Below are 70,684 nucleotides of genomic sequence, written 5' to 3'. Positions count from 1 at the left end.
ACAAACTGAAATTATAGATATAATTTCCTCTGTTTTCATCCCTGTCAATATAAGACTCTTGGTATGATCAATTTATTCTGCTCTGGCCGTTTCTCTCCAACTGGCAGCTACGGCACCTGAACGCCTCACGGTCCGTGACGTCAAAACTAAAACTAAAACTAATAAAAACTAAACTAAAACTAAGCATTTTTGAAAATATAAAAACTAAAAAAAACTAGCAAACCCACACTAAAAATGAATTAAAACTAACTGAATTGAAGGAGAAAAAGTCAAAACAAAATAAAACTACCGTATTTTCTGGACTATAAACCGCTACTTTTTTCATAGGTTTTCAACCGTGCAGTTTATACAAAGGTGCGGCTATTCTGTGGATTTTTCTTCCACCGCTCGGGGCGCTCTAACCGGAATAAGAATAAAAACTAAGACAAAATAAATGCAAAGAAGAATACGCTACTTCTTCTTTAGCAGATAGAGATAGGTAGAAGCAGATTTCAAACAGCTAAATAGATAAATAGCGGTTATTTTCTCTTGGTTCTGTCCTGTTTTAATCAGCAAAGTTGCTGCCGTGTTAAAAGACACTGTTAGGAAAAGATCTATTTAGGTACAAACATGTACATCATTTACAGTTCAAAATCCTTCTGTACATGTAGTAAATATCTAATCTGACAACATAAATATCTGCGGCCAAATATCTTTTTTTTTAAAGAGAGCGGATGTGGCTTATATGCAGGTGCGGCTTATAGTCCAGAAAATACGGTAAACTAAAATCAAAAATTCAAAACTATTATAACCCTGCTTCTACACAAAGGTTGGGATTTAAAAAAAATAAACTAACGGAAAAATGTGTGTATCTTTACGCAAACTTTGATCTTAGCGCACAAACATTTTGAAGATCTGGGGAACTGGCGACGCAGGCGGTGAGATGGTGAAATGAAGCCAGATTCATGTCATACTGTTAATGTCATCACATATGCATTTACAGTCAGGTAAAACTTGCTCTCAAGACAGTCATGACAAGCCTGTTAACATGTTGTTGTTTCTCTGTTGTAAAACAAGTCCAACTGATAACACCTGTATGCAGGGGCGAAAATCCCGTTTCATAGTTGGGGGAGACAATAAACAGTAACATTTTAGAGAATAAATCCAGGGGGGGACAAGGAATAAAAGTTTTAGCCTTCCTTTAATACAGCATTTTGACATTTTCAACTCTATCTCGCAAACAGGCAGAAGACCTTTCTTAGAGCAATACAAAACAATGGTATTAGGTGGAAGGTGGCAATAATACAGCATATCTGACATACATAATACATAATAATAATAATACATAATACACTGCAAAAACCCAAAATCTTAACAAGAATATTTGTCTTATTTCTAGTTAAAATGTCTCATTTTTAGTTAAAAAAAATCTCATTACACTTAAAACAAGACTCATCACTGGAAAAAACAACAATTTTCACCTGTTTCAAGTAGATTTTCACTTAAAATAAGTAGAAAAATCTGCCAGTGGAACAAGATTTTTTTGCTTATTAGATAAATCTTGTCCCACTGGCAGATTTTTCTACTTATTTCAAGTGAAAATTTACTTGAAACAGGTGAAAATTGTCAAATAACAAGTTATTTTTCTGGTGATGAGTCTTGTTTTAAGTGTAATGAGATTTTACTGTTTATTATTATTTTCGGTTTGGGCCACAAATTTTCATTTTGGTGCATCACTACTAAATACTACTGCATTGTTCCAAAATTATTAATTCTGTCTCAAATTATTCTAGGGGGGGACAGCTTTACTAATGGGGGGGACTTGTCCCCCCTGTCCCCCCCGGGATTTTCGCCCTTGTCTGTATGGTACTTCCTGTTACTTCTTTTTACCTCTAGTGTACGTGTTAAAAAGATCTTTGTCACAACTTAAAGCTGGAAGGTTACGTGAACAAACGTCTGAAAGCTCAGCAGAATTCAACAGTGAATGCAGAATAGACTTTTGGCACGAATTAAACGTCAGACCTCATTATTCATTTACTTCTCCGCTGTAATCAAGTCAAACGTGGTAAAGTCCTCTCAACAAGTCTGTCTTGGTGGGAGTGTCTAGAGAAAACGAAAGTTCAGTCAGAAGCTTCACTTTAGTTAAGCTGTTTCTGGGAGTCCTCAACAAACTGGGCTGAAATGTTTCTGTTTTTTCTGCAATTGAGGTTGTAAATATTTCAAATCAGGGCTTGGAGCATCCAACTGCAGCAGGACTATGAGGAACATGAACAGGATCACTGCGATGGTTTATAGTTTGCTTTTGTGCGCGTCGGTTGTCTGCGGTGGTGAGTGCTGCTATATTAGTTTTTAAAACCAACACATAAACCCCCTTATGTCTAACTTTTAATAGTGTCACTTCACTGATACCATTAATATTCTTGTAGTTTGACCAAGTATCTACATTTAAAAAAACAACCAAACGTTGTATTGCGTTGTTATAATGATAATTTCGGTTTGATCCCGAGAACGCGCCTCCACGGGAGCGCGCACAGCTAAAACTAAAGCTTTCAAAGTCGTAAAACTGATTAAATAGTATTTGCACTTTGCAACATGGGCATCGGCATGTATGATCATGTCCGTTATCAGTTGGTAGGACAACCATAGATATATATAAAGGCTAGATGACTCACCCACGCTGCTGGCCAATGCAGAGCAACGTCGTCACACGGCGGCCATCTTGCCACAGGTAGCTCGCTCTCTCATAACATTCAGCCTCTGAGCCATGTCTTTATCTTCCCATTCTCTAACCTCATTATCTATGCAGGATTCTGAGTGGGCGGGGCTATGATAATGAGGCTCTGTGCTGATTGGCTGCCTGAATGACGCGATACATCGCTACGAAGAAATGGCGGAAGCTCCGGCCGGCGGAGTTACCGTGTCATAACTGCATGCACTGCGAGCGTCAGTAACAAAATCAATTCCATTGCTTTATTATCTATTGGACTGTCCTAACTGGACGCAGCGACGCAGCAACGCGCCGTTTTGAGCTGAACATTTGTCGGACGCCCTGCTTCTATTTTCTTCCTGCCTCTCGCGTTGAAAGCCGGTTGAAAGCGCTGTAGGAAACGGATGAGGTCATGGATGAGGAACGTCTGATCCAGTTATTTGAAATGAGAAGTTATCTCTATGATTCCTCCTCATTTCACTACAAAAACCTCAATAAAGTGGCAGCTTTAGGTATAGGTAGGTATACAATGTAAAATATTAGAGCACAAAATAAGTCTTTATGCGGATCACGTACTCCTCTTCCTCCAGAACTCACGATCTTCACTATCACAGACAATTGCACTTATAGAGGGATTTTCATCTCTGTCTGATTATTCTATTAATTGGTCTAAATCCACTGTTTTATGTGTTAACTGCAATTTTAGGAATATAACCAATACTCAATTACAATCAGGGAACATTAGATATTTAGGCATAAACATCTCCCCTAGGCTGTCAGAGTTAATAAAATTAAATCATGTTCAGCTTATAAAGAAAATAGAAGATGATCTTTCCAGATGGAGCTCTCTCCCCATTTCGCTCATGGGTAGAATAGCCACCATTAAAATGATGGTTTTACCAAAAGTAAATTATTTTTTCTCAATGATACCATGCAAACCCCCTCTTTCCTGGTTTAAATCGTTGGACTCATATGTATCAAAATTTTTGTGGAAAAATAAAACTCCACGTATTAGTTTAAAGACATTGCAAAAATCCAAAGAATATGGAGGTTTAGAATTACCTAATTTTCAGTATTACTTCATAGCCAGTAAGTTACAGTATATTGTAAAATGGTCAAAAGATCATCCTTTAGATAGTCAATGGCTGGACTCAGAGCAAGTGTTTTGTAATGAACTAGAAATCTCAGAGTTACCATTTATTAGTCAAAGTATCAAACGTCATCAATGTTTCAAAAGCATTAATATTAGCACAACTTTATCAGCTTGGTGGGAATTTCTTAAAATAGCTAAAATTTCACTTTTTCCATGTGACCGTACACCCATATGGAACAACCCAGACATCGTGAAAAATGATAAAAAGATGGTTAACTTCGTTCAATGGAGAGATCAAGGAATACGGTACTTACAGCACGTAATTGTAGGAGGACAGTTTGTACCTTTCAATACACTTATTGTTCAATACGGAGTTAGCAGGAATACATTTTTAGAATACCAACAACTTAAGGCAATAATAAATAAAACATACAAAATTAGCCAATTAGATTTACAACTTCCCGCTAAGATAATAGATTTATTGAATCTAAGCACTTTAAAGTTGTTATCAAAACTCTACAGGTTAGTGTCTAAACTGGACGAGTCAGTCTCTCTCCCGATCTCTAAGTGGGAGGCGGATCTCTCTCTTAATACCGACCAGTTTTCTTGGTCACAAATATGCTTAAATACGTTTACTATGACTAAAAACCCAAACCTACAACTTATACAGTACAAAGTTCTTCATAGAATACATTATACTGGACAAAGGATGTTCCAGATGGGCTTTGTCACCTCTAATATCTGTTCACAGTGCACAGAGAACACCCCAGATAATTATATGCATGCTTTATGGTTCTGTACACCGGTACAGAGGTTCTGGAAGGAGATTTGTGAGGATTTATCCACATGGATCAACCACAGAATCCCAGTGTGCCCCACGGTATGTATATTAGGTCACCTGGGAGACACTCAAATAGATCCTAATTGGACACACCGGGTTCTCACTGCCTTATGTATCGCAAAGAAAACCATTCTAGTAAATTGGAAACAAAAATCCAGTTTATGTATCAACCATTTTAGGAATCTTTTATCAGATCATATTAGTAGTGAGATAATTCTGCCTCCACTGAACAACATTCGGCTGAATTGCACTCTCTGTGGTCCCCGTTTATTGGCTTCGTTACCTAGTGGGGGCGGGGGGGTGGTGATCTCGTAGCCCTTGGGGTTGGGGGTCGGTTTGGGGGGTCTGGGGCGCGGGCCTCTGGTGGCCCCTGGGGGGCAGTGGGGGGGGCCGCGGGGCCCTGTCCCTGGCCGGTGGGGGCCTTGGGGGCCTGTGGGGGGGGTTGCCTCATGGCGGTGGGGGGGGGTGGCTGGGGAGGGCTCGGGCGGGGGGCTGTGGCTAGGGCGTCTCCGGACCTCCCGGGGGGGGCTGGGCCGTGGACGTGGGGGTCCCACCCGGAGGGCCCGGCCCTGCCTGGGTGGGGGGTGGCTGCGGATGTGGGGACTCCGTGACCCTTGGGGTGTCCACCGGGGTGGCCTCGGGGGGGGGTGGGGCCGGGTCCGGGGAGCGGGCCTCCCCTGACCGGGGGGTGCACGGGCGGGCGAGACGGCGGGGTGGCACCACTCCCAGGTATCTATGTCTTATGTTGTCAGTATGAATGGGAGGATGTTGGACCGTTTCCCCCTCCGTCTGGGGGCTCCGGCGGCGCCGGGGGCGCCCGTGGAGGTACGGTGGGGCCCTGGCCCGGCTCGGGGGGCCGGCCCCCGTCTACTGGACGGCCGGTGGGGGGATGCGGGTGTCTTATCAGGGCCGGCTTTGCTGGTCCTGCTTCCTGGCTTCGGCCTCCGCTCCCCCTCTTTCCCCCCCTACACGATTCATACGTACATAGGCGAAGGGCGGGGGGTCCGGGTCGTGGGGGGCACCGTCCCGCGTGGCCCGGCACTCCCCGCCTCACGGTTTTAACAGCAAAATAGACACTGCACATTCAACACTTAATACATTTGACAAGGACACGTAGTTCGGGAGGGGGGGGGGTCGGTGTCAATCGATACTTGGCCCTCCCCCCTCCCTGTTTTTATGGCATTAATCACATGCACTCAACACCAGGGGTGGGAGGGGGTCCCACATCACCCGCGTTCCCTCACTGGCCTGGGACAGGTGGCTCTGGTTACCCGGGCCTGGCGGGGCCCGCCGTGCAGCCTGGGGTGCCTTCTGGCGGTGCTGGACCCCCCCGGGGAGGGGGAAACGGTGGGTGATTGTATGTCTGTGTCGGTGAGAATGCGGTATGGAAGGGTCCTGCCATGGAGGATTTGAGCCTCCATTGGCAGGACATCAAAACTTAATAATTTATGAATATTATATTATACAAAGATGGTTATTATTATTATTAGTATTATTATTATTATTATTATTATTATTATTATTAGTAGTAGTATTATTATTATTATTATTATTATTATTATTATTATTATTATTATTATTATTATTATTATTATTATTATTATTATTATTATTATTATGTATAGTATATTATATTATTATTAGTATAGGTATCGGATAGGTGAATGGATGAATGAATGGGATGCCTGGGTCTGGGGGCCTCCGTTGTCGGGCCTGCACGGGTGTCGCCTTGTTGGGGAACAACAAAACAGCCTTTCAAACAGAAATGTGTCACTAATATCAGTTTTTTCCACTGCCAATCACGTGAATATAGTGTATATACAGTGTTGATTCATACTTCTACTGATAACTTCTGCAACCTACGTTTCCTGAAGGCAACATGAGTGAGGAACGTCCCCAACCTTCTCTGTTCTGCTGTCACTCATGATGCCACGCCCCTCTCAGTTGATGCCACGCCCCCCACGCCAGATCCGGGCCAAAAGTCTGAACCTGAAAAAAAAATTTGTAACTGAAAAAAAAGACGTGAAACTGAGAAAAAAAAGATTTGAAACTGAAAAAAAGATTTGATACTGAAATAAAAAGATTTGAAACTGAAAAAAAGAAAAAAAGAAAACTGAAACTGTAAAAAAAAAATTTCAGGTTCAAATTTTATTTTCAAATTAGCAAAACATTTGGCCCTGATTTGGCTCCATACAGCTGCTGGAGGGAGATGGACAGAGAGCTGATGTCACGCAGTGCTACGATAGTCGGACGCTCATGCAGTTACACGGTTTTATAGTTGTGGGCAGGGTTTGCATTTTGGTTATGTAACGAAAATGCGCAGAATCTTATTGGCTCGTAGATCCACATCACACTGGACGGCTCATCCGGGCGGCTGTACAGACACTGCAGAATCTGGTTGCTTTCCTCCTTCTCTGAGTTGGCAGGCTGAGGGGAGACCACTTTATATATGTTAAAGCAAGAAAAAACCTGGTTTTCATAATAGGTCCCCTTTAAACAACCTTAACCTTAACCAGATTTTCCAACAGGTTGGTTTGTTATGAACGCCAGAGATGTAGTTATGACACTGCATACTTGTGAATAATTATAAACATTGACAAACGTACTTTTATATGAAAATAACAAGAAAAAGATATTTATGACATGGTATTTATATTAAATCAATATTTCTATAGTATTCTTAGTAATATTTATATTTACATTATAACATATATACATATATATATTATTACATTAACATGTATTTATATTATGACATTATAACATGTTTATATATTATGACATTATGATGTATTTATATCATTACATTATAACATGTGTATAATCAGTGTTGTGTGCACTGTAAAGGTGACCTTGAAATGAGGTGTTGGGTATTTTAAACCTGTGTGCTCGGCACTTGGTTAGAAATAAAGACAAACAACTTTTCTCAGTTAAAGTTTTTCTTGTAGGAAATTCAAAGTAAACTTACACACGCACCTTTTCTTTTTTTTTTTTTTTTTTTTTTTTTTAAGATTTTTTTGGGCTCTAGTGGCCCTTTATTCAAGTTGCAGATATGAAAGGGGTAGAGAGAGAGATCGGGGATGACAGGCAGCAAAGGTGCGCAGGCCGGGATTCGAACCTGCGACCGCTGCAGGAGGACTTTGTAGCCTCAGTATACGAGCCGCTGCTTAACCCACTGCGCCACCGAGCGGCCCACACACGCACCTTTTCTGTTCGGCAGACAACCTGCCAGAAAAGACCAGATGAAGAATGTGCCTCATAGTTTTCTACTGACATGATTACAATATAATTGGCTAAACTGATGGCGAGGAACTGGTTTAGAACTGGAGTGTGAGCCAGGCCACGAGTCACAAATGATGTTTGGGCCTTTTTAATCTATCTCCCAGTTCTCTGAAACTCCTGCAAATTGTAAAATGCATTGTTCCTGATAGTTTTATAATGGATATACAACTGGATGATGTCATCCAATCATGTTTGTTTAATTTAACAAGAACATGCGGTGGCTTAGTGATTAGTACCGTTGTCTCAGAGCAGGAAGGTTCCTGCTTCTCTTCAGATAATTGATCCTCCTCCCACTGTCCAAAAACATGTCATTTGGGTTAATTAGTGACTCCAAATGGATCATAGGTTTGTATGTGTGTGTTTCTACAGATACCGAGGTCTCCTGTCAGTTCAAGAAGCTGTGTTTCCTGCCCTGCAGTTTCACAGCTCACAATGACGTTGTCGTCCACTGGATTCAAATAACGCAACCAGAGACCCGGGTTCACTCCTACTATCACAACAAGGACCAACCAGGAGAGCAGGACCAGAGGTTCAGAGGAAGAACATATCTGTTTGAAGACCTGATCTCAAGAGGACAGGCTTCCCTGGTGCTGAGAGGAGTGACGGTCCAGGACCAGGGCAGATATCTGTGTTTCACCAGCACCATCGCTGGAGACGAGGAGAGCTTCATCAACCTGAATGTGGACGGTACGTAGAGAGGGGGGGTTGCAATACAGAGAAAGAACAGATATTTACTGTCACTGTTGCAGGAGTTGTCTCAGACAGAAAATAGCTGAGACAAAGTTAGAATAGCTGCTAAAGTGGTTGTTGAAACAGTAATGCAGCCTTTCAACTTTCAGTTGTGCTTTCTTGACATGTCGACTCACATTCACTTTCTCTGTTTTTGAAACGAGGATCCTCTCAGTGAACTAGAAGCAGAATCAACTGTATTCGCCAGGTTTGTGCATTTAGTGTAGACTCTACACTAGAGGAGTAGACTAGTAGAGGGACAAGAGCAGTGGGGAGAGGACACTTCCCTGGGGGGTGTCAGTGCTGACGGTCCAGCTGCTGGATGTGACACTGCCCAACATCACCTGGGGCCTCATTTATAAAGCTTGCTTGCGCACAAATCGGGCTTGAAAGATGTGCAAGCCACCTTCTACGTAAAGGTTTGGATTTAAAAAAAAAAAAACTAACCTAAAAATGTCAGTATCTTTACGCCAACCCTGAGCCTCGCGCACGAACAGTCTGAAGATATGGGGAACTGCCTACGCAGGCGGTGAGGTGGTGAAATGAAGCCAGATTCATGTCATACTTTTAATGTCATCACATATCAGACTTAAATAGATGATTTAACAGCAGGAAGTCAGAATGTGCTTCCACATAGATCTATGTGTACGACGCTTTGGCGGAAGAAAAAAAAACGTCAAATCACGCTTCCACATAGATATTGGCAGGTAGGATGAGTTGAAAGATTAAAATACCCTGTCAGATCACGCTTCCACATACAGTAGATAAATGTTGATGTCTATGTGGAAGCGTGATCTGACGGGGTATTTTCATCTGTCAAATCATCCCACCGGCCCGGCGTGTCCACGGTGCAGGACACACCGTGCCGGTGTCGTGCCAAAAAGTGATTGCCTGCCAGAATCTGATTTCTCCCATGAAAATGGGTCTTTTTACCTGCCAAAAATTGATTGAAGGCCAAATACAGTTAATGAAAGGTTGTTTCTACCTAAATTAAATATGACTTGATCTCATTCTTGAGCTTCATAATCTGAAAATCTGACGTTTCAGCACTATCGCTCAACGGGCTGCTGTGTGCGCTCCCACGGCCAGAAATCACATTCTGGCAGGCAACTCACTTGCTTTATTTTTGTTAGTGATGCCACTACTGTGACCACCAAATAATGTGGTTTTCCTGCCTCCACCTCATCCACAACATCTCAGTCTCCGTGAAATTTATTGGCACGGTTGCTCGACACGTCTCATTCATCCTGACGTGCAGCAGAAACAGGCTGCAGGTGGCGCTGCGCATGCTCAGAAGGCTCATTTATATGCAAATACAGTCATCAGGTAGTTTGCATTGCCCATTTATGGTATAAAGTGGGTGTGTAGAGGGCGGGATATGAGGCGAATTCACCTGCGCAACCTTCCAGCTGGACTGTGATTTATAAAGCGTGCAAGTGTGCGTGCACACGGTTTTATGAATCCGGATTTTTTTTTGCAGAAACAGCAACATTTTTTTACAGTTCTTTTGTCTTCAGCGGCCCGTGGGCGTGGCCTACACAGCTCAAACCTGTTTACAGCGTCTGGGCTCCCAGTCGTATTTAATGAAAAATATCTCCTGGAAGTTTCCAGTTTTTGAATATATATCTGTGCAGCTGAAGACCTCTTCCAGAGTCCTGTTTCTGAATGTCTGAATGTCCCCTTCTTTGATACATCTTCCTGTTTAATACCAACAAATAATACATTTGACCTTTCTCACAACTTTTTACTTATTAGATACCATTAGATAAAATATTAAATACATTTCATACATAAACCAAAGTAGGTCATCATTTGGTTTATTCAGAACATTCTAGAAATCTCCAGAAATCTAAAATTACTTATTCAGGCCCAAACACGGTTTAAGACATTATTTTGTGTAAAAGTCCATAATTGTAACATCAATTCTGCCAAAAGTTGTGACTCTGACCGATTTTCCATCACAAACGTTAATCACGTTGAATAAGTTACCTCTTAAACTTAAATGATCTTTTACCAGCTGATGGCACAAAGAAGATGTATATTAGCCAACTTTTATGTTGACAGACAGCACAAACATGACATTAATAGAAATCAATAGGGATGTCCCGATCTGATCAGGTGATCGGAAATCGGACACGTTCGGACACTATTCCAACTACTGATTGTTCTGTTTTATTTCTTTGCTTTGGTTTGAATTTTAAATGTGGTGTTTTAATGTCTCTGTTTAATATCTCTGTAAATCACCTTTGAATTGTGCTATACAAATAGACTTGCTTGCCCTGCCCTTCATCATCTGCTGGCCCGGTTGCCCTGCAGGTGGGAGTCTGTGTTGTCCTTCAGGTGGCTCAACATCAGTTTCTCAAAGGACTTCATGATTACAGATGTCGGAGCAACGGTCCTGTAGTAATTCACTCCTGGGATGGAGGGCTTCTTGGGAACTGGTAGAGCGTTTGAAGCAGGAGGACTCCAGAAACTGGTTAAAGATCTGGGTGAAGACTCTCAGGCAGACAGAGGACAGAGTGACAGGTCCAGGAGTCTTTCTGATCTCCTGCTTTTGAAAAAGCCTACATTTAAGGTGGATTTCCATTCCACTTTTTTTTGCAAAACAAAAGCGAAATTCTAAATTTGCGACGAACGTACCGCTGCGGGGACCGGTGTTTCCATTGGAGGGTATTTTTCATTTTATGAGCCAATTCTCCTAGTTCTCTCTACGTATCTCTGTAACATCTCGTCCTGCTAGACTTCTCTTCAAAACAAAGATAAAGAACATCTCGACTTTGAAAAAGGTGGAAGAAAGTCATCAAAATCCAGTTTCCAGCTGTTTTTGGCCTCATCGATACGATCCATTTGTCCTATAACTATGCTTTATCATGAAACATTACTATAGGGACTCCAAACCACAAACAAAATCACTGAGAAGCTAAGTGAGAGAGCATGGTACTGCTGACTCGCTAGACAAACGACAAGCCATTTCCGTGTTATCCAACTGTGTATTTATTTATTTTCCTCCAACGCTGAACAAACAGTCAAAGGCAAGGCAAGATATTCACTCTCAGTTTGTAGATATTTCAAGCGGTCAACAAAAAATGACACTCTCCCTACTCACCCCCTCTCCATGCAGCCGCCGCGGTGAACGGGTGAATATATGCCCGTTCATTCAATTACTCAGATCAACACGCCTTAACCACACCCCCTGTGACATGCATGACAGGTGTCAAACTGACAGCTGATGCCAACATAAACATAAAGATTTAGTATATGGCACCTACAATTACATGAGAGATTTACCTCTGAATAATCATCTGAATGATCATCCGCTGCCTTCATCATCTGGCTGCTTTCTCGGTAGCAGCAATCGCAATAATTTGTCAAAGACATAAAGAGCATATTGCAGGTTAGAATTTTTTCAAAAATTATACCTGACCTTATGTGAAAATGACTATGTGAGAAGTTAATGTAGGATTTAATATGTTTTACAAGACATAAGGGCACTTATTCAGAGGAAAAAGTGGCTGATTTTAGCAAAGCTCCTACAAACGCTCTTTTTTTCGAACACCGCGTCATATGACGCAGCACCAGGGAGACGTCTCCACAGCTGCCCCATCTGACTGTGCAGACCCCGTACACACGTAGCCGGTATCTGCAAAACCCAAGATATTTTCCTACGTTTGGACCTGTCATCCACATGAAAACGCAAATAAACGAATAAACGCGAATAAACGCAAATAAACGAACAACCGGAGTTTTGCGTTTTCGAACGTCACATTATGCGCCAAAACAACAACAAATCTGCTCTGATTCTGACGTCTAACGTGCGACCCAGAACTGCAGATGATCCACCATCTGTCCTCCAAGCTATTTATTAAATAAATGGTCTCTGCTCTTGACACCGTTACACCGACGCAGAGCCTACGCCGTAGGGTACGCGGCGGCGCGCAGCCCTACGTCGTACCCTACGGCGTAGGGCTGCGTCGATTTAACGCGGCAGCTCCGTGGTTATTTTCCTACACATTGATTCACAGGGTTCTCCAACCTGCAATATGCTCTTTAAGACATTTATTTTCTTCAATGTTCAGATTTTCTTTTTTGTGTTTTAAAGGGAAGTCTTGCAGGAGAGAAATGCGTCCTTTATGACTGTGTAACAGTAGACCAGAGTGTCTGTGCCCCTGCTGGGACATTTTATATGCTGCCTGCACCTACCGGATCCATTCCTCTTAGAGTCAAGAAGAAAAGTCTTCACAAAAGGGAAAGATTGAATTAAAACAAGGCTAAAGTAAAGGAAAAAATATTCCATTGATTCATGAAATGCAGTTATTCCTTGTAGCCCGTACCATCCTCTTAAATGAAACATTAACAAATAGAGAAATAAAATGAAAAGGCAGCTGTACTAACCTCCGGTTATCATTAACACAGTTCACATAAAAGGATCCTTTTTCACTCATCTTCCCGGTAGCAACAAAAGAAACCCCCTCAACAAAAAACGGAAATCATCCGAGGACAAATGCAGCCCCCCCAAATGTCCCAGCAGTCCAAAATATTAGTCAAACAAGCGCTAGTCCTCTAATCATGTGTCGTAATCTTAATCAAAAGAAAAAATCCTCAAAATACAACAAAAGAATGTTCCCTCCATCCAGGCCTCATACCGGCGTAGGGTCGGGAAACCGGCAGGCAACATTTCTGCAGACCATTCTCTCCGTTTGCACAGTTTGCCTTTGTGGCAGGATGGAGGAGCTGCAGCCACTCAGGTGATGGGTCACAGGTGTGTCCCATCAACCTCTCCACCCTGCCAGCCTTGATAAGGCGGGGCTGGACAGCAGCAAGGGGGCTACGGAGAAGCTGCTGCTGGTGGTCGTGGTGCTTGTGCACGTGTGTCCTGGGTGTGAGTTAATAAAAGGGTTCTGCACTAAACTCCGTGTCCTCTCTATCCTGTCGGTCGGGCCCCGTAGCACTCGCCGTGCTACACTGGAGCCCAACGTGGGGCCCGACGGGATGGAGAAGGGAGGCACGGAGCGGGCCCTGGAGGCGCTCGTCCATGCGATGGCAGACCTGGCAGCCGTGCTTCAGAGCCAGGGGGAGCGGCAGCTCGCGGCGCTAGAAGCGCTGGTGGCCCCCTGCGCCACGCTTGAGGGTCGCCGCAGCAGCGCGGGAGGAGCTGGCGGCGCTGCAGCCGACCGGCCGGGAGGCAGTGGCTGCAGGCCGCCAGGCGATGGCTCCTGAGGCGGAGGCGGCTGCGGACTCGGAGGCGGTGCCAGCGATGGCGGGACCCACGGAGACGGGGACGGACCAGCGGCCAGAGTAGGGCTGCGTCGAGGAGGAGGCGGCCCGGGACGCACCAGCTCCGGAGCAGTGCTGCGTCGTGGAGGAGGCGGTCCTGGAGGGGGACCAGCAGCCGGCGCAGTGCTGCTTGACGGAGGAGGGGGTGGCCCTGGACGCACCCCGACCACGGCCGCGGATGCCGTCTGCCCCGAGGCCACCATGGGCCCGGTCCCGAAAGCGGCTTTCTCGGCGGTCGGCCCGTCGCCGAGGGCGGCCTCCCGACCGTTCCCGCTGGTCGGCCCGACGCCGAGGGCGGCCTCCCGACCCAGGAAGGCCCGGGGGCGCAGACGGCGGTTCCGGGCTTCCTCTCCCGCTCCGAGGGGGGCGGGGGGGGGGGAGTAGGCTCAGCCGGTTGGACCCCGGCCTGAGTTTGACGATGGGGGTGTGTGGCAGGATGGAGGAGCTGCAACCACTCAGGTGATGGGTCACAGGTGTGTCCCATCAACCTCTCCACCCTGCCAGCCTTGATAAGGCGGGGCTGGACAGCAGCAAGGGGGCTACGGAGAAGCTGCTGCTGGTGGTCGTGGTGCTTGTGCACGTGTGTCCTGGGTGTGAGTTAATAAAAGGGTTCTGCACTAAACTCCGTGTCCTCTCTGTCCTGTCGGTCGGGCCCCGTAGCACTCGCCGTGCTACAGCCTTTTTCCCACTTCTTTCTTTACCAAACCAGAACTAAGTCCACCCTACTACCTCAGTAGAGAAGTGATGGCTGCAGACGCTGGTTTCAGCCTTGAAGGTCGACGACTGTTGTCCAAAGTGAAGTCATAATTATGTTTCTAAAGATTTAGATTCATGCATGCTTTTATAACTACACGCCTGGATTAGTGTAATTCCTGTATGCTGGTTTAGATCAGTTAATCCTTCATTCGTGCAGAACGCTGCAGCTCGGCTCTAAACTGGACCAGGAAATGTGAGCATAGTGATCCAGTTCTGACATCGGTCCACTGACTTCCTGTCGCTTTTAGAAGAGATGTAAGATCTTCTTGGAAGTTTTGTGTTTTTACTCCATTTGTTTAACATTATTTACAGTATATTGTTGTGTTTTACCTGTAAAGCACCTTGGTGAAGCTTGGTTGTTTTTAATATAAATGAATCTGACCTGAACTCGACCAGTGAGGCACGTTTGCAGCCAACATTGAAGCAGACGTTCAGTGACATTAACAACATTTATAACCGCATATTTGTCTTACAGCTCCAGTCCAGAGGGTCAACATTGAAAAGACACAAAATAAGATAATCTGCAGCTCAGAGGGGATCTATCCTGAACCCAGACTCACCTGGACCACCAGTCCTCCATCCTGCAGGAACCTGCGGAATCCACCAACAGTCCAGCAGAATGAACAGCAGCTTTACAGCATCAGCAGCTCTCTGGTCCTTTCAGATAATGATACGGACCTGGACTACATCTGCACCGTCAGCACTGCAGCAAACCGCAGGAGAACCACGTTGCTTAAACCAGGTAACAGAAAGGCTCAGGTTATATTGTGCTGTTTGAGATGTTTTGGAGCTTCATGATTCTGTTTCATGTTTACTGTAATTCCAGCTGCTCTAAATGCATCAGACACTGAAACTCTCATCCCCTGCTCACCCACCAATTATCCAATCAATTATCTCATCTGGAGATTCAACCACAGTCAGATCATCCTGACACAGAGCGGCGCTGAAGACGCCTACAAACCTTCAGAGAGGTGGAAGCAGCACGTGTTGTCCGTGTCAGAGACAGGAAGTCTCATGCTGAAGGGTTTATCTTCAGAGCAGACAGGAACTTACACGTGTGAACTCACTGATGAAGAGGAGACTTACGTGAAATCCACCTTTCTTCATGTACCTAAAGGTAAGGCAGTAAAAGTGAGTCTTCACACAGTGTTTGAACCATAATGAAAATAGAATATTAAGAAGTTAATTTTGGTCATGTGTAATGTCAAAAGTTGAATATTTCTACATCATATGAACATCTGCATGACATCACTGCTGAAGTTGTGTCGGTGACGTAGATCATCGGAGTGTGACGTCACAGAACTGCATCCATCTCTGTTACAGATGGAAACCTCTAATTTTGTTATATTATTCTTGTTATATTCATCATTTTGTTTTAGTAAATAGCTGAAACTTTCAGAGAACTCATTGACTTTAGGTCAATGACTACGAACAGTAACAGATACAGTTGTGAAGGTTCATGTGATCTGTTGAGACACGGTTCATATCACTGTCATCAAAATAGAAAAAACTGTCATTTTAATTCTTGTTCTGTTTTTTTGTTGCAGACCGGACTGGAGTTTTAGTGTGGGGTTTGCTGGTGGGTCTGCTGATGGGTGGGGTGGTGGTCATGAGGGTGAAGTATGTGATGTTCAATGATGTGATGGTGGAGAAGATAGTGAAGGGTGAGAAGCAGGAGGATTTGGTTGGGACTATGGTGGTGCTTGTGGTGTTTCTGGTGGTGGTTGTGGTTGAGATGGTGGTGGCTGTGGTGGTGATGAGTCTGGTGATGGCTGTGTTATTGGCTGAGGTGGAGTTTGTGGTGGGGCGTTGGGTGAGTTTAGTTATGGGTATGTCAGTGGGTATCTCAATAGGTGTGTCACTGGATGAGTTAGCGCTTGATCTACTGGGGGTGTGGGTGGGTGGGCCGTTGAAAGGATTGATTGTTGTGATGGTGAAGGCTGTGGTGGGGGTAGTGGTGGGGGCTGTGATGGGGGCTGTGGAGAGTGCTGTGTGGGGGCCTGTGATAAAGGCTACAGTGGAGGCTAGGCATACTGTGGAGGTGTTGGTGTTGGGGGGTGTGATGGCGGGTGTGATGTTTGGTATGTTGACATGCGGGATTGTGTATATGATGTTGAATTGTGTGAAAGCTTTGATGGTGAAAACTGCAATTGGGCCAGTTGCCGAGTCAGCCAATTCTCTGAATCGGCAACAAACACTCACATTTTTGCAGGATCTCTGGTTAGGGGTGTGGTACGGGGTGTTGTTTGGGGTGTGGTGTGGGGTGTGGTGTGGGGTGTGGTACGGTGTGGGGTGGTGGGGTACGGTGTGGGCTGCGGTGAGTGTGGTGGTGGCTATGGTGGGGGGTGTGTTGGTGGGTTCGGTAGCGGGTGGGGTGTTGGTGATTTTAGTTGATAAAATCAAAGACAGAAGGAGAAGGGAAGAACGGACCAGAAAGAGATTATAGGTAAAGATGTATTTTATATTTTGTTTCTGATGTTTTTACATAATTCAAACAGAATATTTCAAGTAAAAATGAAACACCTAAAAGACATTTAATCACTAGTTAAAGACAGTTGAATGACTCTCTGAAGTAATGAAGCAGCTGAGAGCTTCACAGTGACCTCTAATTTGTTCAAATGGTAAATGTGTCATTTATTTGAATATAAATGTTTATAAGCTATAAGAGTAAAAACTGTGACTGTTTAAATTACTGTTGTACATTTAAGTCAGTCAAAAATTTCCAGTTTAAATTTGACTTTAAATCAGCTCAAACAAATATGAAGTTTGAGTCTTATTTCTTCAGAATTACAACGTTCTTTGGTAAATCCTGATTGCTTCAAGTTTACAGGAATTAAATTTATTTCATTTATTTTTCCGATGGGCAGGTACTGTAGAGCCCGTGAGGAGTGATGCAACAGGATTTCCTTATTGAAAAGCGCGATCCTGTAATCTTCAGCAATAAACATCTATTGGGTTTCCAGTGTATTCAGCCCTAATTTCAGATCTGCTCTAAAAATCATGAACGAAACACAAACAGTTTAGCAGAGTAATTCCACTATTTTAACTCCAAAATTCATTATTTTGACTTGTTTTCTAAAACAATTAAGTATCAAATATAAAATGCTTCCATGCAAATATTTGAGTTTAGCTTACTTGGGCTTTAAATGATTGGTGAAGGTTAAATTACTTTGAAACTACCTATTTTTTCTGTATTGTACTGTTCACAAATGTTATGTGACGACTTCTTTTTCTAAACGTTTGTATATCGATGTAGATTAATTGAATAAAATACTTGTTTTTATTATAAGTTGTACCTTTAGAGCCATTAGGCCGCGTTCAGACTGCAGGCAAATATCCGATTTTTAGCCCATCCAGATTGAAACTGGATGACTCTTTTGAAGTCTGAACAGTCCCGAACCGCATGATATCCGATTTTTGCAAACCAGATGGAAACCACCTCCAGGAGATAGTTTCATATCCGATCCATATCTCATTTGGGCAGATGCGTGTCAGTCTGAACAGCTCCAAACACTCAGATCGGATATGACTGTCCCAGACGCTCCAAACCACCCGCCCATTTCCAGTTGTGGAGCTACTCATCCTTTCACAGAGAGCATGTACAATCTCTGATGTCACGTCAAAACTATTATTTGTAGTTTGAGTGTTGCAAATTCACATTACAACATGTTTTAATAGCAGAAAAAAAGACCGCATTTCCACGTAGGTGCGGGTCCCCGCGTACCCTACGCCGTAGGCTCTGCGTTGGTGTAACGCGGAACCATAAATCAGCCTTCAGTCGCGCTGTGAGCCTGAACCTGCAGCCGTCAGCTCATTTGTTATTCATTTCTGGTTGGTTTTGTTAACTCTGAGCTTTGTTGGTTGGTTTGTTAGTTTGCTGGTGGTTTTGTTCTGAACACATTTCTCTGTTTCTCATTTTGCTGGGACGTCGGGTCCCTCCGCCGATCACACAACTTTTGCGGTATGCGTTAATTGTTATGTCTAAAAATGATGCGCAGTGCCCACCCAATCAGAAACGGTACAGATATTTTGGGATTTTTTTATATATAAAAAAAATACATGACTTCACACAATACACGCGCTGGGTGACGCCTCCGCTCCGACGTCGTTGCTACGGCAACCCGTCAGATCAGTCAGTGATGTGGCCAAGTCTGAACAGAGCCACATCCGATATGGACACTTGCTAAAAACAGTGTGGACAGTCAGCCCTGAAAATCGGATATGAGAAGGAATCAGATATATATCAGATTTGCCTGAAGTCTGAACGCGGCCTTAGTGGCATTTAATGATGAAATTTTGATTCCACCTATTTTGTGCTGGATGAAAAATGTATCTGAGTTCAGCTGTGTTATTAAAGTTGCAGCGGGGAGTTTCCCAAAAATCCAGAAACTGGCTGGAAAATGTGAACAATGTTTATGCCCCTTTTTATGGAGGACCAAAACTGACATAATAAAAATGAAAGCAGAAATATTTTTTTTTGTTTTGTTTTTTCTTTTCCTGGAGCCACCATGCTACTACCACTATGCACGGCGTGTTTCCAATAATTACTTGTAGCGGATGAAACACGAGCTATCAGAACTGTTTATGCTCCAATATCACGCACGTGGTTTTCTGAGAGCCTCGAAAAGGCGACACCGTTTTAATACAAACATATGGTGCGTCCGAAATGCCATACTAAACAGTAAATACTCAAAAAGTATACTTCAGTTCGGCACACTTTTGTGTAAATATCAGTAGTATGCATTAATTCGGACATACTACTCAGAGCCACACATCACTTCCTCCCTTTGGGAGGGGGAGTTGTTACCATGGTAACAACTCCTGTCACAGCAGCAGTAGCAGCACCTCTAACTCTTTCCCCTTTATCCTGGCCCAAACAAGATGACTGTAGCAGGGCGAGTGCTACCGGGGCCGACCGAAGGATGGAGAGACACGGAGTTTCGTGCAGACCCTCTTTATTACAGCAAAAGATCACCGCCACACGTGCAGAAGCACCTTCACACCCAGCATCAGCCAGCAGCTCCTTTGACATCTTCTGCTGTCCAGCTCTGCCTTATAAGGCAGGCAGGGTGGAGGCGCGGCAGCCACTCAGGTTGATGGGACACAGGTGCGCGTGTCCCATCAACCTCTCCACCCTGCCACAATGACATTATTATATAAGAATATTATAATATGAATATTATATCATAATATTATTATACTTAATATTAGACTTATGACATATACGTATCACTTAGCAACCAAACACCGCTGCATTGCATTGTGGGAAGTTTCTGCTTAGCTAGTGTCCATCAATCCATACTAATACATTTCTCCAGAATGAGTATGGATAGTACATACTATTGAGTACGTACTAATGTTTCGGACGCACTAAAAAATCTCACGTACTGTTTTTTCTACTCATTAGGGTGGAAGTGTGAGATTTCAGTGGCAAGCTATAATCTTCCTGTTCCTGTTGTCATTTCTGTTATTAAGTTATTCACAAACATGGGCGACGGCCCGATGGTCGCTGGACATCACCATAGACATATATGCAAATATGTATATATGTCTATGGACATCAGTCCCCCAGGTGTTTACGCCAGGTATCGACTATCGTAAAAGCGACTTCTCCCCATCTGCGTTCGACTAGTTTTGCCTGACGCGAGGACCCGGATGTGTGGCACAGAAAATTTTATAGAAAAACTAAATTTGAATAAAGAGAAGCGAAACTGAAAATTGAGAATTAATTAGAACATGAAATACAGTTTTGATTTTATCGGGATACACATTCAAACCCATAGATTCAAGTTGAAATAAGTCCGTTCAGAATCAAATTTTAAAAGCAATGATTCAAATCAATTCAGGTTCAAATTGAATGATTCACATTCAGATATAAAGAATACAAATTTACTTCCGGCACAAGATTTATCCTATAAAAACCCCCTTTTACTGGAGGAGAGATGGGTTGCAGGGCTTGACGAGCGAGCCACCGCACATGCGCACTGGGATTTCAAGCGGTTCATGACATTACAAGCGCCCCATTTTTATGTTCTTTTTGAGGAATAAACACATAACACACACTGACACACAAGTTTGGCAATATATATGTCTTTATATATATATGTTTTTTACTTGCTTTAATTTGAAATCCAAACATGAGCGATTTATATATATAATGAGTTTTACATGCGCGCGTGAAACCTTTACGCAGTTGACACAGTTGACCACACCATCCTGCTACACCGCCTTCACTCCACCATCAGACTTCGCAATACCGCCCTGGACTGGTTCAGATCCTATCTCACCGAAAGGACCGAGTGCATCTCCTTGGGAGGCGTTAAATCCCGGACCCAGCCCGTCACCTGTGGTGTCCCTCAGGGATCTGTACTCGGCCCCACCCTCTTCACCCTGTACATGCTTCCCCTCGGCAGTGTCATCAGCAGGCACGGCTTGGCTTTCCACTGCTATGCTGATGACACACAGCTATACATAAAACTGGACCCATCTGCTGCAGAGTCATCCTCAGCCACACTCACCATCTGCCTGGAGGAGATCAAGGCGTGGATGAAACAACACTTTCTACAACTCAACAGCGGCAAAACAGAAGCCATGCTCATCGGCACCCCACACCACATTAAGTCATCCCCCATCACCTGCATCACCTTTTCTGGCCAGGATATCCCACTGTCATCTGTCATTACCAACCTTGGCGTTAGAATGGACCCCCACCTCAACTATGAGGCCCACATCAATCACCTCCGTCAAAGATCCTTCTTCCACCTCAAAAACATCGCCAAACTCCGCCCCATCCTGTCCCCGAAAGATGCCCGAAAAACTGGTCCACGCCTTCATCTCCTCCAGGCTCGATTACTGCAACGCACTTCTCATCGGGATCCCAAGCAAGAGCCTTAAAAAGCTCAAATACATTCAGAACAGTGCTGCTAGGATCCTGATGGGAGTGTAAATACGACCACATCACTCCCATCCACCACTCACTACACTGGCTCCCCATCTCCTCCCGGACAGAATACAAAAGCTCCCTACTCACCTACCAATGCGTCCATGGCAACGCTCCCCCTTACCTCAAGGAGCTGATCCATACTCAGCCCCCCACCCGCACCCGTTCAGCAAACAAGAACAACCTCCTCAAACCCACCAAGACTAAACTGGTCACTATGGGTGACCGGGCCTTCTGCTCCGTTGCCCCTAAACTGTGGAATGCCCTCCCCGCCCACCTGAGAGAACCAAAGTCAATTGACTCTTTTAAGAGAGGGCTTAAAACCCACCTTTTCAGCAAATCATACGCCAGCTATGATCAATGATTTTTTTTTTCTCTTGTACCATTCTCCGAATGGAAAGTGCATTATAAATTAAATGTATTATTATTATTATTATTATTATTATTATTATTATTATTACGCGCACGTGTAAGCCTAAATTAGGGTTCTGCTTTAAAACGACGCAGAGCCTATGCCGTAGGGTACACAGCGACGCGCACCTACGCCGTAGGCTCTGCGTTGGTGTAACGCGGAACCATAAATCAGCCTTAAAGGTTTCACGCACGCACGTAAAACTCATTATAAATATTAAAAAAAATCTGTGTCCCTTTAGGGGCTCCGTACCTCTTGGCCTCCACCTTCAAATCACACCACTTCTTTTTTTTCTGCACCATCTGTCCGTGGCACTCATGGCGTTTACAGCGCAGCAACGACGTGCTGCCGCTCACTCGCTTTATTTTATACTATTTATATACTTTTTCTACTTTTACTATGACCACCAAATAATGTGGTTTTCCTGTCCTCCACCTCATCCACAACATCTCCCTCTCAGTCTCCGTGAAATTTAGTGGCACGGTGGATGGACACGTCTCATTCATCCTGACGCAGCAGAAACAGACTGCAGGTGCCGCTGCGCATGCTCAGCAGGATCATTTATATGCAAATACTAGGAGTGTCAAAAAATATCGATATGCATCGTTAATCAGTGTTTAACACCAACGATGCGACTACATCGGTGCACGTTGAACTGTATCGGACCAAATAAAGCATAAACGGGACGTTGGTTCGGTCCTAGCGTTGGGAATCGATGCACCGAGTAACTGCGGTAAAAATACAGATATACAAGCCCACAGTGCGTTGCATTACGGCAGGTTGTGAGCTTGGAGATCTGCTCCTTTCCTACTTCCGGCGCAGGACACCGGCGCGCGCATATCACCACGGCATGACGCTGTAAAATGTGCTACACATGAGCGAACGTAAACACACACAAACAGTAGCTGCAGCATTGAGCATCATGGCAGACGATAACGGAGAACCAATATACAGTGGAGGAACACATCTTAAATCTTTTGTTTGGAAGACGTTTGGATTTTATAAAAAGGGAGGAAAACTGGACAAAACTATGGCCATTTGTAAGGTATGCAGAACGGCGGTTCCATACAAGAGCAGCACGACAAATATGACGACTCACCTAAAAAGAAAACATGGAATTGAGGAGGAGGAACCCGCAAGTAGCAGCCGTACAACAAGCAAGAGCACACACGACGACAAAGGTATTACACAGTATTTCCAGTCAGAAATTCCCCACAACTCGCCGAGGGCAAAGCAAATCACGGATGCTATCGTCCGTTTTATTGCCCAGGACTTACGACCATATAGTGTGGTTGAGAACGAGGGCTTTCGTGCATTGATACATACGTTGGAGCCGCGATACAACATACCAAGTAGAGCACATTTCACCGACAAATGTGTGCCAGCATTGTACAATAAAGTCAAGGGCGAAGTGGAACAAGAATTGGCAAATGCAAAGCGAGTAGCCATAACAACAGATGCTTGGACGTCGCGTGCAAATAAACTCCTATGTGACGATCACAGCGCACCACATCTCCCCGGACTGGAAGTTAAAAAGCCACACGTTACAGACAAGAGTTTTCAATGAATCACACACAGGTAAAAAGTTGGGAGCTTTACTGAAAGAAGCCTGTGCTGAATGGAACATTGCTGATAAAGATCCAGCCCTGGTAACTGATAATGCAAAAAACATGGTAGTAGCTGGAAGGGAGGCAGACATGAGTGTGCACCTTGGATGCTTTGCTCACACATTAAATCTGGCCTCACAGAAAGCCTTCAAAGTAGAAACTGCTGCAAACCTTTTGGGCAAAGTGAGAAAGGTGGTTGGCTTTATGCATCGCAACACAACAGCAGCTGAAATCCTGCGTGTGAAACAGAAAGATATGCTACAAGTTAAGGCAGAGAAAAAACGAATCCATGATGTTTCCACCCACTGGAATAGCTCACTTGACATGCTAGAGCGCTTCATAGAACTGGAACCTGCAGTTACTGCCACTCTCCTGTCCAGGGAGGTCAGAAAAGGGGAGGATGTGAACAAGAACACTCTCAAGAGCGCTGAACTCATGGATGCTTAAGACATAGTCAAGCTGATGACACCTGTTAAAGTTATAACCACTTCTATGTGTGAAGATGAGCAGCCCACACTCTCCATGATTGCCCCATACCAAACTCAGCTTGCAAAGAACTTTGAGGCATCTGATGACGACACATCACTCATTGCTGCCATGAAGAAGGTGTTCAGGGAGGACTTTGAGAATCGTTACACAGGTGTCCATGACCTCATCTACACTGCGTCAGCTCTGGACCCTCGTTTCAAGATGCTGCCATTCTTGAGTGACCATGAGGTTGAGAGAATCTTCCTCAGACTGATAGATGAAGCTGCCGCCCTAGACAAGGTAATCTTAACAGGCACACTCATTCAATATAATATGAAATATTATTATAGTGCATTCTAACATAGCTGGGATCGGATGTATTGCTGATGCTAGTCATTCACATTCACACTATATTAATTATTATTACAGTATATATTCTAATTCTATCAAAGCCGGAATGTAATTTGCTGCTGGTATATTATATAATATTAGCCTTTTTGTTATAAAAATAGTTAAATGGTAATAATTTCTCTGATTGTTAATCTTATCTGTGACTTTATGCATTTCATTTGTCATTAGGAAGCAGTAAACAGTCCAGATGAACATCCAGTTCAGAGTGATCCAATGGAGACAGATCCCCCTCAGAGAGACCCTGGCCCTGGCCCTGCTCCTGGAGAACCAGACAGCATCGTTAGTCCCCAGATCAAGGATGAGCCAAAAGGTGTGTTTTATATACTGTGAACAGACTGAGAAAAGTGTTCAAGAGTGATGGCTTGTTGTATCAATGAATTGAATACCCAGTAATTTATTTTGTATTTCAGATGATGACCCTCCTCGCAAAAAGAAGAAAAGTGGGGCATTAAAACAACTGTTCGGAGAACTCTTCCAAGTGAGAGCAACAGTGAGAACCTCAAGGGAGAAAGCTAGCGAGGAAGTAACAAGGTAATTCTTAACATTAATCTTAATATTACTTTAACTTTATTTATCTTTATTTTTTCCCCAATACAATTAGTTATCCTGTCCTGTGTATATTTCATTGGTAGTCTTGTGGAACATACTACAGTCATAGCAATATTCAATATTGCAATAGCAGTATTCATTTGCAATGCAACTGCTTGAACCTGCAGGAGTGTACGGCAAATCATTTATAAACCCTCTTGATTCTCAAAGGTACAAACAGCGGGATCCGTTGGACCTGGACGAGGACCCACTGCAGTGGTGGAAAAAACAGGTGGACCTGCCACTGCTGTCATCTCTTGCAAAGAGATACCTCTGCATACCAGGCACCAGTGTGGCATCAGAAAGGGTCTTCAGCACTGCAGGAGATGTCGTTACTGCCCAACGCAGTGTACTCTCACATGAACATATTGATCAATTGGTTTTCCTCAAGAAGAATCTTGAAAAGAAAAAGTACTTAAAGTAGCCTATAGGCCTACGTGACATGACACACAGCACATGTGATTGTAAAATTGGTGGTAGCTTGCACTGTGTTCATAGTAAGAAGAGCTAATGCTGCATTCAGTTAGTTTATCTATCAGTTAAATAAATACAAAGGCACCTTAAATGTACAATGTAATATTGTATGCTGCTAGTTATTTCTCAGTATGCTTTAATGGCAGATGTTGCACTGATGATGCACTGAACTCTATACAGGTATAGATTTACCTCAGGAAGAGTACAAAGTTACCTCAAGTACAAAGTTACCTCACGCTATCAAGGCAATGAATGTACTAAATAAGTAAATATATTTTGTTCAAGTTCTGTTAGTCACTTTATTGCAGTTCATACTGTTTGCACTCAAATGTTGCAGTTTACTGTAGTGTTATTTTACTTTATGACATTGTGGAGTTAGAAAGTGGATCTCTGTGAAATTGATTTTGACATAACAGCAGGCTCATTTTATAGTTTAATTTTGTGATCTGATTTGTGGCGTTGTTGAGGAATTTTGAGGAGATTTTCATTGTTAGTTTGGAGCTTTGCAAAGTACAATAATTTTGCACTGTACTGAAGCCTGAAGAGGGCTAAGCCTTATTTTCTAGACCTTTATATTTCATATTTCTCCACCTGACAAAGTAAGTACCTGCCAAAGTGAATCTCTTAGAAATAGGTGTGTGAGACAGAGACTTCCATTCCATGTCAGAATGTATAGTACAGTAGTTTATAGTTTTGTATTTGTACTCATGTTGGTGTTTACTGTTTAGTATTGGAATAATAAACATAATGACATGATTCATTTGTCATCCAGACATCCGCCTTTCTTTACAAAGGTATTTTTTATTTTGTTTTCCCATAGTCCTTTATGAGATAATATCAATTTGTTACTTGCTTGAGCTTTTTAATGAAAAGTTTTGAAAAATGTATTAATATATCAGATCGCACCGTATCGTATCGAATCGCATGACATTGCATCAAATTCCACAAAATCGAATTGCATCGAAATTGTACCAAATCGTATCGGATCGAATCGTCTGGTCTATAAAATGTATCGTCCCTGAATCGCATCGGAGCCCATATATCGGATACGTATCGCATCGTCTTGTAAGGGAGAGATTCACACCCCTAGCAAATACAGTCATGGAGTAGTTTGTATTGACCATTTATGGTATGAAGTGGGCGTGTAGAGGGCGAGATATGAGGAAAATTCACCTGCGCAACCTTCCATCTGGACTGTGATTTATAAAGTGAACATTGCGTGCAAGTGTGCGTGCACACGGTTTTATAAATCCGGATTTTTTTTTGCGCCCGCCATTTTCAGCTTTTGGGTGTGTAACAGGTTTGGATCCGTTGCAAGAAATTATGAGTCATGAATTGGTTTTGCTACTTTTAATTCTGCAGAAGACAGAAAAATACAAGAATAAGTCTTCTGGACCCTCTTTTAAACTCCTGCTTCACTCATCAGAGCAACGCAGCACTCTCTAATTTAAACACAATAAAAACAATTAATTTGACAAAGGAAACATACCTGCAGAAGACAGAAAAATACAAGAATAAGTCTTCTGGACCCTCTTTTAAACTCCTGCTCCCTGAACAAACAAAACAAAAACGGGAAAGTGAACACTCAGATCGAGGCTCTGCAGCGCCGTCTGGTTTACACTGCCACCTACTGGTTTAAACCGGTTACCGCCCGCCGCTGTACAAAAAGGGCGAGAAAACAAAAACATCCACAAAAAGCATATTAAATCATCAAAACAACACAAAACAGCCACGTAATGTCAGTAGTATTTAAAGTATACAACATGCGCCAAAAATATCAACATATATGGACAATTTCTTAAAGAAATCTGTTAAGAAAAGCAGCAGCAGTTCCCAACACAACTTCCACTCATAAGAGCAACGCAGCACTGAGGAGCTGAAGTAAAGACCTACGGAAGCCCAGGAGGTACAAAAAGAGGGTAGAGCCAAAAAGGCAGTTTCCTCAAAATACGCAAATAAAAATAACAATAAAATAAAACAACTAATTTAGATAAAATTCACAAACATTCAACAAAATAAATAAATGATAAATAAAATCCCTAAATATAATTTGAAAACAAAAATGATTAAAGTGGGATTTTCCAACTCTGTTACAGGTGCACGTGCACTTTTAGTATGAATCCTACACACTCTTTTATAAATGAGGCCCCTGGTCTCCATAGTTACATTTCATTACCATCAGAGGTGGGTAGAGAGTAGCCAAGTAAAAGTACTCAAGTAAAAGTACTGTTACTTTAGAATAATATGACTCAAGTAGAAGTAAAAAGTAGTCATCCAAATAATTACTTGAGTAAAAGTAAAACAGTACTTGGTGAAAAAAACTACTCAAGTACTGAGTAACTGTTGAGTAACGTCTGATTTATTTTTTTAACACAACCATTCAAACAGACAAAAGTACAAAATAATCATCTTGAGGCAAATTAAATCAATAAAATAAAATATCCATCCATCCATCCATTATCTTACCCGCTTTATCCCTTGCGGGGTCACGGGGGTCTGCTGGAGCCTATCCCAGCTCATTTTAGGTGAGAGGCAGGGGTTACACCCTGGACAGGTCACCAGTCCATCACAGGGCCACATATAGACACACAAACCATGCTCACAACCACACTCACGCTCACACCTACGGGCAAAATTTTAGAATCACCAATTAACCTAGCATGCATGTTTTTGGACTGTGGGAGGAAGCCGGAGTACCCGGAGAGAACCCACGCAAGCACGGGGAGAACATGCAAACTCCACACAGAAAGGCCCCTGCCGGGCCTGGGAGTCGAACCCGGGACCTTCTTGCTGTGAGGCAACAGTGCTAACCACTAAGCCACCGTGCTGCCAATTAAAATAAAATAAATTAAAATTAATAAAAACTAAAAAGTAGCTTAAATTAAAATAATCTTAAAGTAAATTCAAGTACTTTAATAAATAATAAATAAATAAAATAATAACGGAATAAAAAAATAAATTAAGCACAAGTAGCGCAAAATTTCAAGCCTTTGTACTTTTCTTTTTTAACCAGGCAGAACTAGAACAAACATGAACTCATAGAAACTCTGTGTGTGTTTGAGTCTGTGTAAATGTCATGAGATTGACGCGTACGCGGATAAAATGGATACAAGAAAAGTAACAGCTCAACGTAGCCTAATGTAGCGGAGTAAGAGGAACAGTTTCTTCTTCACAAATCTACTCAAGTAAAAGTAAAAAGTCAGGTCAAACAGGACATGGAATTTGACTCAGTCATTTTCGCTCACTGTACAGTAAATAGGCAATAGACAAATGACAGCTCTTATTAACATATATAGGCCTACAATTTTTAAAAAGTGAAAGGTGCAGCATTATGAGGTAGACATGATTATTGAAAGGTGCATTGTTACAGTATATGATTGTGTTATTATCATTATTGTTATTATTAGGGACCGAGCACCAGCAAGGCTTGTGCGAAGCCCTATTGAAATCAGAAAGATTATTATTATTATTCTCTTATCCGAAAACAATCGCGTTTTTGAGGCGCATAACTTACTCGAAAAGTTGTGAAACTTGGCACGCACGTCCCATGTGGCGAAAAATTATGTATTCTAATAGTGTCAAAAAGGGGCGTGGCCTAATGGCTCAACAGCGCCCCCTAGAAAACGTACGGTTTGATGTACATGCACGAAAATCGGTACACACCTGTATCATGTCGCAACTTAAAGAAAAGTCTCTTGGCGCCATGGCCGAAACCCAACAGGAAGTCGGCCATTTTGAATTAATCGTGTCATTTTGGCGCATTTTATACCATTTTCACGTGTCGTACTTTAACAAACTCCTCCTAGCAGGATCGTCCGTTCAACATAAAACTCGCTCAGGAGACACAAAAGACGTTAACGATGAAAAGTTATCAAAATCGTGAGTTTTCGTGAAATGGCGTGGCCGTGGCGCCGCGTCAAGCTTCAACGCTAAACAGGAAGTGATACTAGTAGCTGATTGGCCGATATGTAATTCTGCCATAACTTTTGAATGGTTTGACATAGAGAGTCATGGGTGGTGTCATCGGACTCGGTATTGAGTCTTTGAGGTGGAGCTTTGTTTGGTTTATTACACACACACACACACACACACATACACACATATAGTCATTTAGTCACATGCATACACACACACACACACACACACACACACACATGCATGATCATATACATACACACACACACACATAGACATACACACTGGCTTGTTCACCTGCATGCTGGCTCTCTAGTTTTTGGGTTTAGGTAGCGGTAGCGATAGCTTAGCTCAGACTGCGATCAGATCTCAAGATTTAGGTCGATTGCTGTTCGTGTTTTGGATGGCTCCGTGCCGGTTTCGTGCTTTGTTTGTGGTTTTTTGTTGCAGATTTCCAGTGCTTGACGTGTGTCTCCGTGTGTTCCTGCTTCCTGGATTGGCAGTGGATGTCGTCACCCCCCCCCAAAAAAAAAAAAAAAAAAAAAAAAAAAAAAAAAAAATAACACTGGGTTTGTATGTGTATATTTATGTATGTGTACGCATATGTGTGCGTATATATATGTATATATTACATACAGTAATAATGCACATATATACACTTTTGGTTTCTACCGTCATGGTATCAATCAATAATATGTGTGCAGACAAGGTAAAAAAAAAAAAAAAAAAAAAAAAAAAAGGTATTGAGTCTTTGACCATAATTGGTGAAAATTAGCCCCGCCCCTTATTCTGATGGTTGTCCTTATTTTCTGCTATAACTTTTGAATGGTTTGACATAGAGATTTGTGGGTGGTGTCATCGGACTCGGTATTGAGTCCTTGACCTCAATTGGTGGAAATTGCACGCGCGAGGTCCCGTTCATCGCTGCTTGCAGATTTAATTGTTATTATTATTATTGCACGGTGATTGATTACTCTGAGAGTGGTTTAGGTCTCTATATTTACATTTCTTTCTTTCTTTTTTTCTTCTTCTTTTTTTATTGACATTCAGCATTAGACATTCACATCCGGTACATCATGTATGCATACATCATACATCTGTTGTCTGTCCTAAATGTCAGAGTAATGTTTTTGTTTTATGTCCAAACAATGAAAAGAAAGACAAACTACTACCAAAAACTACTATGTACAAGTGGGGAGTGATCTTTTCAACATAACACAATAATTGACTTGAGAAAATAAAATCAGGGCTATGGGGCGTGACGTAGTTGACCCAGTTTCCCCAGTATGAGGTGAATTTCTCCAATTTATAATTAATAAATGCTGTTATCTTCTGCATTTTATAAATGTCCATTGTAATTTCCATCCATACCTTTAAAATTGGGCTCCCGTGTGATAACAATTTCCTTGTAATAGTCTTTTTACCGGCCACTAGCACGATATTCATTAAATGTGTATCTCCTTTTGGCCAGTCCTGAGGTATGTGTCCAAAAAACATGGTCTTACTCTCGAGGAGTATTTTGCATTTGCAGATATCCTGTAGGGCTTTGTGTATCTCTTTCCAGTAATTCTTTATGACAGGGCAGTCCCAGAAATCATGGTAATGGTTTGCATTTGGATTCCCACAGTTTCTCCAACAGACAGAGGAGTTATTATCATAATGAGAGTTCTGGGAGGGTGAAATAAAATACCTCAATACTTCTGTGAGCTGGTACAGGTCCATCGATACTTCCAAATCATTGTTCATTCTTCCTCCGGTATAGTTATCCCTCCTTCCTTCTCACATTTTATTTTAATGTATGAATAGCAGAGGTGGTAGTAACGAGTTACATTTACTCCGTTACATTTAATTGAGTAAGTTTGGGTAAATGTTGTACTTTTAGGAGTAGTTTTGAATCACTATACTTTGTACTTTTACTTGAGTAGATTTGTGAAGAAGAAACTGTTCCTCTTCCTCCGCTACATTAGGCTACGTTGAGCTGTTACTTTTCTTTTATCCCTTTTATCCACGTACGCGTCAATCTCATGACATCACTGGGTGATTCTTTGGGAAAAATGTTTGTTTTTGCATGTTTTGTCACATTTACACAGACTCAAACACACACAGAGTTTCTATTAGTTCATGTTTGTTCTAGTTCTGGTTAAAAAAGAAAAGTACAAAGGCTTGAAATTGTGTGCTACTTGTGCTTAATTTATTTTTTATTCTGTTATTTTATAGAAACGCTTCTCCCCTTGGTGTTTTGAATATTATTGAATTAAATTGAAATCCGCCCATCCATCCTTCCATTCATTATCTATATCTGCTTATTCCAGTTCTCTGCTAGAAAATTCTGCACAAAAATCCATTATTTGAATAATATATCCCCTCTGTATCTGCTTTAGACCTGTCCAGAGTCAACGGTCCACCGCACGGCCACACAGAGATAAACACACACTCTATTTATCTCCAATTAGAATAACATGCATAGGTATTACACAGGTATTATAAAGATAATTTAGATTCAAAGTCCCTGAGTTTAGATGTTTAGAGTGAAGGCAGAAACTTTAGAAGTATTGCACTAGAAACATAATGCATAATGCATCATAAAATGCATGAAAGATCACCAATATATCTACTCAGCAAGGCAGCAAAACCTTTTAACTGAACAGATATCAGATATCAAGTGGCCTGCTGAATGATCAGCTGTTTACTTCATATTAAAGGTAGGGTAAGAGATTTTACGCCTCTTCTATCTCTGAACTCTTTTCACCAAATTCTATATAATTGTTTCTTTATTTGGAAAGGACAAGTAGATAAAGCGGTACAGCAATATTCAAGTAAATGAAAATGAGTGTCCTTCTTACTAGACATCTGACAACAGATTGGACTCCAACTTCCACTTAGCCGCATATGTTCCATTACTCCAATATAGGAGGGGAGCTCTCTGTCCAGCATAGTAAAAATTCTCTAGACAAGGAAGACCCATCCCCCCAAATTCCTTGTGAAGTTGAAGGGTGGCATATTTAAATTTCGGTTTCCGGCCCTGCCAAACAAATCTGGAGATCCATTTGTCCCATTCCCTAAACTGAGTTTCACTCACTTCTACAGGCGAATTCCTAAACAGGTAAAGTAGTCGGGGGAGCACCCTCATTTTTACTGCGCTTATTCTTGAGCTAAAGCTCAGAAAGGGGACCAGAGTCCAGAGCTTTTTCAAAAATGCTTTTTTTTTTCTTTTTTTCCTTTTTTCTTCTTTTTTTCCCTTATTTTGCTCTTTTTTTTACGGAGCCCCTAAAGGGACGCAGATTTTTTTTTTTTTTAATAATGAGTTTTAAGCGTGCGCGTGAAACCTTTAAGGGAGCACGTAAAGTTGTTTACTTGCAAGCAAAGTGGTAATGTCCTTATAATGGAGTCCCAGGTTAAAATACAGCTCAGCTAAATCCTGTAATGTCATTTACATTCATAAACAGAGCAGGGCGCAACTTGATGGTCTCCTGTTCCAGCAATACTCCCATGTACTTGTTTTTACGCGCTCACGTAGAATAACTTTTAGGCGCTCACTTATAAGTTTTGCGAGAGCGCGTGAAACTTTTTAGTGAGTGCATGAACGTTTTACGTGCTCACGTAAACAACTTTACGTGCTCACTTAAAGGCTTTACGCGCGCGCGTAAAAGTTTCACGCGCACGCTTAAAACTCATTATATATATAAAAAAAAATCCGTGTCCCTTTAGGGGCGTTCCGTATTTTTTCCTTTTTTTCCCTTTTTTTCTTCTTTTATTTCTTTTCCTTTTTTCTCATTTTTTTTTCTTTTTTTTTCCTTTTTTTGCTCTTTTTTCCTTTTTTTCTCTTTTAATTTTTTTTCTTTTCTTTTCCTTTTTTCTCATTTTTTTTCTTTTTTCTCTTTTTTTTCTTTTTTTTCTTTTTTTGTTCCTTTTCCCCAACATTTCGACTTTTTTTCTCAACATTTCAACTTTTTTCTCGACATTTCGACTTTGTTCTCGAAGTGCATAATGAAAAAAAAATCTTCCTCCTCTAAAATATTATTTTATTTTTCTCTTCTGCCTGGCCCTAATACTCTTCCATATATTCGCGTAACAAAAAGAGTCATGTGGAAAGACATTAGCAGCTACAGTTGCAGCCGAGGACCCAGTTCTAACTAATATAGAAACATGCAACATGTGTTGTCTTCATTCTAAGGTTTATACAAGACTTCATTTTTTGTGGCTCCAGAAATATTTGTTTTTTGTGTTTTTGGTCCAATACGGCTCTAAAACATTTGGGTTGCCGACCCTGCCCTAGATATTTAATATTCTCATTTTCCCAATTTACCTTAAATTTCCTACTTAGAGTCACAGGGACTATATAGTTTAATGTCATCACCTGAGTTTTTGAGATATTAAGATGTAGCCAGATAATTTGCCAAAATCAGACAAAGTGGAAATCAATTAATTAAATGACCCTTTTGGCTCCCCCAGGCAGAACAGCACATCATCTGCCAACATCGCCACCTTGTGTTCAACTCCTGACATTACAATACCCTTGGTATTTACATTTTGTCTTATTGATGGTTTAATACTTCTACCTTTCACCAAATTCAAATATTTCCCACAACTCCACTAGCTGCCCATCTCATGACTATGGTATCCAGAGGTGGTAGTAACGAGTTACATTTACTCCGTTACATTTACTTGAGTAAGTTTTGGGAAATGTTGTACTTTTAGGAGTAGTTTTGGATCACTATACTTTTTATTTTTACTTGAGTAGATTTGTGAAGAAGAAACTGTTCCTCTTACTCCGCTACATTAGGCTACGTTGAGCTGTTACTTTTCTTTTATCCCTTTTATCCGCGTACGCGTCAATCTCATGACATCACTGGGTGATTCTTTGGGAAAAATGTTTGTTTTTGCATGTTTTGTCACATTTACACAGACTCAAACACACACAGAGTTTCTATGAGTTCATGTTTGTTCTAGTTCTGCCTGGTTAAAAAAGAAAAGTACAAAGGCTGGAAATGTTGTGCTACTTGTGCTTAATTTATTTTTTATTCTGTTATTTTATTTATTATATTATTTATTAAATTACTTGAATTCACTTTAAGATTATTTTAATTTAAGCTCATTTTTATTTTTTATTAATTTTAATTTATTTTATTATTTTATTGATTTAATTTGCCTGAAGATGATTATGTTGTACTTTTGTCTGTTTGAATGGTTGTGTTAAAAAAATAAAATAATATAGTCCAGAAAATATGGTACACGCCGCACCTGTATATAAGCCGCATCCGCTCTATTTAAAAAAAAAAGATATGCAAGCTGTAGATATTTATGTTGTTAGATTAGATATTTACTACATGTACAGAATGATTTTGAACTGTAAATGATGTACATGTTTGTACCTAAATAGATCCTTTCCTAACAGTGTCTTTTAACACGGCAGCAACTTTGCTGATTAAAACGGGACAGAACCAAGAGAAAATAACCGGTATTTATTTATCTATTTATCTGTTTGAAATCTGCCACTACCTACTTCTATCTGCTAAAGAAGAAGTAGTGTATTCTTCTTTGCATTTATTTTGTCTTAGTTTTTATTCTAATACTGGTTAGCACTCCCCCGAGCGGTGGTAGAGACTCTCTTTGTATAAGCCGCATGGTTGAAAACCTATGAAAAAAGTAGCGGCTTATAGTCCAGAAAATACGGTATATATTGTTGCAGACCATATGACTGGGAATGTATTATTGATATTGAAATTAGTAGAATTATTTTAATGATAGCAGTGACTGAAAATATACTACTAATGTATGGTATAGTGAATAAGTAGGAATAAGGAATGTATGACTGTATTTTTGCGTTAGATGTTATCATTTATGTAATATTTAATGTACTTTACTGACCCCAGGAAGATTGTCAAGGCGGCAGCTAATTAATGGGGATCCATCCAATATATAAACAAATAAAAACATTCAAATAAAGGTTAAAAAGATTTAAAATATTTAAAATAAATCGAGCTGGAACAATACAAGTCCAGAGTTTAGGCATCCACATACACGTTTTATTCAACTAAATATGGCTCAAATTGAATTTATTTCTTTTTTTAAACGAAAAGATAAAGAATTGTAACTTTTTTGAGAGGGACCTGGCTGCAGGCAAGATGGCCGACAAGGGCGCGGCCATACTTCCATCCATACCGGAAGTCCATACCGGAAGTTGGTCTTCTTCTGTGTATTATTCAATTTTTTTTTTTTTTTTATTTAACATTTGCAAACAGTACAATGATAACAAAACTTCACATTATGCAATTTCACGTTGAATTATAACATATAAAGAGTATAAATCAAATAAAAAACAAAACAAAAAGCACAACACATTATAACCAGCCAGGGGGGATGAAATTATAACAGAAAGCCAAAACATTTACATACATTTATGGCTTTGATTGCTTTTGAATTAGTAGAAAACTTAATAGAGTCCAGATACTGATTGAATTCACAATGAAAAGTAAAAAAAGAGGGTTTTTTTGTGTAAGAATTTGGATTTGTGGATGTGGAATTTTGCAAGGATAATAATCATATTAATAATAAATGTTTCTTTCGGCTTTGTTCTAATCGTAACATGGTCAAAAACTCCAAACAACACATCCTTCCAAAATAATTTGAAATCAGTTTCAATGCTTTCAGACACAAAATTACACATATCACTCCAAAACGTTTGAACAATGGGGCACATCCAGAATAAAAGAGTCATTGTTTCCAAATTTGCAGAACAAAAAGTACATTTTTAATCTATATTTCTTTTGAATATTTTTACAATGTGATCATTTGTAGGATAGAATTTATGAATGAACTTAAATGACATTTCTTTAACTTTGTTTGTCACCAGATCATTGGTTGGGTGAGAGCCAGACCTTCTTCCAGTTAATATTTTCTATATTTATTCCAATATGGGATCACATCTTTTATTATTAGATTAGATTAGATTAATATTATTATTATTATTATTATTATTATTATTATTATTATTATTATTATTATTATTATTATTATTATTATTATTATTATTATTATTATATTATTATTAATTATATTATATTATTAATTAATCATTATAAAATTATTATTATATAAATTTACATTTATTAATATAATTATTAATATTATTAGATTAGATTTTATTAATAGATCCATGGATCACATATGGAACTGAAGACATATCCCTTTTAAATAAAGTTAATTTATTGATGTTTATGAACGACGGGACCACGTGTGTGTGACGTCATATCTGCGCGACGAGCAGCCGCATGTCCCACTTCTCGGCGTTAATCTCTTCCACGTTTTTAAGTTTTTCTGTGAAATTTCTTCATTTCTAACCCGCAACCAGATGGATATAAACGAAGAAAACCCCGACAGTCTCTGGATAGACGTTGTCATCCCGGAAGATGGTAAAACAGCCCCTTGTTGCCCGCACGGTGAGTATCAGTAACCAGACTGCATTGAGTTATCCCTTATTTTAAAATCCTTAGGCCTTTTTAAAATATTTAGACACTACTATCTTAGTGGCTTGCAATAATTAACGAGTAAGATTAATCTTTTCATGAGTTCGGCATTTGGTTAAGCCATAATAGCTCTTGGTGAAGCCAAGCTTTTAACCCTTTCTGACCCAGAAAGAGACAGGACTGTCTCAGAAAATTGTGATAAAGTTCTTTATTTTCTGTAATGCAATTACAAAAACAAAAATGTCATACAATCTGGATTCATTACAAATCAACTGAAATATTGCAAGCCTTTTATTATTTTAATATTGCTGATTATGGCTTACAGTTTAAGATTAAGATTCCCAGAATATTCAAATTTTTTGAGATAGGATATTTGAGTTTTCTTAAACTGTTAAGCCATGATCAGCAATATTGAAATAATAAAAGGCTTGCAATATTTCAGTTGATTTGTAATGAATCCAGAATGTATGACATTTTTGCATTACAGAAAATAAAGGACTTTATCACAATATTCTGAAACAGTCCTGTAGAACAAGCCTAAGCATATTTTTACATTTCTGCATGGTATCCTTCCATTTTATGGAGAATTTTTATTGGCTATGCATCAAAACAACCAATATAAGCCAATCTTTAATAATCTGTATGTTACAAGTCCATACTAACAAAATAAATAGCTAAAAAGTGCAAATAACTACCCAAAAAATGTAAATAATTTTTAAATTTTTAATTTTTTATTATATTTTTATATTTTCAATTACAAAAAGAGGGGTATACCTTACATACATAGAACACAAAACCCCCACAACTCAACTTAAAAAAAAAAATTAAGTCAGTCCAAGTCCATACACACCAAAACATATTATAGTGCTATAATCATACCAGATATACTAACCAAAAATTCTACTCATTGAACTAATTGAAAATACCAGATAGTACTACCATATCTGTCATATCAATGACTCTGAAATAATAATTAAATAGTTAAATAATATTCCTACCATACTTCATGATGAAGGGAACGTATCAAAAAAAAAAGTAGAAACCACCTAATGTCATTATTTTCTTATCATTGTCACTATGCCTTGCCTTACATTGACCTGAGAAATTCTTAAAGTCAAATTCTGTATGAGATTGCCATATTTGTAAAAAGTCTGAGGATCTGCCTTTACTCTTGTAATAAATATCATCAAGTGTAAGGAGCTTGAGAGTTAATTCCACCAGTGGACTAATACTGGAGGTTTAGATTCTTTCACATTTAAGGTTATACATTTCCTGACTGCCAACATAGCAAGACCTATATATCTGCATTGATATTTGTTCCTTAGTTTTTTAATTTTAAACATATTTTTTCTAAATACAGAAATCCCATAGCTAGATCCCTCACAATTGGTAATGGAAAAAAGTAACGCAGAAGCCTTTCAAACCACAGGAAATTTATTTGGAATGAATTCATACTTTAGTTTTTGAGATATATCTTTTATTTTAAAGAGAAAATGAAATGCACTTTGTGGACCATTTGCAAAAAGACAAAATCCAAATCAAAATAGACTTTATTAAGGTTTTGTATTGTAATTTAATACATTCTAATTGGAAACAAGACAGTGTGACATTACTTGAAACCCCTTAAAAATATCGTTTTAAAGACTAGATAATCAAAAGTATTTTGATAAATCAAAGCATAGTAAAAAAAATACCAGGTGACTTTTTAATTTTGATATAAAAATGTCTGACACAAATTTGACAGAGAATAACTGTCAGCTTTTACCACAAATGTCTAAAATATAAACACATACTGTAGTTTTACTCTCATAAATGTAAATGATTTTCAGTCCTTAGATGTGATGGCACAATTTAACCATGTCAATGTTGGTTTTAGGTAATGGTGTACTTCTTTCTACTCCACAAGCAATACCCGTTGCTTTAAGGGTGTAGCTTTAACCATGAAGCTCAAAGTCACGTGGTAACTTGTGTTTTGCTGTTTTTCCAGGACCAACTTTACTGTTTGCGAAGACCTGCAAGGGGAAAGACGAGGGCCGGCGGTTTTATGCGTGTTCAGCCTGCAGAGACAGAAAAGACTGCAACTTCTTCCAGTGGGAAGATGATAAGGTGAGATCTTTTATGGTTGTGTATCTAAGTAATGTTTAGTTTACTTTGATTTAACCCTTGTACTGTCTTTGGGTCAATATGACCTCATTCTCCTGTTCCTTATTTCCTCCTGCTCTCTCCTTCCTTCTTCCCTTCTTCTTTTCTCCCTTCCTTCCTTCTTTTTTCCCTTCTTTCCTTCCTTCCTTCTTTTCTTCCTTCCTTCCTTCTTTTCTCCTTTCCTTCCTTCTTTCCTTCCTTCCTTCTTTTCTCCTTTCCTTCCTTCTTTCCTTCCTTCCTTCTTTTCTCCCTTCGTTTTTCCCTTCCTTCCTCCATTCTTTCCTTCCTTCTTTTCTCCCTTCTTTCCTTCCTTCCTCCCTTACTTTCTTCTTTTTTTCCTTCCTTCCTTCCTTCCTTCCTTCCTTCCTTCCTTCCTTCCTTCCTTCCTTCCTTCCTTCCTTCCTTCCTTCCTTCCTTCCTTCCTTCCTTCCTTCCTTCCTTCTTTCCTCCCTTACTTTCTTCTTTTTTCCCTTCCTTCCTTCTTTTTTCCCTTCCTTCCTTCTTTCCTCCCTTCCTTCCCTCTTTCCTCCCTTCCTTCCTTCTTTTCTTCCTTTTCTCCCTTCCTTCCTTTTTTCTTCTTCCCTTCCTCCTTCCTTGACCCGAAGACAACACAAGGGTTAAAAAAAAACACCACACATTTTCTTTTGCTTGAGATTCACTTGGATGTCTGACATCGACTCAATTCAATGAGCAGTTCAGATGTTACTGTGACATCACAGAACAGGAGGATTATCCAGCCCATTTCCCTTTGTTCTGCTGTGAAAACATGGTTGTAGAGATGAGCTGTTATGCTGTGATTTTGACCAGAAAAATGTCGCTGACATCGCAAGACCTCCGAAAATGTTTTAAACTTGTAAAAAGTCCTAATGTTTCTCCTTTGATGCTTCTGGAAGGTGTCTGAGGCCAGACTGCAGGCTCGGGAAGCTCAGAACCAGTCGAAGAGGCCTCGCTTCACACAGTCAGAGCTCTGCAGCAGGTGAGAGTTTTCTGGAGCGTCCAAACCAATAACTGAGCAGATAGAGCCATCCTCGGGAGTAGAGGGAATCAGCATGACGTCACAGATGAGACCGAGTGTCGGAAAGACCAAGTTTCAGCGTAAACTTTCAGTTTGAGCAACTGGAAAACAGTTAAAACGGGAAAGAGCTGTTGTGCGATCAACTGTACTCATAGATTTAGAAAGAAATTATCGTTTTACAGACTGCTGAAAAATAAGCTTAAGAGGGACAAATGGATCGCTGCAATTCACAGAAACAACTGGATTCCAGGCACCGAAACGTGGATTTGTGGTTCCCATTTTGTATCAGGTAATGTTGGATTTTTGGGTAGCTAACGTTAAACGATCAAATCATAAAGTTCAGTGTCCTCATCACTTTAATTACTACAACAAATCCTGCCTTGAAGTCGGACCAAGCGTCAAGACTTTTGTATGCCTTCAAGCTTTGCTTCGTGTATTTCCCCGGAGTAGAAATTAAGTAAGGGATAACGCCTGACGAGGTGAACATTAACATAAATATATGGACGACGCGGGGGCGTGAACCTTCAGTTTGCCTCCGCGAAGTATATTTATGTTAATGTGACCTGGAAGGGCATTATCCCGCTTATACCACGGTCACTTACCAAAAAACATAAATATTAAATCAGTTATTCATGCTTTAATGTGTTTTCAGTTGAAATCATTAGATTTATAACAAGCCGCGGCTGAGCGACTATTTAATCTCTCGTCTGCAGCCGTTGGAACCTGGTAAGTTTTTTAACAAGCCATAACTCCGTTTCCTTGGTAACACCTGAGGGTCTGACTAATACCTGGAACAATCACTACCGTCCCATAAGCTCCTTAATGGACACAGTGTTGATTCACCATTAACTAGGAAGGACCTGAGATACGACTTAGCAACGGGAGATATTCTAGTCCGCTCAGCTCCGCTCAGCTATTTTCTTTTCTCTCTTCTTCTGCATCCCAGACATCAAAAAAGGTTAAATTCACCAAATAAATTAAAAGAAATTACAAAATCACACATGTCTCCATCCTGCGGTAGCCGGCTCTTCTTCTCTGAATCTCCGTTGCCGTGGTTACCACCTGGCAGTTGATCCAGCGCAATGATATTAAAGATATCAGGCAATTTGACCAAACTTGTTTTCTAGGTGTAGGTTATAACTTTTAATGGACACCTGCCAGCCAATCAGAATGGAGTATTCACACACACACACCTTGGTATAAGTTCATATAAATATCAGGAAACTGGATTCGTGGCCAAATATTAATGTCCATGAACCACTGGTTCTTGGTAACTGTACCAAATATTAATGTCCATGAACCACTGGTTCTTGGTAACTGTACCAAATATTAATGTCCATGAACCACTGGTTCTTGGTAACTGTACCAAATATTAATGTCCATGGACCACTGGTTCTTGGTAACTGTACCAAATATTAATGTCCATGGACCACTGGTTCTTGGTAACTGTACCAAATATTAATGTCCATGGACCACTGGTTCTTGGTAACTGTACCAAATATTAATGTCCATGGACCACTGGTTCTTGGTAACTGTACCAAATATTAATGTCCATGGACCACTGGTTCTTGGTAACTGTACCAAATATTAATGTCCATGGACCACTGGTTCTTGGTAACTGTACCAAATATTAATGTCCATGGACCACTGGTTCTTGGTAACTGTACCAAATATTAATGTCCATGGACCACTGGTTCTTGGTAACTGTACCAAATATTAATGTCCATGAACCACTGGTTCTTGGTAACTGTACCAAATATTAATGTCCATGGACCACTGGTTCTTGGTAACTGTACCAAATATTAATGTCCATGGACCACTGGTTCTTGGTAACTGTACCAAATATTAATGTCCATGGACCACTGGTTCTTGGTAACTGTACCAAATATTAATGTCCATGGACCACTGGTTCTTGGTAACTGTACGGGTCACTGTCAAGTCCAACTGCCTTTTAATTTAAGCTGATAATCAGCTGTTATCCCGTCTTCTCCACTAGTTGCAGCTGTTTCTGCCACTCAGTGTGAGTAAGGGGGCTGGTCCAGTGGGGAAGTGACGTCAATGCAGACCCTCTATAAGGGCCAATCCCAATACACCCCCTACTTTCTACCACTAGCCCTAAAAATCAAGCCACACATTTTAGGGCCCTTGTAATCTTCCCAGGGCCCTGTCCCAATACTCCCACTACTCCTACTTTTCAGCACTACCCCTAAATTTAGCTTGCTACGTCACTGCGTGGTTTACGTTCGGGTACGTAAGCGACTGCGTAGTCACGTTTGCACATACGTCACACCATATCAGGAAGCCCAGAGATAAAAGCTTTAATTTCAGCTGTAGCTGTTAATATGCCACTTTATTAAGTTTTAATATTTTTTCAGGCGTAAAAGTAACCGTTAAGATCCCCAACCTGGGCTCAGTTTATCCAAATAACGCCTGTTAAGAAATTTGATCCGAAAATTTCGAGATGAGTACAGCCGGCTGCCGGCTCGGGAACTGATTTATGGTTCCGCGTTAAATCGACGGCGTAGGGTACGGCGCGCGTCGCTTCGTAACCCACGCCGTAGGCTCCGCGTTGGTGTAACGCGGATCCATAAATCAGCCTTTATTCTGGCGAGGTTTGAAAATACTTCGCAACAACGGGCAAGCGAGTGATTATGTACATTCACTGAGTGAATATTATGAAAGTAAAATATACATTTCTCGCTAGAAATGTAATCAAAACACATTTTTATGCAGAAACTAACTCAAAATTTTGATTTTATTCACTAAAAAATAAGAAATGTCCGCCATGTTTTTTTTTTTTTTTTTTTTTTCAGTCCGCAAATGATGACGTAAGCATTCTGGGAAATTTTTCTGTCCCTAGTTCACCTAGTGAGCATCTGAAATCCCTACATCCGTAGGGATAGATTCATAGCCACTACACTACTTTTCCCCACTCCCCCTAGATGAAAAGAGGAATTGGGACACCACTACCCTCACGGGAACGTGCAAAATTTAGGGGTAGGACTGAAAAGTAGGACTAGGGGGAGTATTGGGACTGGGCCTAAAACTGCTGAACTGTGAACACGCTTGTCTCAGGTTGCAGAAATTCTCCTCCCTCCCTCCGGACAAGAAGCGGTTCTGCCAGGACTGCCAGGTTCTGCTCCTGCCGGCGGAGCACGCCGCCCACACCGCCCACAGCACGGCGGCGCTGACGCCGGCCCAGCTGAGACGGCCCAGCGTCCTGCTGACGCCGCTGGACAACAAGAAGAGCAACGCCCAGTACCTGTTCACCGACCGCAGCGCCGGCTTCCTGCTAGACACGCTGGCCGCGCTGGGGTTCACCAAGGTGCTGTGTGTGGGAACGCCCAGGTGAGGAGGGTTAGCAAAACACTCCTGCAAAAACTGATGTGATGAGGAAAAAAGATTTGGATTTCTAAAAGCTCAAATTGAGACTCATCAAATCTTGTTTTGCTCATTTACAGAACTGTCTCAGAAAATTAGGGTATTAGTAGTGCTGAGCTGCCACTTGGGGGCAGTGTGAGGTATAAAGGAGGTGTGAGCTGCTCTCATCCCACTGTTATCACTTCAGTCACAAAATATGTGCTTTATGGTTGAGTCTAACCTGCTGTTCCCGTTGATAACCTTGAGAGGAGCTGATTTCTCTCAGTTATACAGGGAGTACTTTTCATGGAGTCAACATCAGGTAGTTGTAATCTACTACTAGGGCTGGGTGATATGGACCAAAAGTCATATCTGGATATTTTCTAGCTAAATGGCGATACTCGATATATATCTCGATATTTTTTCTGTGCCATAATTGGGGTTTCCCCCAAAGCATTATAGCATAGCATCTCTGTTAGCATCTCTGTTAGCATCTCTGTTAGCATCTCTGTTAGCATCTCTGTTAGCTTCATTTTTTTCTGAGGCAAACCCTTAAAAAAACAGTCAGTTTTAATACAAAGCCTCGTGCCAAATGTCACACAGGTTCCTTTATTAACAGAGGTCTGCACAATATCAAAATGTATAAAACAAATGAAATAAAAATAAACTGCCTGCATATATAGAATAAAAATGCTTCTTGAATAAAATAAAACAAACATCCCTTTCCTGCATAACAATTAAATTAAAATACACTGTTCAATTAATACAATGTAGACAGTAACAGGCAGACTTTTCCACTGAGGTTGACAGTTAATGCAAATAACAAAACATTTGTGCAAATCTCAAATAAAACATTCAAGGCAATATTAAAATCTCGATATATCGCCCAGCCCTATCTACTACTACTGTGATTTAGCACAGTGGTCTCCAACCCCCGGGCCCCGGCCCGGTACCGGGCCGTGGGTCATCTGGTACCGGGCCGCACAGAGAGAAAAACTAATTTCTGTAGCCCAGACTGATGATGGTTGACTCTCAAACTGATGGTTCACAATGTTTTTATTCCTTGGATGTAAATACACTGCAAACACACCGTAAGAGCTATAAAGGAATAAAATAAAATAGAGTTAGTCTTTCTACATTCATATAAGTTTCATTTAACTTAAATACAGACCGACACAGCTGCTCAGTAATAAATCTACCGTTAACACAATACATGAGTAACCATGGCAACCAAACTCAAGCTGGACATAAATACGACATAAAATTTGCAAAGAAAACAAATCCTTATCAGCAGGTGATTTTTGTGTCGGTTAGGCTCCACTTTAGCATTCCTGACACTAGTTTAGTCTTTCAGACACACTTTCTACTGCCGTTAAACTTTTACCCTTAAAGTCGAAGCGCTGGATGTTTACAAGGCCTCGGTGAGACGCCTTCAAAATAAAAGCACTAAATATCGGTCTCCTTAATATAACAAATGAAATAAAAACCTGGCTTTAAATAACGTTAATGAGAAAACAAACATAAAAACACATTTATAGAAATACTCATATTAAAGGTAATTTACAATTTCCATTATTTTATTTTTTCGAAAATGTTTTATTATTCATTATTATTACTATAGAGAAAATACCAGTTTTTAATGCAGATCTTGTCATTTATTTAGTTTTTATCAGCTACACCTTTTAGATTGGGCCGTGAAAATATTGTCAGACATTAAACCGGTCCTGGTTCAGAAAAGGTCGAGGACCACTGCTTTAAATGACCATCAGTTTTCCCTGATGTGTTTCAGACTGCAGGAGCTGATCAAGCTGCGGAACCTGGACCGGAACCACCAGCCCATGAGGAGCCTGCTGCTGGACATCGACTACAGGTGCCTCCGTCTTATGTGTCGTCTCGGCCCGCAGGTCCAGAGTTCTGAGTTCCTGAGTAGATCTGAATGTTGCTGGTCTTTGTCACGACCTCCAGTCTCCTTGTGCATCACAAGTATCACTCATGTTCATACTCCACACAGAATCCCTGGGTTCCCAGTTTATAGGCTGGGGTTTACTGCAGGTGTCCGTTTCCTTAGCAACGAGGGTTCTGGGCATTTTACTGTGATTCCTTTAGAACGGGAACGATGCAGAACTGTGAGCCGGGTCATAAACAGGGTTTTAAAGCCTGAATGCAACATGGGGAGTTGGAACATTTCTCCTCCATTCATACACTAGGAAGACAGTGTTTCCTCTAGGAATTTTTTCAGCAGTGGGGGCATGCTTCCCGGGGGGGTGGTGGCGGCGGCGGCGGCGGCGGCGGCGGCGGCGGCGGCGGCGGCGGCGGTGGCGTAAATGTACGGCGTACACAAATAACCACTTGACAGCAAATGTAACTTTCAAAACCTATTTATTCGCTTTTATCCCTGAACTTTTGAAGAACAATCCCTGAACAAAAAATAAATGTTACTTCAACTTCAACTCTAACCAGTTGAAAATGTAAAAAATAAATAAAAACAATAACATTAAATAAATAACATGTAAACATCAGCTAGATGAGGCTGTGTAGACTCAATGACCAATGCCGCGTTCCATTTGTCCTCGGAAGTCGGAATTTCCCAGTCGGAATTTTCAACTGGAACGCCCCTCGAAGTGGGATTTCCTACTGGGAAAGTGGGAGAAGCTTCACCACCCCCGAGTTACCATTCCAAGATGGCTGCCATTCCTAGTTCCCTGTTCCGATTTCCGAGGTAAATGGAACGCGGCAAAAGTTTGCACCCAGGCTCAGAGCACTTAATTTTCCTTGGCTTTTTAAAGAAGAGCTCTAAGGCTCTGTTGTAGGGAAATTCTCCCAGAGGTGGCCCATTGATGCTTAGCAGCATACATGCTGCAAGATGATCCCCCTCACGGGTAATTAACGCCAATAGGATCCCCCAAACACCCCAAACACCCCACTCCCTCCCTCCCCCCGCCGTTGCGCTCATCATCACACAGGCTGTGCTGTGAGGGTGGAGAGATGCGGCGATGGTGCATTTGCAAAAAAAAAAAAAAATTTAATAAAATAAAATTTTCAGGCGTGGCGGCTATGATTTAGCAGTGGCGGGCCGCCACTGCTGAATGAATGTAGAGGAAACACTGGAAGAGAAGATTTGAAATCCACATTTTTATTGGTGAAGTTTGTTTCATAAATGAAATTCAAAAGAAAAAGCTCAAGCACATCAGCAAATCAGTTAGGCCAGGTGCATTATTCAAAAATGCAATACAAATACAGTTAAATAAATCAAATTCAGAAATAAAATATGGCTGAGTCTCAAATAGGCACTTAAGCAGACTCTCAATTCAAAATTAAAACTAAAGCTGACTCAATACAGCAATTCAAGCACTAGTAACTGTAACGTTTACAGTGGAACTTGTCCAGACGTGTTTAGCGTTTAAATGATAATTCAGGCTGGAGCAGCTCCGCTGGAGGAAAATTATTTTTTACCAAAGGTACAAATCACCACGTTTTTGTTGATAGTCCCATCTTCTTTCTTTTTCTACATAAACTTGCCGTTCAAAGGCCCAGCAAAGATTTGCTGAGTCTCCCCTGAGTCGTCCAGGTCTGTCACTGCTTTGTTAGGCCACGTTTCCACATAGTATTTACAAAAACAGATATTTCCCCCTCTACGTTTTGAAAAATATCCTCGTTTACAAGAACACGGATAAATACGCTGTTAAGGTGCTATGAGCATCCACACCTACAGGGGGCAGTGTAACGAGAAGATAAAGTCATGCTAGCCAATCAGAATCCTGGAAAAAAACATCAACAAATGACACGTGTGAAGCCTGAATAATATGGTTCTGCGTTAAATCGACGGCGTAGCCTACGTACGGTGTGCGTCGCCGCGTACCCTACGCCGTAGCTCTGGGTTGGTGTAACACGGAACCATAAATCAGCCTGGACTGCCAGTTACTTCCAAGATGAACGAGAGTCTTTAGTTTGGAGTGACAGAGAAGTGGAATTACTTTTAAGTGTGACTTTAGAATATAAAACAGGTAAAATACAAGAAAATATTGACGGTGGCCAAACAAATTGTAAACACAGGTGGCACACATGACGCTGGTGACGTTTCTGTCTCATAATGTGACGTTCTGAAGACTAAATCTCTGTTTCCCTCCGTTTAGACGCAAACGTGAAGACGGAGTTTTTGAAAACTTTCTCCACTTTGGCCGGAGTTTTCAGAAATTATCGTTTTTGGTGACTTTGAGCTTCGTTTTCGTGTAAACGAACGGCCAAAACGCATGAAAACACCGCCGTTTTTGCTCTGTGTAAACAGGGCCTTAGTTTGACTAGCAGCAGGAGGGAAGTGACCTGCCACTGCCAAGTGGCCTACGGGTCCCTCAATGGGACAAATTTAAAATGCTCGTGCATTTTGCCACTCATAATTAATTGCGTTGTTTTTTATAATGCGTTAATTAGCAGTGTAATTAATTAATAAAATTAATGCGCTAAACTGACAGCCCTAATTAATTTATTTATTTAAAATGAACAAAAAGCCGTCAGTCTCTTTCTCTGATTTCCTCCTCCTGACTCAGACGTCTGACTCCAACCCCCCGACCAATCAGTGGCCTGTAGTGTGATGATGTCAGATACAGCTGACTCAGCAGCTTAGAACCTCGGCAGAATAGATACAGAAAAGTATCTACTCGGCACGTTAGACCCCTAGTGGAAAAGAACCAAACCGACTGGAGTGGGGCTGAGTAGGTACTAGTGGAAAAGCGCCAATGGAGAGGTGGAGCGGCCCACGTTGTGGTCGGCGGTCCGTCTGCAGCATCACAGGGGGCTGTGGGGGCTGATGGAGCTGATGGAGCCGGGGGAACACACCTCCAGGTGGCTCGGCCAGACCTGCGGCTCCGTGGGCTTCAGGAAGCGCAGGGCGGGGTACAGCGGCTCGGTGAACTGGTGGTGAGCCCGGTCAAACACCGGAGTCACGGCTGCACTGAAGCTCTGCAGCACCGCCATGGAGTCGGCGTCGTAGAACATCAGCTGGCCCTTGTCGTAGTTGACCCACACGCCCACCCTGCCCGGCGGGCCGCGCCCTGCGCCCTGGCACGCCACGCTGCGGTCGTTGTGCCACGCCGACAGCTGCCCCCTCTTGAGCTCCACGCACCAGGAGTTCCTGTTCCGGCCCAGCTTGGCGGCCGCGTCCCGGCCCTTCCTCTGCAGCGTGGCGTAGGCCACGCCCACCGCCCAGGCCGAGCAGCAGCGGGTGTCCACCTCCCAGTAACCCCGCCCCGCGGCGATGGGAGACGAGCCCAGGGCGCACAGCACCTTATCAAACTGGAGAGGGCGCTCTGGAGCAGACTGGGCGGGGCCAGAGAAGGCCAGGCCACGCCCCTCCGAGGTCACGGTCACCTGGGGGTGGCAGGTCTGCCTGTCAATCACCATGGGGGAGGAGTCTGGAAGAATGGAAAATGGAAATGTACTTTATTTATATAGCTACCTCTAGTTAACTTATCCTAACGACATTATCAACTAATCTATTAAATTTGAAAAAACTATCAAAAATCACACCCAGATTTCTGACACAAGGACTGAAAGACAAGGACAAGGCGCCAAAGCGAGTCGTCTGAATGAAAGAGAATCCAAAGACTTGTTGATGACATAGTTTTTCTCTGCCTGCCTCCAAATAAACTAGACTACAAGAAGATGTGTGACATCACGCAGAGGTGGGAGGAGCTGCAGTTCCTTCGCCTCACCCTGCCGCTGCTGCACATCTAGAAACGCTCGCCATCGTACCTAACAGCAAAGTCTTCCTTTGCAGCTGGGCTCTCAGGTTCCTGGAGACGGAGGACAGCGTCTTTAGGAGCTTCTCAAATCTCTCTCCATCCAGTCGGATCTCCCTCTCCGCGGCGTTGGGTATCTTTGGACTGCAGGAGGGATCACAATTCAATTCAATTTTATTCATAAAGCGTCTATTAGCTAAACTCCCATAGTGGGAGAAAAACCTTAAGCCAAACAGTGGCAAGAAAAACTCCCCTTTAGGAGGAAAGAAACCTGGACCAGGACCTGGATCACAAGGGGGGACCCTCCTGCTGAAGACCAGCTGGACAGAGCAGGAAAAGAGAGAACAGACAGAGAGAATGAAGAACAGAGAAAGGAGAGGGGGGGACAGGATATCAGCAAGCATCTACCAGACATCCATACAGACAGCTGGTAGCAGCAGTGGGATGATCAGAGGGGGGACTGCAGGCCAGCATGCAGCTCCTGAAGCTCCGGCCTGCAAACGTACACAAAAGAGAAAAAGGAGGGTGGGCAGACCAGCACAACAAACTACAAGAACGATGGACAACAATGATTGCTATGAGATACTGATAATTAATAAAAAAAATGGAAGAGGAGAAGAGAAGGGAAGAAGGGTGAGAGGCACCGCCCAGTGGATCATGTCGGTGCCCCCCTGCAGCATAGGCCTATAGCAGCATATCTACCACGTATCACTGTATCACAGAGGCAGAAGTGAGGCGGACAACAGTTGCAGGTTCTTAACCTGCACGTGTGGCATCTTACCTGATGGTCTCAGGACGGGCCTGGGGGAGAAGCACAAGCAGAGAGCGGGTTAGAAGCGGGTTAGGAGCGCCGTGACACATGTTTGGACGGTGAGGACCAGACCTTCCCGTCCTGCTCTGCTCCGGGGCTCAGCGCTCTCCGGGTGCCCAGGATGGCCCTACTGACTCGGTCCTGGTGCTGCTCCCAGTTCTTCAGAACCTGGTCCAGCCGGGTCCTGGTCTGTCTCAGGTCCAGCTCCAGAGAGTCCAGGGCGGCCTGCTCGTCCTGCTGCAGGACGCGCCGCATGTTGTTGAAGTGCTCTCTTACCTGCTGCTTCATGACCTCCGAGGTTCGCTTCAGGTGGGAGGGAAGACAGGAGGGGACGACAGGGGGGGACGGCAGGGGGGACGACAGGGGGCACGACGGGGGATGATAGGGAGGACGACAGGGGGGGACAATCTTTACTTTTTCAACAAGTGTCATAAAATCATTGAAATGTTTAAAGATGGTGTTCTCAAAACGGAGGTTTGTTATTATTCCTCCCTCCACAGTTGATAATATAACAATTCGTGTGGGTAAAGGGCGCGGCGGCGGTCTGGGTGGCGCGGTCTGGTTAGCTTGGTGCGGTCTGGGTAGCGCGGTCTGGTTAGCTTGGTGCGGTCTGGGTGGCGCGGTCTGGTTAGCTTGGCGCGGTCTGGTTAGCTTGGCGCGGTCTGGGTGGCGCGGTCTGGTTAGCTTGGCGCGGTCTGGTTAGCTTGGTGCGGTCTGGGTGGCGCGGTCTGGTTAGCTTGGTGCGGTCTGGGTGGTGCGGTCTGGTTAGCGCGGCCTGGTTAGCATGCGGTCTGGGTGGCGCAGTCTGATTAGCGTGGTGCAGTCTGATTAGCGTGGTGCAGTCTGATTAGCGTGGTGCAGTCTGGTTAGCGTGGTGCAGTCTGGTTAGCGTGGTGCAGTCTGATTAGCATGGTGCAGTCTGGTTAGCGTGGTGCAGTCTGATTAGCGTGGCGCGGTCTGATTAGCGTGGTGCAGTCTGATTAGCGTGGTGCAGTCTGGGGGGCGCAGCGGCGTTCCGGTTGGTGTGATGGCGGTCTGGGTGGTGGGGTCTGATTTGTGCGGCCTGGGTGGCGTGGCGGCGGTCTGGGTGGGGGTCTGGGTGGTGCGATGAGATTCTGGGTCCGTACTTACAGACAGATCGGCTCTGCGTTTCTTCAGAGACTCAATGTGAGCATCAGTCCTGGAGCTCTCCACCTTCAGCTCCTCCAGATGTTTGGACAGCTGCCTCTGGAGATGGGAGGATGTTTCTCAGCATTAACGGCTCGACGTGTTGTTGTTCCTAAGTCATTACTGGGTAGTTTGGTCTTTGGTTTAGCTCTGAGAGGTGCAGACGTACCTCAGACGGCGGCGCGTCCACGGCTGCCTTCCTCTGGAGTTTGGGTGAGCGGGGAAACGGCTGGACGGCTCTGTCCTGGCTGGAGCCCAGAGGAGCGCTGGCCTCCTGCAGCAGACCGCTGAAGCCTGCAGAGGGCGCTGAGTGCTGGGGCTGCACCGCTGACCTCTCCTCTGCCATCTCAGCACACTGACCCAAGACAAGGTACAAACAGCTGTCAGACACGGCCACCAGTTTGGTTTCTGCATTTTTCAAGGTACTTTCAGTCGTCTTGTCTTCCCCGGCGTGAAGACTGAACCAGTTCCTCTGGTTTATGTGAGACCTGTCTGTTCATGCTCACTCCGGAACACCAAGCGTCTCTCTTTTTCTTCCATTCAATTCAATTTTATTTATATAGCATCTATTAGAAAAGAAGTTGTCTCTATGATCTTTCCAAAGTCCCAGAACATAAACCCCAGAGCAATTATTCCATAAACAATGGCAGCTAAAAACTCCCCTAGTGGGAGAAAAACCTGAAGCCAAACAGTGGCAAGGAAAAAAGAAACCTTGAGCAGGACCTGGCTCATTCTTCAAGAATTAAATGAAACAATGAACATTTAGTTACACAGATGTCTAATTCTAATGGAAAAAAAAAACCAACCACTTACCGTTCAATGCGTGCAGGCCTGGTTAAAGCGCTCAGCCAGCAGCTGGACTGAGGTGTTTCTGTGTGTTTCTGGAGGAGCTGTGTGTGCCGAGGGTTACAGGCTGTTCCCCCACCTCCAGCACACCTTGCTGTTTCCTGGATACCGGACCCCCCAGTCATGCAGTGTTTGATCCGCTGGTGCATGTGCATGCAGGAGACGTGCAGACGCTCGTTCTCCGTCTTTCAATCCTGCGGTGTTCTGTGTTCAAACCCAACCAGAGGATCTGATTGTTGTGGGTGTTGGCGACAAACACAGAGCAAGACTCCGTTTCCCCCTGGGGCAAGTTGCAGCTGATCCTTAGTCATTTTAGTTTGAACCGATTATGAGCAGATCTGTAAAACTCACGTAGCCGGGTATTTACAAAAACAGATATTTTCCCCTCTACGTTTTCAAAAATATCCTCGTTTACACGGACCCGCATGAATACGCTGTTAACGTCATGCCAGCCAATCAGAATCCTGGAAAAACATCAACAAATGACACGTGTATTCGTGTAACTTCCAGTTAAGGCTGATATATGGTCCCGCGTTAAATCGACGCAGAACCTACGGCGTAGGGTACGCAGCGACGAACACCGTACGGAGCGCATCGCCGCGTACCCTACGCCGTAGGCTCTGCGTCGATTTAACGCGGGACCATAATTCAGGCTTTACTTCCAAGACGGAACGAGAGTCTGAGAGAATTTAAAACAGATAAAATAAAATATTGACGGTGGCCAAACAAATTGTAAACACAGGTCGCACTCATGACGCTGCTGGGGACGTTTCTGTCGCATAATGTGACGTAAATCTCCGTTTTCCTACGTTTTCTCTGTTTAGACGCAAACGTGAAAACTGAGTTTTTGAAAATCTCCACTTTGGCCGGAGTTTTCAGAAATGATCGTTTTTGGGGGCTTTGACCTCCGTTTTCGTGTAAACGAATGGCCAAAACGCATGAAAACGCCTCAGTTTTTGCCCTGTGTAAACGGGGCCTCAGCAGTTTGCGCTTCTGAACATGTGTAAACACAATGCCATGAAGGACAGACATAAGCAGTGGTCTTATAGAAGCCAAAAAAAAGAAAATAACATCATTGACCCAGTGAAAAAAGGATGGAGGCGCTTGTTGTTTCCATCTGAAGTGGATAAACGTCTCACAAGGAGTGTGGTAAAGGCTGTAATAACATGGGCAGCTGGAGATTCCTCTGGTGTCAGACCAAAGAGAGCACAGATCGGATCAGGATCCAAACATCTCACTAAAAGCTTTAAGAATACTGAGCACGGTACATTTTAAAGTGGACGACGGCACACGTAGAAGAAGAGCAAAGTCAAGGCGGCATCGTCTGGAGGAAGTTTGTTTCACACATCTGAGATCCTCTGCATCTGGACAAACCACCAGGTCCTGCGGGCAGATGACACCAGAGACCAATTGTTGGTCTGAGTGTCCAGAAACGTCTATTAAAAACATAGAATCCACCTTTTCAAGGGCAACAATAGTTTGCTATAATGCCAAAACCCACTTTTATTATGTTTTATTTTTGTAGAAAACTGGATTTAAAAGACAGGACTGTTTTCTTCATCCTGCTCCCGCTCAAAACTCTGAGAATTCATGCTGCACAACAATAGAGATGCATTCATTTAGTGTCTTCTCTCGTCCCGCAAGAGAAATGTCCTGGACAAATCTGTCTGATTTAATGTTAACATGATCATTGTGAAGCGTGATGGATAATTGACAGTTCATAGGGCACCTGACTGAAAGTTAGATGCATCATTGTCATCATCGCACAAGCTTTTTCACCTTTCATACACGCATCAATTATGTGATTGAGGTTATAGCAACGAGAGTAGCTGTGAGTGGCTCAAATAACACTAATAAATAACATAAAATGAACAAAGTTAATGAATGAAATTAATTAATTTAACAAATGAATCACGTGGCCATTACATTGCTGTGGAGGAAGAGAATGCTGCTGACCGACTGAGGTTCCAATCCCTCGTCTCTCCAAGATGCTCCACAGACACTAAACAGTTTCTCCAAATATCTGACTTGCTTTGACTTTGTTTTGTAAAGACCTAGTTTGAAGTTCTTCTCTACGTTTAAATGCAGTCAAATTCAGGTTATTGCTAATATTCCGGTTACTGAAACATTGGGAATATTCTGTATACATGGTAATTAATCATTTGGGATATCTGGATCAAACCAGCGACGCACGGAGAACGTGATGACGCAATTCCCGTCTTTTCCGCTTCTTCTTCCTGTATCCAAATTCAAAACAAATGCTGCTTCGCGCAACTTTTCTCTCACCTTCTTGTAAATCTTCTATCCCGGTACTTTCTACCGTCTACAAATGCAGAAATGTTCATATCCTTCATTACATTTATGAAGTGATTAGTCTCCTCCTGGTCTTGATTCTCCGTGTTTAGAAGAACTTCCTGGACTCAAAAGACCAGGATTCCTTGTGAACAGAGCATGTGCAGAAAACAAATTCCTGTTCCGTTTGATGGGGATATTCCGTTTGGCGTTTACATGACCCAATATTCAGGTTTTAAAAGTAGTAACCCAGGGCTCATATTCTTTTTAAAAACCGGAATATGAGCCAATTCAGGTTATTCAAAGGGGTTATTGGTGTTTACATGGCCGTGCAAATTCGGGTTATTGCCAATATTCGGGTTTTAAAAGGGTTATTGATGCATGGAAACGTAGACATTGATTTCCATCTTGTCGCTAGACTCCATCCCGATCCCGCAGTGTTTTCTTTTTTAGCCGCCGCAGCAAAGTTCAAACCGCCCGCTCCCGAACAAATTTGCATTGGGACCCGATCCCAATGCAGCCCTCTAGTCTGACTTGCTGTCTTTTCCCTTGACGGAGCGGAGGAGTACATGCTCTGTTTGTTCCGCAGGTACGCGCAGTTCTACAGCCCGGAGGAGTTCTGCCACTACAACATGTTCAACAATCACTTCTTTGCTGGAGAGGTAAGTTCAGGTGCATTTGTCGTCAGTCCAGTCACGTCTCCCGCTTCTCTCTGTGATGAAGCACGTGTGCGTCCCAGTCCTCTGTTGCAGTGCTGGACCACTTCCTCACGGAGCAGGACGGGGAGAAGGTGGTGCTGGTGGCCGACCCGCCCTTCGGAGGCCTGGTCAAGCCTCTGGCCAACACCTTCTCTCTCATATCCCAGAGGTGGAGGAAGCTGCAGAGCCCCGGTCAGTATTCACAAGCTTCTTCCTGCAATAAAGCAGTTTTACAAACCTAAGACACTGAAGAGTCTCACCCTGGATTCACACTGAGAGCGTCACGGGCGTCACGGGCGTCATAGGCGTCCGGCTGCCATTCATTGTCTATGAAAGTGCTGCGGGAGGTGTTGGAGGCGTCCAGAGCGTCAATTTGAAGTTGAGAGAATCTAAACTTTATAAAAATGAGCAGCAGCGACACCAAGGCGTCGTCCAATCACAGACCAGGATTCCTGGTCTGTGCAGATTGTACATTCATGTTCACACAAACGTACACTCACTCACATGTATACATGAGCAAAGCTGTGCACTAACACACTTATCGCACTTATCAGGAATTAATATACAGGACTGTCTCAGAAAATTAGAATATTGTGATTTTCTGTAATGCAATTAAAAAAACAAAAATGTCATACATTCTGGATTCATTACAAATCAACTGAAATTGCAAGCCTTTTATTATTTTAATATTGCTGATCATGGCTTACAGCTTAAGAAAACTCAAATATCCTATCTCAAAAAATTAGAATATTCTGGGAATCTTAAACTTAAAATACACTAAGGTAATTTACAATTTCCATTTTATTTTTTTGAAAATGATGTTTTATTATTATTATTCATTATTATTATTACTATATTGAAAATACCACCGTTTTTAATACCGATCTTGTTATTTTATTTTTTATCAACTACACATTTAGATTGGGCCGTGAAAATATTGTCAGACATTAAACCGGTCCTGGTACAGAAAAGGTTGGAGACCACTGGGCTAGAGAACGTCAGGGCTTCACTTGTTTCCGTCCATCGTTGTGTTAATCAAGTGTTTCCTGTTGTAAGCTCCATGTTTGCCCGTGTGTCCAGGCGGTGACGCCGACATGCCCACCATGTGGATCTTCCCGTACTTCTTCGAGCCTCGTATCCTGGAGTGTCTGCCGTCCTTCACCATGCTGGACTACCAGGTATCGTTTCCTGCCGTCACGCGTCAGCTGATTGTTGAAGAGCGGTGACTCCAGGCTGCACTAGAGATGCACCGATCAGGACTTTGAGGGCCGATCACCAAAACATGTATCTGCTGATCCCGATATTGTCGATCACCGATTACAACGTGAAATCCGTAAATTCTTCAATATTGTTTTCTCATTTATAACAATTTTCTCATTTACTTGACTTGACTTATTTGTATTATTAGGTGTCAAAATTAAGAGATGAGAAAGTATCATGAATTGACCACTGTTTTATTGCAACTCTTCACTGCTTTGGATGTAACTGTATATAGTCTATAACAGGGGTCGGCAACCCAAAATGATGAAAGAGCCGTATTGGACCAAAAACACAAAAAACAAATATGTCTGGAGCTGCAAAAAAATTAAAAGTCTTGTAAAAGCCTTAGAATGAAGGCAACACATGCTGCATGTTTCTATATTAGTTAGAACTGGGGGAAGATTATTTTTTTCATTATGCAGTCGAAATGTCGAGAAAAAAGTCGAAATGCCGAGATTAATGTTGAAGTACAATCTTGAGAAAAAAGTCGAAATGTCGAGAAAAAAGTCGAAATGTTGAGATTGAATAGGAAAGGAAAAAGGAAGAGGGAAAAAAAGGGGGAAAAAAAGGTCAAACATTTTTGAAAAAGCTCCAGGAGCCAGTAGGGCGGCGCTAAAGAGCTGCATGTGGCTCTAGAGCCGCGGGTTACCGACGCCCAGTCTAGTATTGCTCCTTTCATCAGTGAAATATTTACGACGCAGCAGCGCGTACCGGGATCCGAGCAGCTAACGATGCGGCTAAACCCGATGTCTTCTACAATGACAAACGGCTGATGATCAAGACTTATGAATCCATTACTTTATAATGTAGTTCGTTATTAGGGCCCAAGCACGGACAGTGCAAAGGCCCTATTGTATCTGTAAGAATTAATTTCTTTTCATCGTTATTATTTTCCTTCTTCCGACGAAATTAGGGCCTTTGTTCCCGCTAAACGTGCCCAAAAAGTCACCAAATTTTGCACCGCGCCAGGCCTGGTGAAAAATGTGATATTTAATGGTTTACATTAATGGGCGTGGCAAAATGGCTCAACAGCGCCCCCTAGAAAACTTTTTGCCTCAAGCCCCACAATACGGTTTGACGTACATGAACGAAAATCGATACACACCTGTATCATGTCACAACTTAAAGAAAAGTCTCTTGGCGCCATGGCTGAAACCCAACAGGAAGTCGGCCATTTTGAATTAATTGTGTAATTTTGGCGCATTTCTGTGCCCGTTAATACGGCCCGAACCGTAACGTGCACCCAGGTGTGTTATACATCAAAATGTGCATCTCCATCCTGCGACGATGCGCATTACTTTTCTCAGTCAAAAGCGTTACCGTGGCGACGATAGACGCCAAGAAGCGTGACCACCCCTCATCTGATTGGTCCATATTTGATAGTTCCTACTTTCTGCCATAACTTTTGAATGGTGTGACATAAAGACTCGTGGGTGGTGTCATTTCTGATGTGCTTATGATGATAAGTTGAGTTTTATGTGAACAGCCGATAGGGCCATTATCGGCCTATCGGTGCATCTCTACGCTGCACCTGCAGGCTCCTCCGTTGTCCTGGTGGGAGCTTTGGTCCGCTCACACCGCTGCTCCCGTGTCTAACCAGGTGGACTACGACAACCATCCTCTGTACAAGCACGGGAAGACGGGCAGGAAGCAGTCTCCGGTCCGACTCTTCACCAACATGGCCGCCAGAGACATCGTCCTGCCAGGAGACGAGGGATACAGGTACCGACACCCACGACCCGCTCCCAACCACCACCATACCAACTTCACATCAGCCTCACTGCACTAGTGTCAATCATCTGCAGTAGCACCAACGCTTGGAGGATTATGGGAATATTTAAAGTTTCCATAAGAATGAACAGGAAAATATGTGGATTAAACTGAAAACCTGCAAAACTGTAGCATTGGTGGTGGAAGCTGATGATGCACTGATGTTCAGCGTCAGCAGGAAACAGGTGACCCTTAAGAGGACGACACGGAGGGAGACCTACGCACCGGGGTTTTTGTTGTGGAAGCGACGTCCACCCTCCGTTGCTAAGCGGCGCTGCAGTCAGAATCTGTTCCGAGATTTGGAGACCAGTCTCACACCGTGTCATAACTGCATGCGATGCGAGCGAACGTCAGCGACAAAATTAATTCCATTGCTTTATTTTCTATTGGACTGTCCTAACTGGCCGCGAGCGGCGCAGAGCGACGCAGCACAACGCAGCGCTCCGTTTTGAGCTGATCATTTGTCGGACGCCCTGCTTCTATTTTCTTCTTGTCGCTCGCATTGAAAGCTGATTGAAAGTGCTGTAGGAAACGGTCATTTCAATACAAGAACCTCAATAAAGTGGCAGCTGCTGGAGGGAGATGGACAGGGAGAATGTTCTGATAAGATAATATATAATAATAGGATAATATTTCTTTCTGCCACTTTATTGAGGTTTCTGTAGTGAAATGAGGAGGAATCATAGAAATAACTTCTCATTTCAACTAACTGGATCAGCCGTTCCTCATCATGACTGTTTCCTACAGCGCTTTCAACCGGCTTTCAATGCGAGCGACAGGAAGAAAATAGAAGAACATTTAAATATCACAATATCAAGCTCGTTTTCTGTTTAGAGTACAAACGTAGGAAGATTACAAGTACTCCCCATCTTTTACTTGTCTCTTTACTATTTTAGTAGTTATTTTAGGAGTTTCTTTCAGGAGCGCACGGGCAGGTAGTGCGGTGAATAAAGGCTGATTTATGGTTCTGTGTAAAATCGACGGCGTAGCCTACGCCTAAGTTCAGCGTTGGTGTAACGCGGAACCATAAATCAGCCATTTAAAAGGCGACTTTCAGCTGTCAATCAAAATAACGTGGGGGCCCATAACGCTTTCAGTGTTTCAGGACAGAGAGCGTCCGATGCCACGCAGTGTGACGCAATAGTCGGACGCTCGCGTGCAGTTAGGACAGGCTGTGATCTTGGATATTGACGGGGTCTGTGACGGTATTCATCCCAAACGTTGCTGTGCTTCTTGATTTGACTTATTTATGACTTTAGATCTCTAGAACGATGATGGATCCTGATGACATGAGTTCAGAGATTCTAACCTTGTGGATGTTCAGTTGCCTGAATGCTGATCTGGAGGAGTTTTAAGGACAAACAATCACCATAAATAACCAGTCCTTTAACCCTTGTACTGTCCTTCTTTCCTCCTGCTCTCTCTTCTTTCCTTGTTTTCTCCTTTCTTTCCTTCATTCTTTTTTCCCTTCCTTCCTTCCTTCCTTCCTTCCTTCCTTCCTTCCTTCCTTCCTTCCTTCCTTCCTTTTTTTCCCTTCCCTCCTTCTTTCCTTCCTTCTTTTCTCTCTTCCTTCTTTCCTTCTTCCTTCCTTCCTTCCTTCCTTCCTTCCTTCCTTCCTTCCTTCCTTCCTTCCTTCCTTCCTTCCTTCCTTCCTTTTTTCCCTTCCCTCCTTCTTTCCTTCCTTCTTTTCTCTCTTCCTTCTTTCCTTCTTCCTTCCTTCCTTCCTTCCTTCCTTCCTTCCTTCCTTCTTTCCTTCTTTTTCCCTTCCTTCCTCCTTCCCTCTTTCCTTCCCTCTTTCCTTCCCTCTTTCCTTCCTTCCTTCCTACCTCCTTCTCTCTCTTCCTTCCTTCTTTTCTCCCTTCCTTCTTTCCTTCTTTTTTCCTTCCTTCCTTCCTTTCTTCCTTCCTTCCTTCCTTCCTTCCTTCCTTCCTTCTTTTTCCCTTCCTTCCTCCTTCCCTCTTTCCTTCCCTCTTTCCTTCCTTCCTTCCTTCCTACCTCCTTCTCTCTCTTCCTTCCTTCTTTTCTCCCTTCCTTCTTTCCTTCTTTTTTCCTTCCTTCTTTCCTTCTTTTTTCCTTCCTTCCTTCCTTCCTTCCTTCCTTCCTTCCTTCCTTCCTTCCTTCCTTCCTTCCTTCCTTCCTTCTTTTTCCCTTCCTTCCTTCCTTCCTTCTTTCCTTCTTTTTCCCTTCCTTCCTTCCTTCTTTCCTTCTTTTTTCCTTCCTTCCTTCCTTCCTCCCTTCCTTCCTTCCTTCCTTCCTTCTTTTTCCCTTCCTTCCTCCTTTCCTACTTTCCTTCCTTGCTTCTTTCCTTCCTTCCTCCCTTCCTTCCTTCCTTCTTTTTCCCTTCCTTCCTTCCTTCTTTCCTTCTTTTTCCCTTCCTTCCTCCTTTCCTACTTTCCTTCCTTGCTTCTTTCCTTCCTTCCTCCCTTCCTCCCTTCTTCCCTTCCTCCTTCCTTGACCTGAAGACAGTACGAGGGTTAAACCATGTGACCTGCACCACGTTTACATTAATCTGTGAATATTGAGACTATTTAGACTTGTCATTGATCAACAGCAACAACAGGACTGGTTCTGCTCTGCTGGAATGCTTGTGCAGAACATTTATGTTGTTTAGTGGTTAAACAAGACCAAACGTGCCAGATCTCTGTGTGGATCAAACTCAGCAGGTCCAGAGCCTCAGGTCTCCGGTGAGAGAAGAGCAACAAGTACACAAGTCCAAGCACGTCGGCCGACTTCTTCCAAGTAACAGATTAGTTCATGGCTCTTGTTTCTACCTGAGCAGATGTGTGAGGAGCCGAACGTGTGTCTGACTCAGTACTAGTGGTGTGGCCGGTTCTGTGCTGTCTGAACACGCAGTGACAACTGAGAACTGTTCTACCCCCGTCAGCAGCAGCCGGCCCTGGGGGGTCCAGGACTGACGTACCGGAGGTCTGTGAGACAGAAGTTCTTGTAGGAACCTCAGCCGGGCTCGGCCCCCCAGGAGCTTCTAGAGCCCCCAGGGATCGGGGAGCCGGCTCTGCTTCCTCGTAGGAACGTGTGTCGCTGGGATTGAAAGCTTAACTTTATGGTGCTTTTCCACTAGCACCTACTCAGCCCGACTCTCCTCCACTCGGTTTGGTTCTTTTCCACTAGAGGTCTAACATGCTGAGTAGATACTTTTCTGTAACTACCGTATTTTTGGATTTAAAACACACACACAGCGCACCGACCGAAAAGGCGGCGTCTACACAAACGGAGCGCCGCCTTACAACCACACACACACACAAATAGAGCGAAATTTTTTTAAATTAAAAATAGAGCTTTATTTAAGTTATTACATTAATCAAACCCATCGAAATCTCCATCCTCCGTTTCTGCATTCATCCGAGCCTGATCAATCAGACCAGGAGAACTGATCAGCTGCGACGGGCAGAGCCCGCAGCTCTCTGGCCGCGCTGATAACCGAGTCATTTTCCTGCCGTGCGGCCCCTCGGAAATGATGCCGGCTTTTGCAAAAGCCCGAACAACAGTCCAACCCAGCAGACACGTCAGCCCACGCATCTACAATCCTTCAACAGTAGGCCCCAGGAGCCCCGCCACGGAGCCGCCGCCTGACAATCACGGGCAATTCACGCGCTCCTAGGGATGGGAATCGAGAACCGGTTCTTGTTGAGAACCGGTTCCCAGTGTTTCAATTCCTTGGAATCGTTTGCCTTTTTCCCAAACGATTCCCTTATCGATTCCAGTGGGCGCGAATGACGTCACCAAGCACGTTGCACAACGTGCGCATTCGTGCCCAGCAGGAAAACACGGGGACAAAGCGTCATAAACGCTCGAAAGTTTGGTTACATTTTACCAAAAAGGATGACAACAGAGCGACAATACTTGCAATGTGGACATTTCAACAAAGGGGGGAAACTGTTAGGACTCAGCCGGCTGATCCGCTGGGAGCGCGGAGTCAGCCTGCATGTGGTAAGGCTGATTTATGGTTCCGCGTTACACCAACGCAGAGCCTACGGCGTAGGGTACGCGGCAACACGCACCGTAGGGCGCGCGTTGCCGCGTACCCTACGCCGTAGGCTCTGCGTATATTTAACGCGGACCATAAATCATGCTTTAGAAGAGCTGCGCTCCGGCGGACAGCGGAGCTCCTGACACAGCTGCAGCTGATCAGCTCATCTATGGAGAAGTTAAAGAGCTTCTACCGCTAACTTCTCCTTTCAAGGCAGGGAAGAGTATCAGGCCAGAATAGATGAATGTTACCAGCAGTGACTAAGTTTGTGGTGTTGAACATGTTACTGGACATTCTTGTGTAATTGCCACAAAATAATTTGTTGTTTTTCGTTATTTTCTACAGATATTTATTTTATTATTATTATTTTATATTAAATACATATTTTACTGTATATTAGAAATCATTTTGTGGGGACCCCCTGGCAACATCGAGGAGCCTAAGGCTGGGGGCGTCTTAACACCTCATTATATCTTTTTTGTTCAAAGATATAAAAGTTTTATATCTTTGAACAAAAAAGATCGGAGAAACAAAGAAATTGAAACAAAGAAACAATTTTAGTATCAACTTTGTTTTATTAAAACAAAGTTGATACTAAAATTGTTTCTTCTCCTTTTTTCCAAATGAGAATCGATAAGAGAATCGATAAAGAATCAAATCGATAAGCAGAATCGATAAGAGAATCGGAATCGAAAAAATCTTATCAATTCCCATCCCTACGCGCTCCCCTTCCCCCTTTCATGGTGGTCCCTACTACGTCCGCCTTATGGATCCGCGTTAAGTTGACGTGCACCATACGCCGTAGGGTACAGTGCACGTCGCCACGTAACCTACGCCGTAGGCTCTGCGTTGGTGTAACGCAGAACCATAAATCAGCCTTTACTATAATACAATGGGCGCATTGCGTCATTGGGCGCACGGCACATTTAAAAAAAAAAAAAGACGTTTATATGCGCCTAATGGTGGCCAAAATACGGTATTCTGCCGAGGTTCTAAGCTGCTGAGTCAGCTGTATCTGACATCATCACTCTACAGACCACCGATTGGTCGGGGGGTTGGAGTCAGACGTCTGAGTCAGGAGGAGGAAATCAGAGAAAGAGCAACTCTGACGGATTCTGGTTCATTTTATTCAACCAGCAATGGCAGCAAAAGTCTGTTTCATGATCCAACTCTGAGGTGCAGATGTTCATAAACCTGGTGCTGAGGAGAGAATTAAAAAAGGATCTAGACGGAGATAAGGAACGACCAGATCTACCAGGAGCTCTGTCTCTTCATAGCTGCTCACGGCTCCAGCTGACTTTTCAGCAGCGCAGAGACAAACAAACAAACAAAAAAAAAGCATTGCTGCTTGAAGTTTCTCTCTCTCATTTTTTAACTTGATATTGAACACACATTCTACATCTTTAGTGTTGTTGTCTTCTTCGTTTATATCACACAATCAAATACGTCACAGCAGCTTCTCTACAACCTCCTACTTCTGCTCCAGGTGAATTGTTATGAGAAAAAACCAGGCTGAGTTGAGTTGAGTAGAGCCGAGTAGGTGCTGGTGGAAACGCAGCATTAGATGTGCAGCATCTCAGCAGCGTGGAGAGAACCCCCCCCCCCCCCCTAAACGCCTGAGCAGTGATGAACGTTGCTCTTGTCTCTCCAGGTTTTGCGCCGCGTGTGACAGATACGTTTGCTCGCTGAACAAACATTGTGCCAAGTGCGACCTCTGCCCTTCCAAGGTAAGACCCGCCGCTCCAGACGCCGGTGCATCATCAGCTTCAGTCGGAGTTACAGCTCGTGTTTCTCTCCCGGTGTGTGCAGGACGGCCGTGAGTGGAAGCACTGCTCCTCGTGCAGCAGATGTGTCAAACCATGTAGGTGACCTGAGCTCAACTCTGATTTCCCTCCCACATCAACGGCCAGCTTTCCTGACTTTCCCTTTCCTTCCCCCCAGCCTGGAGACACTGCGGGTCGTGTGGGCGCTGCGCCCTGCCGGACCACCCCTGTGGCCCCGCCGGGGCCCCCCAGGGCTGCTTCACCTGCGGCAGCCTGAAGCACAAACGCAGGGGCTGCCCGCTCATGAAGCACCACACCAGGTAACACCCCCGCCCTTCATCTAGTACAGGCAGTAGTAAAAATAAATCAGGGGGGATGGTGGATTTGATCATATGGGGACAGATAATTTGTGCTGATTACAAATAATATAATATATTACAAATAATAGCAGTGACCAAAACAGCTGCAGAAATACTGCAGGAATGACATAGCAGCAGTTAAATGCAGCCTTCTGTAAGCTTTAAATATCCACTGGGCTTACATCTAATACATCAAAACACAACAATAAAAAACACTTTTCTGAACTTATCAATATGACTACAGAAGAGTATTAGGGCCAGAAGGAGAAAAATAAAAATATTTTAGAGGAAGAATATTTTTTTTTCATTATGCACTTCGTGAAAAAAGTCGAAATGTTGAGGAAAATGTCAAGATTAAAGTTTAATTTCGAGAAAAAAGTCAATGTCGAAAAAAAAAGTCGAAATGTTGAGAAAAAAGTGCTCAAAGTGCACAATAAAAAAAAAATCTTCCACTCTCAAATTTTTTTTCTCTGGCCTGGCTCTAATATTCTTCCGTATGACTCTGTCCTTCACAGGATAAGTAAAATGGATCACTGCAAAAACTCACAATCCTAACAAGAATATTTGTCTTATTTCTAGTTAAAATGTCTCATTTTCGTAAAAAAACAACAATTTTCACCTGTTTCAAGTAGATTTTCACTTAAAATAAGTAGAAAAATCTGCCAGTGGAACAAGATTTTTTTGTTTGTAATGAGAAGATAAATCTTGTCCCACTGGCAGATTTTTCTACTTATTTCAAGTGAAAATGTACTTGAAACAGGTGAAAATTGTCAAATAAGTTATTTTTCTGGTGTTATTTTTCTGGTGATGACTCTAAATGTTGAAATAGCAGTAAAACCACATTCATTGATGAAATGACATAAGGGATGGAAAGGAGGGATGACAGTTTTACAGGGGGGATGATTTGGACCATTTTTATTTCAGGGGGGGATGCCATCCCCCTCATCCCCCCTCATCAACTCGACTGTGACTCCTGTGTCTTGTTCCCTCAGTCCTGGGCCTAAATCCAAACACGCTGGCAGGAACGCTTCCCCTCATCCTCTGAAGATGAAGAACAAGAGGAAGTCTGGGGCAGCTCGCCGGGCCAAGAGGGCGTCTGCTCCGGCGGTGTGACCTCCACGCCGGCGGTGTGACCTCCACGCCGGCGGTGTGACCTCCACGCCGGCGGTGTGACCTCCACGCCGGCGGTGTGACCTCCACGCTGCCACGGAGGCTTCTCTTTCATTAACCGTGTTTACTGTTGTCTGAGCAAAATAAATCTTGAATATAACACGAGTCGGCTTTCCTTGTGAGCAATGAAGGAAGTCCGTGATGGACGGTTTCAGGGCACTGGATTGCAGGACACCAGAGCTGGACGCCAGCGGGCCTGAACACTCGCCGTGCCGCGTCTCCGGGCTCAGTGTTTCAGGTTTATCATTATCTTTTTTTTTTTTTTTTTTTTTTTTTTTTTTTTTAAGGTTTATCATTATCTTGAGAAGAAATGAGCTCTAAGGGGTCAGGCGATTAAAAAAAATTAATCTATATATTTTTTTAAATGTATTTTTTTTTTTCCTCTTTTATTATTATTTATTTATTTTTGTTTAATATTATGAAAAGTTAAAAAAAAAAGGGGGGGGGGTATTGATAATTATATTGTTATTGTAAATCTTATTTTTTTTCTTTTTTATTGCCCTCAATAAAGATATCTATACAAAAGAAAATCTAATTACAGGATTTATAATTAATTAATCTTATTAATTGCATTTTAATTGCATATCTGCTGAAATTCTCCAAATAAAGAATTAGAATTCTAGGCCATTGCAAGATTGCAGTGCATGACTAATCAATTGAAACACTAAGAAGAGAAGATTTAAAATCCACATTTTTATTGGTGAAGTGTTACATAAATGAAATTCAAAAGAAAAAGCTCAAGCACGTGGGCAAACCAATTAGGCCAGGTGAATTATTCAAAAATGCCATGCAATAAAATTCAGAAATAAAATAAGGCTGAGTCTCAAATAGACACTTAAGCAGACTCAATTCAAACTTAAAACTAAAGCTGACTCAATACAGTAATTCAAGTACTAGTAACTGTAACGTTTACAGTGGAACTTTTCTGGACATGTTTAGTGTTTAAATGATAATTCAGGCTGGAGCAGCTCCGCTGATAGGAACATTATTTTTTACCAAATGTACAAATCACTGTGTTCTTGTTGATAGTCCCGTCTTCTTTCTTTTTATACATAAACTTGTCGTTCACTGTACGACCTCAAGATTCCAAGATCATTTTCTTTCTTCTCTTTGGTATGTTTTGTAAGATAACACAATTTTGACACGATCTGAACCTACACAACACCAGCACAACCTTCAGTGGGGGGTATTTTTGTTTCTGTTATGGTTGTGATATACATTCTCAATGTACCATTGTTACTTTTATATTCATTGTGAAAAATAATTAAAAAAACAGATTTGAAACAGAAATGAGCTGTGGACCAAAGAGGAAGAGGAGCGTCCGGACTCCAAACACCTGCGGTGCTGCACTTCTGCATCTACTAGCATGCACTTACGACAAGATGGTGTCTTCTTAGATGTAGCTTTCTTATAAAACAAAACAAACAAAAAAAAGATATATATATATATATATATCTATATATATATATATATATATATATATATATATATATATATATATATCTATATATATATATTCTAGCACTAACATGACAGCACCTGTGTCCAACTGGACTCTCAGCAGTCTGACCAGTATGTTCCAGCTGGACCTCCTATGTGATTTTGTGCTTGTGTTCTCTCAGATGTAAGTGGCTTTGGATAAAAGCATCTGCTAAATGACAGTAGTAGAATTACAGAATTGTTAACGGCTCAGATGGAGGAGTTCTCACTCTGAAACCACCCAGGGTCATTCCAGGAGCTGAGGCTCCTGCAGGTCCACCTGGACGTCCTGCTCGTGTTTGTCCACCTGGGGGCAGCACTGCTCAGAGCTGGAGTCGGAGCTGGAGTCCAGCAGAGTAATGACCCATTTCCACTAGAACCTACTCAGCTCTACTCATCTCAACTCAGCCTGGTTTTTTCTCATAACAATCCACCTGGAGCAGAAGTAGGAGGTTGGAGAAGCTGCTGTGACGTATTTGATTGTGTATCTAAAGGAAGAAGACAACAACAGTAAAGATGTAGAACCTGGAGGAGATGATAGATGTGCTGCTGGGTCTGTGACTTGTGTTGATATCAAGTTAAATAATGAGAGTGAAAGAAGCTTCAAGTGCCGATGCTTTTTTAATTTTGTTAGTTTGTCTCTGTGCTGCTGAAAAGTCATCTGGAGCCGTGAGCAGCTATGAAGAGACAGAGCTCCTGGTGGATCTGGTCGTTCCTTATCTCCGTCTAGATCCATTTTTGATTCTCTCCTCAGCACCAGGTTTATGAACATCTGACCCTCAGAGTTGGATCATCAAATAGGCTTTTGCTGCTATTGCTGGTGGAATAAAATGAACCAGAATCCGTCAGAGTCTCTTTCTCTGATTTCCTCCTCCTGACTCAGACGTCTGACTCCAACCCCCCGACCAATCGGTGGCCTGTAGTGTGATGACCAGTACTATAGTTGAGTTGTCCAAATCATCCCCCCAGAAATAAAAAAGGTCCAAATCATCCCCCCCTGAAATAAAAACGGTCCAAATCATCCCCCTGTAAAACTGCCATCCCTCCTTTCCATCCCTTATGTCATTTCATAAATGAATGTGGTTTTACTGCTATTTCAACATTTAGAGTCATCACCAGAAAAATAACACCAGAAAAATAACTTATTTGACAATTTTCACCTGTTTCAAGTAAATTTTCACTTGAAATAAGTAGAAAAATCTGCCAGTGGGACAAGATTTATCTTCTCATTACAAGCAAAAAAATATTGTTCCACTGGCAGATTTTTCTACTTATTTCAAGTGAAAATCTACTTGAAACAGGTGAAAATTGTTGTTTTTTCCAGTGTTTCCCTTTTTTAAGTGTAATGTTATGTTTTTTTTACTAAAATGGGACATTTTAACTAGAAATATGACAAATATTCTTGTTAAGATTTTGAGTTTTTGCAGTGATCCATGTTACTTATCCTGTGAAGGACAGAGTCATATTGATAAGTTCAGAAAAGTGTTTTTTATTGTTGTGTTTTGATGTATTTGATGTAAGCCCAGTGGATATTTAAAGCTTACAGAAGGCTGCATTTAACTGCTGCTATGTCATTCCTGCAGTATTTCTGCAGGTGTTTTGGTCACTGCTATTATTTGTAATATATTATATTATTTGTAATCAGCACAAATTATCTGTCCCCATATGATCAAATCCACCACCCCCCCTGATTTATTTTTTTACAACTCCAGTACTGGTGATGATGTCAGACGCAGCCGATAGCTGGCGCTATCTGGATATCTCCCATGGGTGAAAACCCGTTAACCATCGGTACTGATGTGGTTCAACCCTGACAGGACCAGATTAGCTGCTTCTGTCTGCTGGAGAGGAGACGGAGCTGGAGCTGAGGCTCCTGCAGGTCCACCTGGACGTCCTGCTCGTGTTCGGCCACCGGGGGGCAGCGCTGCTCAGAGCTGGAGTCGGAGCTGGAGTCCAGCAGACTTTAAAGCGGCACTATGTAACTTTTCCACCTTAATCTAATATTTCATCATCATCATTGTGATGGAACATCAACTTCCAACAGGTTTAATGAACCTCTGTCCTGGTCTGAGGGGTCTGTATCGCCTTCACTGGCACTATGTAACTTTGAGGAGCATGGTAGGAACCCTGCCACACTAAAAAACTACACATTTTTACAGCTTTGACTGCTTTACGGCATACGTCACTTCCCCCTCCTTCCCGATACGTAGTCCAGACCAAAGCTGAGCGGGACGTGGAGCGCAGAGCTCAGCAGAAGCTGGTATCATGGCCCAAGCAGCGGAACAACCCAAGAAAATAAAAGTTTTATCGGAGGAGGAGAAAAAAGAAAGCGGGAGAGTAACAAGCTAAATGCCCGGTCAAGAATAAACATTGTTCCGGCGTTCACTCGCTGGCGTGAGCTGAAAGACGAGGAGGGATGTCCGACAAGAGAGACAGAATTGTTATGATACAAATGTAAATGTAGAGTTCTATGTTCAATAAGAATCAACATTAGAATGTTTTCACATACAGGGGATTCGTCTTGGGTTCTAGTATTTTTCCTGAGAACTGTAAAATTGTGAGGGCTGATCTGCAAAATATAAGGAATGGCATTCAGTTATTCACAGGTTATAAAGTATTTTTTTATTTTGTCAGTAAGTTTGTTGGACTACTAATTTATGACCAAATCCCTCTAAAGAAGGAAGGAAGGGAAAAAAGAAAGAAGGAAGGAAGGAAGGAAGGAAGGGAGGAAGAAAGGAAGGAAGGAAGGAAGGAAGGAAGGAAGGAAGGAAGGAAGGAAGGAAGGAAGGAAGGAAGGAAGGAAGGAAGGAAGGAAGGAAGGAAGGAAGGAAGGAAGGAAGGAAGGAAGGAAGGAAGGAAGGAAGGAAGGAAGGAAGGGAGAAAACAAGGAAAGAAGGAAGGAAGGGAGAAAAGAGGAAGGGAAGAAGGAAGGAAGGGAGAAAGGAGGAAGGGAAGAAGGAAGGAAGGAAAGAAGGAAGGAAGGGGGAAAAGAAGGAAGGAAGGGAGAAAACAAGGAAAGAAGGAAGGAAGGGAGAAAAGAGGAAGGGAAGAAGGAAGGAGAGAGCAGGAGGAAGGAAGGAAGGAAGGAAGGAAGGAAGGAAGGAAGGAAGGAAGGAAGGAAGGAAGGAAGGAAGGAAGGAAGGAAGGAAGGAAGGAAGGAAGGAAGGGAGGGAGGGAGGGAGGGAGGGAGGGAGGGAGGGAGGAAGGAAGGAAGGAAGGAAGGAAGGAAGGAAGGAAGGAAGGAAGGAAGGAAGGAAGGGAGAAAAGAGGAAGGAGAGAGCAGGAGGAAAGAAGGAAAGACGGGGAAAAGATGAAGGAAGGAAGGAAGGAAGGAAGGAAGGAAGGAAGGAAGGAAGGAAGGAAGGAAGGAAGGAAGGAAGGAAGGAAGGGGGAAAAGAAGGAAGGAAGAGAGAAAACAAGGAAAGAAGGAAGGAAGGGAGAAAAGAAGGAAGGAAGGAAGGGAGAAAAGAGGAAGGGAAGAAGGAAGGAAGGAAAGAAGGAAGGAAGGGGGAAAAGAAGGAAGGAAGGGAGAAAACAAGAAAAGAAGGAAGGAAGAGAGAAAACAAGGAAAGAAGGAAGGAAGGGAGAAAAGAGGAAGGGAAGAAGGAAGGAGAGAGCAGGAGGAAGGAAGGAAGGAAGGAAGGAAGGAAGGAAGGAAGGAAGGAAGGAAGGAAGGAAGGAAGGAAGGAAGGAAGGAAGGAAGGAAGGAAGGAAGGAAGGAAGGAAGGAAGGAAGGAAGGGAGAAAAGAGGAAGGAGAGAGCAGGAGGAAAGAAGGAAAGAAGGGGAAAAGATGAAGGAAGGAAGGAAGGAAGGAAGGAAGGAAGGAAGGAAGGAAGGAAGGAAGGAAGGAAGGAAGGAAGGAAGGAAGGAAGGAAGGAAGGAAGGA

General features: G+C 42.7%; 4 protein-coding genes across 6 annotated transcripts; 3 read left to right on the top strand and 1 right to left on the bottom strand.

The window, feature by feature from the left end:
* Positions 1 to 1,980: 1,980 nt before the first annotated feature.
* On the top strand, positions 1,981 to 21,965 carry LOC133420526 (uncharacterized). Its single transcript, XM_061710220.1, has 7 exons — positions 1,981 to 2,306; positions 8,272 to 8,589; positions 15,137 to 15,403; positions 15,488 to 15,778; positions 16,209 to 16,742; positions 20,855 to 21,481; positions 21,670 to 21,965. The coding sequence occupies exons 1-7, from the start codon at positions 2,237 to 2,239 to the stop codon at positions 21,963 to 21,965; spliced, it is 2,403 nt and encodes an 800-aa protein (XP_061566204.1). The 5' UTR covers positions 1,981 to 2,236.
* Positions 21,966 to 23,939: 1,974 nt separating this feature from the next.
* LOC133420727 (E3 SUMO-protein ligase ZBED1-like) lies at positions 23,940 to 25,736 on the top strand. The gene is made up of 4 exons (XM_061710510.1): positions 23,940 to 24,388; positions 24,668 to 24,809; positions 24,910 to 25,030; positions 25,259 to 25,736. The coding sequence occupies exons 1-4, from the start codon at positions 24,083 to 24,085 to the stop codon at positions 25,509 to 25,511; spliced, it is 822 nt and encodes a 273-aa protein (XP_061566494.1). The 5' UTR covers positions 23,940 to 24,082; the 3' UTR covers positions 25,512 to 25,736.
* A 10,991-nt stretch (positions 25,737 to 36,727) lies between these two features.
* On the top strand, positions 36,728 to 65,423 carry zcchc4 (zinc finger, CCHC domain containing 4). 3 transcript variants are annotated; one of them, XM_061709881.1, is made up of 14 exons: positions 36,728 to 36,915; positions 38,930 to 39,048; positions 39,978 to 40,060; positions 43,175 to 43,447; positions 45,249 to 45,329; positions 54,900 to 54,972; positions 55,050 to 55,200; positions 56,089 to 56,186; positions 57,869 to 57,990; positions 63,678 to 63,753; positions 63,836 to 63,887; positions 63,968 to 64,109; positions 65,141 to 65,262; positions 65,343 to 65,423. In XM_061709881.1, the coding sequence occupies exons 1-13, from the start codon at positions 36,828 to 36,830 to the stop codon at positions 65,259 to 65,261; spliced, it is 1,479 nt and encodes a 492-aa protein (XP_061565865.1). In that variant the 5' UTR covers positions 36,728 to 36,827; the 3' UTR covers position 65,262; positions 65,343 to 65,423. The 3 variants fall into 3 exon arrangements, with proteins under 3 accessions (XP_061565865.1, XP_061565866.1, XP_061565864.1); XM_061709882.1 differs by having other exon boundaries at positions 65,141 to 65,282; XM_061709880.1 differs by having other exon boundaries at positions 65,141 to 65,423.
* Positions 46,613 to 52,228, bottom strand: si:dkey-219e21.4 (tripartite motif-containing protein 14). Its single transcript, XM_061710552.1, has 7 exons — positions 51,986 to 52,228; positions 51,342 to 51,527; positions 51,137 to 51,232; positions 50,078 to 50,308; positions 49,976 to 49,995; positions 49,208 to 49,338; positions 46,613 to 48,867 (listed from the first exon to the last, which is right to left on the bottom strand). The coding sequence occupies exons 2-7, from the start codon at positions 51,516 to 51,518 to the stop codon at positions 48,242 to 48,244; spliced, it is 1,281 nt and encodes a 426-aa protein (XP_061566536.1). The 5' UTR covers positions 51,519 to 51,527; positions 51,986 to 52,228; the 3' UTR covers positions 46,613 to 48,241.
* Positions 65,424 to 70,684: the final 5,261 nt, after the last annotated feature.

The sequence above is a fragment of the Cololabis saira genome, chromosome 20 (genome assembly GCF_033807715.1).
Source record: "Cololabis saira isolate AMF1-May2022 chromosome 20, fColSai1.1, whole genome shotgun sequence".
Classification (NCBI taxonomy): Eukaryota; Metazoa; Chordata; class Actinopteri; order Beloniformes; family Belonidae; genus Cololabis; species Cololabis saira.
The sequence above is the reverse complement of the archived record's forward strand: the minus strand, read 5'-3'. Positions and strand labels throughout refer to the sequence as shown.

What these genes read in the sequence shown, in the direction of transcription:
- zcchc4 (XM_061709881.1), top strand. Translation starts at nt 36,828, where the DNA reads ATGGATATAAACGAAGAAAACCCCGACAGTCTCTGGATAGACGTTGTC. An exon ending in CTGCTGGACATCGACTACAG is followed by an intron (nt 45,330 to 54,899) that starts GTGCCTCCGTCT and finishes TTTGTTCCGCAG; the next exon opens with GTACGCGCAGTTCTACAGCC. An exon ending in CCAGGAGACGAGGGATACAG is followed by an intron (nt 57,991 to 63,677) that starts GTACCGACACCC and finishes TTGTCTCTCCAG; the next exon opens with GTTTTGCGCCGCGTGTGACA.
- si:dkey-219e21.4 (XM_061710552.1), bottom strand. Translation starts at nt 51,518, where the DNA reads ATGGCAGAGGAGAGGTCAGCGGTGCAGCCCCAGCACTCAGCGCCCTCT. An exon ending in AACGCAGAGCCGATCTGTCT is followed by an intron (nt 50,309 to 51,136) that starts GTAAGTACGGAC and finishes TCCCACCTGAAG; the next exon opens with CGAACCTCGGAGGTCATGAA. An exon ending in GCCCGTCCTGAGACCATCAG is followed by an intron (nt 49,339 to 49,975) that starts GTAAGATGCCAC and finishes TCCCTCCTGCAG; the next exon opens with TCCAAAGATACCCAACGCCG.
- LOC133420526 (XM_061710220.1), top strand. Translation starts at nt 2,237, where the DNA reads ATGAGGAACATGAACAGGATCACTGCGATGGTTTATAGTTTGCTTTTG. An exon ending in CGCGTCGGTTGTCTGCGGTG is followed by an intron (nt 2,307 to 8,271) that starts GTGAGTGCTGCT and finishes GTGTTTCTACAG; the next exon opens with ATACCGAGGTCTCCTGTCAG. An exon ending in GATGGCGGGTGTGATGTTTG is followed by an intron (nt 16,743 to 20,854) that starts GTATGTTGACAT and finishes ACCTTTACGCAG; the next exon opens with TTGACACAGTTGACCACACC.
- LOC133420727 (XM_061710510.1), top strand. Translation starts at nt 24,083, where the DNA reads ATGACACCTGTTAAAGTTATAACCACTTCTATGTGTGAAGATGAGCAG. An exon ending in AAGCTGCCGCCCTAGACAAG is followed by an intron (nt 24,389 to 24,667) that starts GTAATCTTAACA and finishes ATTTGTCATTAG; the next exon opens with GAAGCAGTAAACAGTCCAGA. An exon ending in GCTAGCGAGGAAGTAACAAG is followed by an intron (nt 25,031 to 25,258) that starts GTAATTCTTAAC and finishes TGATTCTCAAAG; the next exon opens with GTACAAACAGCGGGATCCGT.